We start from the raw sequence: 71,788 nt of genomic DNA on the forward strand, positions 1-71,788 counted from the left end.
TTCCAAGTTTTTTCTTGCCTTATGCATTCCATATTGTTGGAAATGTCACTTGTGAGGAATGACAGTAGAGGTTTTTTTTCTACACAATAGCACTATGCTTATGACTTAGTTCACAATTCACTTTGATTAATAGTAATTCAGTTGATGAAATCCTATTTGTTGTGTACTGGGTTCTTTGCAGCAAGCAGGAGACGAGGTGAGAGAGTTCAGGCAGGAACATGCTTTATTGAATGCAGGAACTGACTGTTAACCAGGGCGTCTACGCAGCTATTTATACTCTGGCCACTAGGCGGCGGCCAATAGGTTTAAAGAAATCTATTGGCGCCCTAGAGCCAACCAATGGTGGTCCTGGAGACGGCTTAAGCAATCTCACAGCATTCAAAACCCACGTGGTACAGCTCAAGCAAACTAGGCCCAATACATTACACCCCTCCCCCCCAGAATGTACATACACTATAATAAAACAATAGTAGAAAATAAAATACAGCCATGTACAATTGTTTGCAATAGTACAAAACAATAGTAGAAAATAAGTACAGCAGTGCACAAATGTTTGCAATAGTACAGATACTTTTCCTGAACAGGAGATAAGTACAGTAGTCACACAAGCACTTACAATAGTACAATACTTAAGAACAAAATCCTGCAAATAAGCTGGAGGCTTATGTGACCTTGTAGATCGCCTAGGGGATCCAGGCAACTCCCGGTCCACCAGCTTGCCCGCTGGGCTGGGTAGACCAGGACTCAAGAGTCCACGAGAGTCAGACTGACTCGAGTCCCTCTGGCTGGCCATTCCAGGTCAACCCAAACCAAAGTCCATCGTTGGAGCAGAGTTAGCACAGCGGCTGTCTTGATCGGGTTGACTTTCTCCATCAGGGGACCCATGTTGCACTCCTGGGCTTTGCCCATCTATGACCACCTCCCCATTGTTCTGACTGCTAGTCCTCAGGGCATGTGAATTGCCCCGCTCGGCTGCTGGTTTCTGGCTCTGGGAATAGACCCATTGTGAGGTCCTCGCTTTGTGGCCATTCTGGGAACCTCTTTCACAGCTTATCAATATGGCGGCGAACGACTCGCCCGCCATCCAGAGCCACCTCATACAAGAGAGGGCCTGAGGCTTTAGCAATTTTACCTGGCACCCACAAGTTCCCATGCCCATAGTTCCGGGCCCACACCCCATCACCAACTTGCAACCCCCTTGGAGGCTTTGGGCGAGAGGCGTCTGCTGCCACCCGGTCTGGGTGCAGCCTGTCCAGTTTAGAGATGAGTCTTCTTCCCCAGTGAAGCTCTGCTGGGCTCTTATCTGTTGCTGTGCAAGGCGTAGTGTGCTGGCAAAGCAAAAAATCAGCCAGCCTGTGGTGCCAATCTCCAGTCACTATGTGCTTGAGTGACTTTGTAGTGCGCACCATCCGTTTGGCCTGCCCATTACTCGAAGGGTGAAAAGGAGCTGATGTAGCATGTCTTATGAAGTTAGTCCTCAAGAAGGCTTGAAACTCTGCCGCTATGAACTGGGGCCTGTTATCGGATACTACGACGTCCGGCAGCCCGTGTGTTGCAAAAAGCTTCCTAAGCACCTGGATGGTCCTAGCAGTAGTCATACTTGCGACTGGAATAACTTCCAGCCATTTAGAGGGGCTGTCAACCACTATCAAAAATTGCTGTCCGTGAAAGGGCCCAGCGAAGTTGATGTGAATTCTCGACCAGGGAGTGTGTGTCTCCTCCCATCTGTGGACAGGAGCATGTGGCATTTCTGGTCTGGCCTGTTGAGATGTGTAACACCTGTGTACTTGAGCCTCGATAGCTTTATCTAACCCAGGCCACCATAGGTAGCTTCGTGCCAATGCCTTCATCCGGATGATGCTCGGATGTCCCTCATGCAAAGATTGAAGTACCCTGTCTCTTAATGAACTGGGGAAAATGACCCTGCTCCCCCATAAAATACAACCCTTGTGAGCTGAAAGCTCATGTCTACATGTGAAGTAGCTCTGGACTGTTTTCAAGCCACCCTGTGTGAATTCAGGATAGCACCCTGCTTAAAACCTTGTCTGCAGCAGTTTCTACAGCCACATCCCCAGTATGGAGGGGAAACTCAGGCAAATCCTACTGCTAAGCTTGTAAGCCGCCCTGAGTCTTCGGAGAAGGGCGGGATATAAATGGAATTAAAATAAAAAAATAAATAAATAAATCCTGAATGGACAAAATGCGAGCTGCTGGAGCCGGATCTGGCTCAATCTGTGGCAATGGCAACTGGCTAAGGCCGTCTGCATGGCCCATGTCTTTGCCGGGTTTGTAAACCAGCCTGAAGCTGTAGGCTGACAAGATGGACCATCTTAAAAGTCTCGGGGACAGGATTTGGGGTTTCTGCCTATCTGTAGTAAATAATCCCAACAATGGCTTATGGCCTGTGAAGACCGTGAATTCCCTGCCATACAAGTAATCATGGAATTTCTTCACCCTGGCTACAATGGCCATGGCCTCTTTGTCAATTTGCGTGTAACTGCACTCAGCAGAGGACAATGTCCTTGAGTAATAAGCGATTGGGACTTGAGTCCCATCACTTTCCAAATGACTTAAAACAGCCCCTACCCTATAAGGGGATGCGTCACACACAAGGCATACAGGCAATGACTCTTTAAAGTGAGTGAGCACTGAATTGGAAGACAGTAGTGACTTTACTGCCTTAAAACTGCTTTCGTGGACCCTGGTTCACCTCCATGGGGTGTTTTTGTCTAAGAGCCATTGTAATGGCTCTGCCACTGCGGCCTTGTTAGGAAGGAATGCATGGTAAAAATTGAGGAGGCCCAGGAATGCCTGAAGCTCTCCCTTTGATCTGGGGCTAGGTGCCAGCTAAATGGCCTTCAGCTTGGACCTGGAAGGGTGGATGCCTTCAGCATCAATATGGAAACCCAGGAATTCAGTTGACAGAACCCCTATGCTACACTTGTTCTTTTTAAGTTTAAGGCCCACTTCGCGGAACCGTTGAAGGACGGCCTTGAGCCTCCTTCCAAGCACCTCAGTGGACTCACCGGCGATGAGCACATTGTCAAAGTAGGGGCAGACCCCCAGAATGCCCTTGAGCGTACGCTCCATAACACCTTGAAAAATGCCAGGGGCTACACTAACCCCGAATTGGAGGCACTTTACTTTAAAAGCCCCCCTGTGCGTTACAATGGTTTGTGCAGCGGCTGTGGCCTTGTCCACAGGTAGCTGCTGATAAGTCTGTGCCAAATCTAACTTCGCAAAAACCACACTCACTTGCAGTGATGCCAAGATGTGACTAACGACTGGCACCGGGTACGCATGCTGCTTAAGTGCCCGATTAATGGTGCACTTGTAATCAGCGCAAATCCTGACATCCCTGGTGGTCTTAAGTGGCGTGACAATTGGAGTTTTCCATTCACCCCATCTATGGGCTGTAGTACCCCTTGTTCAACTAGCTTATCCAGCTAAGCATCTATCTTGTGTTTAAGTGCAAATGACACTCTTTGAGGTTTGATCCTGATAGGCATTATGGCAGGATCAAGATTAAAGGCTATCGGAGGGGCCTTGTACATTCCAAGGCTAGAGTCAAAAACATCCGCGAACTCCTCGCATACTGACGCTAAGTTCGACGTTTGTGTCCGGTTGATTCCGGTGATCTGGATGCCCAAAGCATCAAACCAATCAAGCCGTATCAGGCTTGTTCACTGACCCTCCACTACAATAATGTCCAGAGGCCCTAAAACCCCCTTGAATTTGACGGCCAGTGTGGCCTTGCCCTTGACAGTGACTCAAGAGTTCTGGAAGTCGGTCAGGATGATGTCCGATGGCCTAAGCTTGGCCCATCTCTTGCTGCAGTTGCAGATGAAATGGAAGGTTTCGAGTGAAATGATGGACACGGCTGACCCAGTGTCCAGTTCCATCCTGCAAGGGACGCCTTGCAGCTTGACCTGAAGTCGGAATTTGGGCTTAAGGGGGCGGCGAGCTCCCATGCAGCAAACACTCTGGCGGCTGAAGCAAAACTCTACGCTAAACTGCCCCAGGGCCCCAGTACCTCTCCTGATTGGAATGTCCAATTGGCAGTCCATCTGGTGACCTCTACAGACTGAAGTGATGTGGCCGGTCTTCCTGGAGGCCCGACACGTGGCTGTCTGGAACCTGCAGTCCATGTGTTGGTGGCGGCCGCCACAACCCGGACATTGAGTGAAGGGACTTGCCTTGTAAGTAGTCCCTTGTTGTTGGTTGTTGAGCCGTTGAAGCTTGTCCACTTCGTGGTTGCTTTCCGTGTCTTCTGTGAGTTCGTTGTCCTTGTGGTGGACGGCCTCCTCATGCTGAGTGCTTTTGGCGGGCCGCATGGCTTTCATGGCCCCGCCGGCGGCTTCATCCACCATGATCTCCTTCAATGCTTCCTGGAGTGAAAGAGTCTCTTTGGCAAAGAGTTTCTACTGCAGCTCTCTGCTCCAAAGTCCACAGACGAGTCGAAGCCTTTCTTCTAAATCGGTGAATTGGCACAGACGTGAAGCTTGTCTCAAAGCCTTGATGAATTCTGTGGCTGTTTCACCCGGCTGCTGAACTCTCTGTTCGAATGCATGCCTCCAAGCTATTACCGAAAGCTTGGACTGGAAATGGTCGCCAAGCCGTTTCTTCAGGTCTGCGAACGTTACGGACTCCAGCTGTGCCAGTGCGACCAAGTTCTCCGCGATGTTGAATGTTGCAGGCCCATAGACGCACAGGAGCGTTGCGGCCTTCAGGCCGTCTTCGGCGACTTGGTTGGCGCAGAGGTAGTTTTCGACTCTCAAGATGTACGACGACCATCTCTTTGGGTGAGTGACATCAAATTCTTCCAGCTTTCCGACCTTTGCCATCTCAGGAAGTCTTCGTGGCTGGGGCTCGTCTTCTTGCTTGTCCCGCTCCTTTGTAGGCCCAGGGACTGGTCCACAGGGCTGGTGGTCGCTAGCGTAGCTGTACTAGGCCGAGCGAGGGGGGGCAACGCTTTCCCTGCCAGGTGCTTTGGCTGGCCTCACCCCCTAATGACTTTCAGCTCTTCTGAAGGAGCAGGATCCCACCTTTGTCGCCAGTGTTGTGTACTGGGCTCTTTGCAGCAAGCAGGAGATGAGGCAAGAGAGTTCAGGCAGGAACATGCTTTATTGAATGCAGGAAATGACTGTTAACCAGGGCATCTACGCAGCTATTTAGGGCGGTGGCCAATAGGTTTAAAGGAACCTGACGCCGCCCTAGAGCCAACCAATGGTGGTCCTGGAGACGGCCTGTCTGAGGACCCGGCGACCGTTACCCAACTCCCTGCTTAAGCAATCTCACAGCATTCAAAACCCACGTGGTACAGCTCAAGCAAACTAGGCCCAATACATTACACTGTTGTTAACTGATGATATTGAGACAAACATCACTTTAAATAATAACACAGTTTCTCTGATTTTGATGGGGTAAATTATCTGAATCCAGCCAAATCTATTTTTTTATCCCATTTATCATAGTTAAGGAAACCATAGCTTATACTGTATGTGAACTCAATCACTAAAGGACTAACCATTTAGTCCTTTTATTAAAATTCCAAGTTTAAATACAAAAATAGTACCAAATTGCCTGGCGGAATTATGCAAAATAATAGATGAATTCATTTGGGAAGTGGCTTATAGGGCATTTTATATTAACATGGAGAAGTTGCTTCTGGGACCCTACTTGCCTTTAATGTCCTAGGAATACCTTCAGTTATCTGCCTTATGCCCAGGAACCTTTGAAAACAATTTACTTGAAAGGTATCCAATTAGCTGATTTATGAGATTTTAACTTGCTGGTGTACTTCTTCAAGTATTCTTCTTATTGTATAAGTGGATTTCAATTATATCCATTTTCTTCCAGCTAGTATAATCTGTAGTTAATTTTACTAGATACAGGAATGTATTTATAAGATCACCCCAGACATGACCTGCAATTTATCTTATCTCCTTGCTCCCTAGTACAGTTCTCCATTACTGCATTGTTCAGGTCTGATGGGTCATTAATTTGCATTGGAGCTCTGCCTTTCCAGAGGACAGATTTTACAAGGATACTGAGGTATTTTCTTTTTTCTATGCAAAAGCTATCCTGCTGCATTCTAATGAATATCTACTGAAATTGTTGAAGGCATTATCTGGAGATACAACTTTTTCTTTTTCTTCATGAAGGGATTTTATTATGCTTAAGGTTGATGTTAGTAATATTGATATTAGTAGTGATACTTTGTAATCATCTTTGTTTATGTGCAAGCAGCTTTGTAGGTGCTTTATATTGGGAAATTAGTTATATAAAAGCAAATGTTTCATGCTTTAGGTACAGGGGATTGCTTACATGAAAAGAGCATGGTAAGGGGAGGGGGAAAAGGAGTTATGGTGGAGCCTGGGTAGTTGTGTATGAGTCATCATCTAGGAATTATGTTTCTGTACCTTTTGGTTCTTAGCAGTGCTTTTTTTGTAAAAGAAAAAGGTGCCGGAACTCACACATGTCATACAACCCGCCTTGCCTACGCTACAAGGTTCCATCCTAAAAAGGTGCCGGAACTCCGTTCTGAGCGTTCTATGAGAAAAAAAGCCCTGGTTCTTAGTACCAAGACCAGATCTCTTTGTTCTGAAGGGGTATAAAAGGTGGAAGACATCTTTCCTGGTTGTTGCCTTCATCTCTCTACCAGCCACGAAGAGAGATGTGGCCACCCAACTCTATTTTGATCAAAATAAAAGTTGTTTGCTTGCTGAAACCTCGGTTCAGGAGTTTCTTTTGGCTCTTTTAAATTCCTGAGTAATGCTGGGGCAATTGTGAGGCTAAGTGTAAAACCTTACATCCAAATATGATACTTTCTCAGATGAGTGCCTGAAATCAGTTTGTAAACAAATAGAAAGGATTTCTCGCTATTGGCTGTGTTTGCATGATATATCAAGGTCAAAGGAGCCAACCACGTGGTAAAATAAAGACAGCCTGTGTGATTTGTTAATAGTTCAATGTATCATGAAATTCTATAAAATTTGAGTTGAGCCGGGGAATGCATACCAACATAATTATGGTTAGGTCAGTATGTCTTACAAACATACCCATTATATTATGCCACAAATTGATTTTGTTTTGAGGATACCAGGTAATATGACATAATAGTTTGAAAATAGTTTATTAAGTAAAGTTATCACACCTTCTTCTTCTTGTGCCATATCCATTATCGGATGTTGGGGATCGTTTTTATCAGCAGCCGCACGAAAAAGTGCTGCTGAGTTTTGTCCACTGAACTACTTATCCCGTATTTTGACTTCTTCTGTAGTTCCACCATTAGTCAACTCTGGCAACTCTTGGGCAGTTATTTCGATGTGCTAAAGTTGAGGTGAAAGTCTAAATCGATATCCTATTAATACCGGTAGAAGAAATCAAATTTCCCAGCAGGTCTCCTTGCATTTTGCCCACTGTGAGTAATGCAGATTTTAAAAATTAATATTGCCACCTTCTTCTATTGAAACCAAGGCAGCACACCATGAAACAGAAAACAGCAATTTTTAACAAAATGGAAACCTCGTGCATGACGGGAAAACATAAACAGCATGGCTGTCGCTTTAATCCGCCCTCTGCAGTGTTACGGAAGATTTTTAGTTTTCCTTTGGGCTTTACGGGGAAGACTCTCTCTAGTCTAGAAAAACAATTGACTTCCTTTTTATGTACTGAGGAGGGGAGTTCGCAATTCCAACTGGAATGTGTAGTCCGCCTATAAAAGATACTGGGGCGACAGCTTTGACAGGAAAGTCTTATCTTAACTACAATTCCCAGCGTTCTTTGAAAACACACGCTCACAGGAAGAGCGTTTCAGGAACGTAGACACGATGCACATGTCCTCCGCCCTAAACTTCTCGCGAGTTTTACTCTCCCCTTCAACTCTAATTTAGAACAGCGCGGTGGCTGACGGGAAGAACGGATATTTACATCCCTTTTTCCCTCTCCCAACCCGCCCCTCCACCCCAGGATTGGAGCTGTATTTTCTGAAGTGTACTGCGTGTCTGTCTGACGATACCGAATAAAGGACAGAAAGAAGGGCCGGAAGGGAAGCGAGAGGAGAAGCCGTGAAAATTCGGTGTCGAGGCACCCTTCTCGCTTCCCCGAGAACGCTTTAGGAAATGGCGGCCGACCTTCGGGCTGCCTGCGAGGCATCTCGGGACGAGTAGTCTTTATTCTCGTCCTCTGTGGGTAGGGAGGACCTACCAGCCGTTTACGAACTCCACTTCCCATAAGCCAAGGGGCGGAGAGGGTTCCAGGCGAGAGCGAATTGGAGGAGACGGGGGGAGGTTCCAGGCTACCTCCTACCCCCCCCTCCTCCTGGCCCTCACCCTCCTCCTGCGCCGCGGCGGCTGCTGCTGCGTCGGGTGAGGGAGCGCGAGCGAGTGGCGCAGGCAAAAGCCAGAGGAGGGGTCGGGGGGCGCGGGGCTGCGCGAGGAGCGGAACGCGGAGAAGCAGCAGCTGGGAGGCCGGGGTGGCGCGGCAGGCCTGGGGAGATGTGAGGGGTGGGGGGGCTAGACGGTGCCGCGGGCTTGGTGTGTGCGTGTGTCTACGTGGGGTGGCCTTTACGGGTCCTGAGGTAAGAGGCAAGCGAGTTTTGCCCTTCGTGTGTTGGGAAGGCAGGGAAGGACCTCGAAGCAGGGGTGAAGGTGGGTCGCGGGCCTCAGCAGGCCTTGAGGGAGGAGGCCTTATCGGCTGGGATGCTTTCTATGGAGGGAGGTCGGGCCTGAGGTAGCAGGGAATTAGAATAGAGGGCTGACTAGGCCTTATCAGTCGGTAGGTTGGGGGGGGGTTTGGGAGGGAAGGTAAGAAGTATATGTCACAGCAGATGGCAGCACCTACTCAGCCTTGGCTGATTTTTTTTTTTAAAAAGCAAAGCAGTTTTGGGCCTGATTAATACGTACGTAGTTTGGGGTACCACCATGCAATTCCCAAACTGTTAGTCCAAGGATTTTTTTTTAAAAAAAACCACCGATGTGGAAACGTGTGTGTAGTTATCAGTTTATTTATATTGTTTGTGGGCTGAGCTGGACTTGAGATCTTGCTTTTAAGGGTGGAAGGCATGAACTTACTCAGTTCTTGAAAATGTAGCAGGGGCCTGTAAAGGAAGGCGGAGGATAATAGAGTATAAATCATTATTACTAGTAAATGGTAGGGATCTAGTGGGTAGATGGTAGCTGTATTAGGGATATTCAGCCTTTTAAAGAAAAGGGTTCGATGATAGGCTTGTAAAAAGATTAGAGGATGAATTGTGCAGGCCAATTCTTATTCAGAAGTAACTCCTAGTAAGTTTTCATGTTAATATACATAGGATTACCTCCTTTATTGAGAACAAGATTTTAAATGGGAACTATTGGAAAGAAACCAGATATGTACATAATATAAAGAAAGTGGCTTAATAGATTTGTCTTTGGAGCACTGGATATATATTAAGACGAATCTGAATGAAAGTGTTGAAATCTTGAGAATTGAACCAAAAATTGTGGGCTGATTAATTTTCAATGATTGACTACGGCTTTTGGTTGGGGAGAACAAGAATGAATAGTTGGGGAGTGGTTGCAGTAGTGTAGAGTATATGAAATTATTTAATAAAAGGGTTCCTCTAAGAAAGCATGTACCATTGAATTCTGGTCCACTGTTGAGAAAATTAAAATATGGGATCTCGTAGTGAGGTATATATTATGAGTAAGGAGGAAATAGGCATTTTTCAGGAAAAATAAGAGGGAATGATAAAATGTGTATTGTCTGGGACAGGGAATGGATTTGAGATTTAACAAAAAGGAAAAATAGTTGATTCATAGAAAAAAGACAGCAGTCTTTTGATTGCAGGCGGTGGAGGATATATATACCCATATGGTGATGTGAAAAAGATTTGATAAAATAATTGCTTCCCTTTTCTTTTTCTTCTGCCTTTTCTCATACTGTCTTTAGGTATCAGAGGCACCAGAGGTGCTAGTCTGTGAGAGCCATGTACAATGGGATAGGACTCCCCACTCCCCGGGGCAGTGGCACCAACGGTTACGTGCAAAGGAATCTCTCAGCAGTGCGCCACAAGAAGGATCGGACTGACTACAAGTCAGAAGAGGAGCTGAGGAAACTGGAGTCATCTTTGGTTAAAAAACCCAACCAGGACATCCTGGATCACGAACGCAAAAGGAAGGTTGAGTTGAAATGCTTAGAACTGGCTGAACTCATGGAAGAGCAAGGGTGAGTTATTACAGGATGGTCAAGGCTAAGATGTTTTCAAGACATGATGGCGATTGAGAAGAGGAGCGAGAATAATAATCAGTCAACACTAATTAAAATATACAGATTTGGGAATGATATGTATGCTTTTCATCCAAAATTTCTCATTTCTGGTGTTTGGCACTCAGCTTTTACAAAAAGAGGTCTCATTTTTTTTGAATGATTAGCAGAACAAGTATTTTAAATATAATTATATAGGGAGTAAAGGAATACAGTGTTGTGATATTAGCTGTATGCCTTTTCATTTTTAGTTACTTTCAGTGGAATTTGTTTAGAAAATATCAATATTTAAGAAAATTTTTACATAATAGAAATTGGGTTATTACAAGTCTTTTAAAATTGGATAATCATATTTGGGATATACTAGAAATGAAAATGATTGAAAATATATTTTGTACTAATAGTGCCTAATATTATAAAGCATTTTTGAATGTTATATAGAGATCCATGGTAATACGCAATAATAACGCATAGAATAGTCCAGTAAGATAGGCTTATTGGCCACATTTTCAGAGATTTATGGCCAGAAGGCTTAAGACATGAAATGATTTGTGAAGATGTTCTAAAAGATTCATAGTAGAAGCAGAATTTGAACTAAAACTCTCTTGATTTATATTTTCATTTTAATCAGTATTCTATATTAACTACGGTAAGTTATGTACTTTCTATAGGGTGAATTGGATCTTTTATAATCCATGCATTTTAGAAATATTTTTTTAACCTCATTTGAGTGATTTAGCTTTTAAATAGAATATCTCTTTATAGTCCATAAATTCTATTCTGATGCATATGATAGGTATGGAGAAGGGGAAATTCAGGAGAAAGTGGCCACATTTCGGATGATGCTCCTAGAAAAAGATGTGGCAGTTGTCAAAGAGGGGGAACAGCAGCAGAAGTCTAGGTAAGTAAGGCCTTACCTTACCTAGTCTAGGTAAGTTGATTTTGTGTTGTTGTTTTGTCAGTTGCTTTTCATCTTAACAGAGGCTGTTGTTTCATGAAACATTTTATATTTCAATCTGTGTATTGATAGGATCCTTGTATTGTAATATATTTGTTCTATTAACTATTTCTTTTCTTCTGCAGTATTACAGAGACCCATCAGTTGGCTGAGGCCAATGAAAAGAAGAATGAGAGACTGCGAGCTGCTTTTGGGATCAGTGATAGTTATGTGGATGGCAGCTCTTTTGACCCCAACCGCAGGGCCAAGGAGGCAGCAACAGCTGCAGTGGCCAAACAACAGCAAGAGCAGCAGAAGCAGTACAGGTATGAGGAATCACTACTGGAAGAAAATAAGCAAGAAGAGATTACAAGGTAGCTTTGGTTGTTATGTCTACTACAGTAAAAAAAAGTGAGCTTTTCAATTGTCTTAGGAGACTTTTTTTAAAAAAAAGACAAATTCAAATAAAGTACCTGAAATGTAGGAAATATTAAGCAGTAAGATTACATCTTAATGAAACCCCTATAACATGCTAATTTATGAGATAGATCATAATTGATTTCCATTCTTGATTAGAATTTGTGCATAATTAACTTTGTTTCTTGTATCTGTGAGATTTTATTTTTTGTAGAAAAAAATACTGGAAGATAGGTGTTTATGGGGATTCTCAGTCATCCTGGTCATGGTTGTCCCAAAGGTGCTTTTTCAAGAGGCAACTGGACTTTCTTGTTTTTCTTTGAAGACCTTTTGCTTCTCATCCAAGAATCTTCTTCAGCTTCTTCATCCTTCCATTCCCCACCATCCAATCAGAGCTGAAGAATCTTCTTGGATGAGAAGTGAAAGGTCTTCAAAGAAAAACAAGAAAGTCCAGTTGCCTCTTGAAAAAGCACCTTTGGGACTGAAAGATAGGATTCATAACAGGCAGCTGCTTATGTAGAATGTTGTGAATTGAATCCTGGAATTTTGTTTATTATTTGGACTTTGTCTCCTCAGTCTTATCAAAGACTCCAGTAGTTCCCGTTCACCATCTCCAAAACAAAAGAAGAAGAAAAAGAAGAAAGACAGAGGCAGGTGGGTGGGTGAACCCAAGACGCTTGAATTATTTTTTCAGATCCATTAGATTCTGGGGGGAGGGGCAAAATTTAGATTTAGAAGTAAGAAAAGGAACTTTCACATTTTAAAGTTTCTCAGAAAATGTATTTTGGCTTTTCAAGGTCTGAGAGCAGATCACCTTCTCGAAGAGAAAGGAAAAAAAGCTCAAAGAAAAAGAAACGCAGGTAAGAGGATTGTAGGGAGGGTTAAAGTGACTGGTCCAGTATGAGAACTGGATTTTAGGGACGTCACAATTTGATCATGCTGATGATTTACTAAGTCTTTTGTAGTGCTGTCTTTTTATTTATATATATAATATTCTTAAGAAAGCTTCAATCTTTTTCCCCCCTATGGTAAAAAGTGATTGTATAAAATTAGGGGCATGCTATTTGATAGGCTTGTAGTTCTCACTCTGTATGCTGCATTTACTTTTCCAGAAATCTGCTTAATAACCATCTTCAGACATCAGTTTTCTGGTAATTTGGGAATAAAGTCTAATATTGAACAGGAAACCTGGTGCTTTTTTAACAACGTGAATACAAATTCTATAATTTGTGTTCATTAGACACTGGCTGCAACTGATGGAAGTTACAATTAAAAACCATATCAGATTACCAACTCTCTTTTTTTAAATTCTAGATCAGAATCAAAGAAAAGGAAGCATAGGTGAGTCTTAATAACCATTAGCCATTTTTATTAAAATGTTTGGATGTAATAGGTAGTGTTTTTTTCTAGTTACTTATTCTTAGGGCTCCACAGATCTGATTTCCAAAGGTGCAAATTTAGCACTTGTTTTCAACATCTTAAAAGCAGTGGTGCCTTTTCATGGGATTCTGATCCTAGGGAAAAAAGGAGACTGCTTTAAGATTTTGTAGACAGCAGCTGTGTTTGTGATCTCATGCACTCTACAGTGCTTTCAGAAGATGTGTATCTACATCTAAATTTTACATTGGTGTCCTGCATTTGGTATGTTAGAGACAGTTATTCTTGGGTATTGCTAGAGTAGATCTATGAAGGATCTGAAAGGAACAGAGGGAGAAACAGTCACTGGATATGTCACTGTTTAGGAATGATTGAAAACAAACTTTTTTTCTCAGATCTCCAAGTCCCAAAAGCAAACACAAATCGAAGGAAAAGAAACAGAAGAGGTAAAAACCACCTAATCTACCTGTGTTGTGCAACTAAAGTTGATCTTTGTTGTATGCATCTGATTCTCATTTTTAACTCACAGGTCCACCAGTGAGTCTGCATCTCAGAAAGACCGTCGGGATCGCTCTTCCTCCCCAGATGGCTCTTCCTCATCAGATGCTTCCCACAGCAGGTACAGCTTGGCAAATCAAACTCTGTCTTATTAGCTATTAAATTTGGGCAGTCTTGTGGATTAACCTAATCATTTATTTACAGATCAGGCAGCCCCATTGTGCAAAAAAGGAGCTTCCTTAGACGGCAAAGCAAGTCTCCTTTGTCAAGTTCACGAAAACCAGACACTGAAGTGGTTTCTAAGAATTTGGGAGAGAAAGACCGTTCATCTTCTGCTGAGCCTGCCCGGCAAGGCAGGAGCATAAGTCCTCGAGAAAACAGAGAGAAGCGGGAGGTAAAAAAAAAATATATGCATTAGAAAAATGAGAAACATTTGCATAAATAAAGTCACTTGGAACAAAATGACTTAGGAATACTGATTGGTTCATTAAAATTGGAGAGGAGAAATGGTGGATTCTAAGTTCTTTTACTATATTAAAGCAGTGTCTTCCTCAAACTTAAAATCTAATAGTTTATTAAACAGTGTGTCCAACTTTGTGTGATGTGTGAATTTCAATCCTCAGAATTTTCCATTGAATGTGCCATTGCTAAGAATTCTGGAAGTTGAAGTCCATACAAAATCACCCAGGTTGGGAAATGTTGTAAAATGACAGCTAATTAATGAGCTGCTTAGAGTTAAACAAGAACCCTCGTGATCTTTTCACTTGCAAAATGCTTGTAATATAGTTGGGAGCTGGCTGCTGAGCCTTTTCGCTTTTTCAAAGCACAGTTCTAGTTACTATTTTTTATATTCCTGTTTAGAAAATATCCAAGCATTCTCCAGTACGTGAGACCCTTCAGCGTTCTCCAAGTCCATCATCTCCTGCTAAAGAGAAAGAAAGAGACAAGGACAGAAAGTCTGCTCGGCATGGGGGTCGAAAATCCACCCCCTCACTTGAGCATGATCCAAAGTGCATGCATCGTTCTCCTGTGCTGAATGATCTTTCTCGAGAAAAGCGTCCCCCTTCTAAAGAGAAGAGGTCTCCTGCCTGTTCCTCTCCATTTTCTAAGAAGCAGTCAGAGGATCGTAATGGGACTCTTCCACCATCCAAACCTAAGATTTCTCCTGACCACAAGGAGGAGCTTACAGCTTCCTCATCTGCTTCTAAGGGTGTTGAGACCAAATTGAAGAAGATGTCTCGTGAGGAGTCTACACCTCAGCACTCACCTTCTCCTTCAGAGAGTGGTAGCTGCTCCTCTTCTTCTTCCTCCTCTTCTCCTTCCCCACCAACTAAGGCTGCTCCAGTTTCTCGCAACTGTTCTCCAGAGGGCCCTTCCAAAAGGCAGGACAAAGAGAAAACCTCTACCCAAAGAGAGAAATCTAGCTCATCTCCTGAAATCTCTCGTTCTGGGCAAAAGCAGTCTTCTAAGACATCTCGACGTGAACCATCCAGCACCCCTCCAGCTAAAGGCTCCAGAGCAAGAGCCAGCCGGAGAGACAAATCTCTCTCTCAAACACCCACTACTCGTAGAGGTAGATCTCGATCCCGGACACCACCAAAGAGAGGTAGATCACGCACACGTACCCCACCAAGGAGGGGCAGGTCTCGTTCTCAGAGACGTGCTCGATCCCGTTCACGTACTCCTTTGCGAAGGGGACGTTCTCGAACACCCCAGTGGCGAGGCCGTTCAAGAACACCTCAGCGATGGGGTAGATCACGTTCACGTACACCTCCCAGATGGGGTCGATCCCGTACCCCTCAGAGGCGTGGTTGGTCTCGCTCTAGAACTCCCCAAAGGCATGGATGGTCTAGAAGCAGAAATAGTGGAAGATGGGGCAGATCACGAACACCGCCAAGAAGGGGGAGATCACGTTCAAGAACACCAAGAAGAGGCAGGTCTAGATCAAGAACTCCACCCAGGCGAGCAAGGTCCCGCTCCAGAACACAACCGAGAAGAGGAAGATCTAGAACTAGGACGCCTCCCAGGAGAGGACGATCAAGTTCATCTCCAAGAAGAGAGAAATCTTTGATTTCAGCCAGACGAAGCAGATCTCTGTCATCTCCAGATCGGAAAGTTTCCAGAATTTCTTCTAGAAGAAGTCGATCTGATTCATCTACAAGAATGAGACAAAGATCCAGAAAAGTGGTAAGACGTAGTCTTTCTGGTTCCTCTCCTGAATCAAGAAGATTAAGAGCATCTCCCAGACGTAGTCGGTCTGGATCACTTCCAAAAGCTAAAAAGAGAACTCGATTGTCTCCAAGAAGGAGCCGATCAGGTTCCTCTCCAAGGTCAAGGAAGAAAAGATCAAGAACACCTCCAAGGCGCAGTTGTTCTAGTTCCTCTCCAAGAGTAAAAAAGAAATCAAGATTAAGCATCAGGCGAAGTAGATCTGGTTCTTCTCCAACACCAAAAAAGAAATCAAGATCGCCTACTAGGCGTAGTCAATCCAGGTCACCTCCAGCCCTCAAAAACAAAACCAGAATGTCCCCTCACAGCAGTTCTGGTTCATCTCCAAGGCTTACAAGGAAGTCTGATGTTTCTTCAGCAGCTGAAGAAAAAGCTAAAAGCATTTCAAAAAGAAGTCGATCTGGTTCCTCTCCAACACTGCGAAAGAAATCAAAGTCTCCTTCAAGATGTAGCATATCTGGGTCCTCTCCAGAACCAAAGATGAGATTACCAAGAAGGCGAAGTAGATCTGAGTCCTCTCCAGAAGTGAAAACAAAGTCAAGGGCAGGATCATCCCCAATGCTGAAAAAGGAAATTGGATCGTCTCCAAGGCGAAGTCGGTCTAGTTCCAGTCAATCATCAGCAAAGGAAAACTCCTTATCACCAATAAGGCGAGCAGCTTCTCCAGAATCAAAGTCTGCATCTCCACTGCAGCAAAGCAGATCTGGAAGGTCTGTAGGAACAAAAGAAAAACCTAAATCACCGCATCGAAGGCAGAGCGGGTCTAGATCACCTCTGGCTTTGAGAGAGACATCTCTTTCTCCTCTAAGACCAGTTGCACCTGGATCTTCATTAGAAATTAAGAAAAAATCTTCTTCACCACTGGATAAATGCAAAAATGATTCCTTGGAGTTAAAGAAGACTAGGTCATCTCCAAGGCAAAGCACATCTGACTCTTCTCCAGTGACCAAAGAGCAGTCAAGATCACCTCCCAGGACCAAGTCAAGATACTCTCCTGAGATGACAAAATCTTCACCTTTGAAGCAAGTCAGATGTGGACTGTCCCCTCAGGCAGTGAAAGAGAAATCTCCCTCCAGAAGTGAATCCAGATCATCTCCTGAACTAAATGGCAAACCTAAAACTCCTCCAAAGCAAAATAAATTCCAAGAAGTGAAAACAAAATCTGGATCTTCTCCAGGGCCCAACAAATCTAGTTCCATGGCAGTAATGGAAAGTGCTTCATCTCCATGCCAAAAGAGTAAATCAGGTTCATCTCTCTCTGGAAAAGAAAAATTGCAGTCTTCCTCAAAACAAATGCCATCTGAGTCATTACCAGTACTTAAAAAAACAGATATTCCATCAAGGCGGAGTAGGTCTGGATCTTCCTCCTCCTCTTCTTCCTCCTCCTCCTCTTCTTCCTCTTCCTCCTCTTCCTCCTCTTCTACTTCTTCATCAACATCTCCAGAAGATAATAAATCTCAGTCACCTCCCAGACTTAGTCGCTCTGTGGGGCTGTCAGTCAACAAGAATAAATCAGTTTCATCCCCAATGCATGGCAAAGCATATTCTTCTCCAGAACCAGAGAACAGCACATTTGCAACTGTTACAAAGCACAATAGACCTGGATCTTCTCCAGAAATAAGAGAAACTTCTAAAGCTGCAGTGATGGGGCCCAGATCACCTTTAGAGAAGAAAGGGGTTTTTAAAGAGGCATCTCGAAGAAGCAGATCAGGTTCTTATTCTGGGACTAAAGAGAAGCCAAAAACGCACTCTAGTGAGAGCAGTTCGGATTCTTCCCCGGAATGGAAAGAGAAATCAGAGAGCAGATCTGTGTCACCACTCAGACCAAGAATAAAATCAAAAACACCTCCAAGACGCAGAATATCAAGGTCACCACCTAGATCTAGACCAAAATCCAGAACAACTCCAAAGCGTGGCAGGTCTGGGTCTCCACCAAGACCTAAGTTGAAGTCCAGAACGCCTCCAAGACGACGTAGGTCTGGCTCATCTCCTAGACCCAGAATGAAGTCTAGAACACCACCCAGACGACGTAGATCTGGGTCATCCCCAAGGTCCCAAATCAAATCCAGAACACCACCCCGACACCACTGCAGAGCTGGATCATCTCCAAGACCTAGAAGGAAATCTAGAACCCCTCCACGGCGACGTAGGTCTGGATCATGGGCAAGAGACAAGTCTAGAACACCAGTTACAAGAAGACGGAGATCTGTGTCACCAGTGAGTCCTAGACGCAAATCTCGAACACCTCCAAGACGTGGACGGTCCAGATCACTCTCCAGAGAAAAATCAAGCACCAGCACACATCCACATCGGTCTCAGTCATCATCCTATGGTGACAGGCCCAGAGGTTCTTTGCGACAAGAAAGATCTGGCTCTCCCAGATGGAGGAGTCGCTCCCGTTCACTCTCCCGGCGACGAGATAAATCTCGGGGTTCTCTGCGCAGGGAACGGTCAATTTCCTCTCCGGCTAGAAGCCGCTCAAGATCCTCTTCTCGTCAGGAGAAATCTAAACTACCACACAGAGGTCATTCCCAATCACCAATACAGATGTTGCAATTGTCCCCAGAGAGGACTGCAACAAGTAGGAATGCATCCCGCTCACCTCCCAGATTAGATGCATCACGTGTAACAGCATCCTATAAAGGCACTGGGTCCAGGGTATCCCCTGATTGTCAGTCATCTCCTGTGAGGAAGCATTCCAGATCAGGCTCCCAGGAAGCCTGCACATCTCCAGGAAGAAAGTCTCGCTCTCCTCCTGTTCTCGAGAGATACCCCAAGTCTGACCTCCAAGAGAAACCAGCAAGCTCCTCCTCTCTTTGGCACAGCAAAAACAACACTGCCATTCCTTGCGCTTTAACTCCACCTTGTGAGGAATCTCCTAAATTGCGAAAGGCCCTCTCTCCCGATCCGTCTGCGCTGCGTGACTTGCCTCCAGTGTCAAAGAATGGTGACTCCGTAGCCATCCGAAACAGCCCAGGAGATAGGAATCAGAGCATGCATCAAGCTGTAATTAAAGATGATACAGGAGTTGGTGCACCTTTGTCAGGGAGAAGCAGTTCTCATGCAGGCTCCGTCTCTCCCGTAAAAGCTAAATTGTCGTCCCACTCCTCTTCCTCCTCCTCCTCCTCCGCCTCCTCCTCCTCCTCAGCTTCTTCGAGCCCCTTACCAGCATTGATTTCTGTCCTAGTACCATCCCCCAAGGAAGAGGAGATTGTATCTGAAGGAAAAGTAGCAGACAGGTCTGAGGTGCACTTACCTACCCTTGAGGCTGAGTCGCAGTTGGCTTCTGTCGCCATGGAGGATGACACCAGGAGCAGCTGTCCTACAGTCCTACAACTTGCTCTTCCCTCTCCTCCACCCTCTGCCCCTTCGAAGGCAAAGAGAAGTTCATCTGCTTCCTCTACCAGTTCATCCTCCTCCTCATCTTCCTCCTCCTCCTCCTCCTCTTCAACTTCTGATTCTGAGTCCAGCTCATCTGAATCCAGTCCCCACGATCAGGCAACAAAGGATCTTGAGGCTGAGATCGAACTGAAACAGTAAGAACCTTTCTTTTTAGTAATCCCTTTTTTCCCCCATGTCTTTTAAGCTGTCAGCAGTCACTGCCTGGTAATAACCCAAAATCCAGTTTCTTCTTGCGTCAGTTAGAAGGTATATGCACATTCACTCATTTTATTCATGTCCTTGTCTTATATACCTTCTAATCCCAGTCTCTGGAATGATTTCTCTGCCCTAAAAGATGTGCGTACCCGTAGTCCATAAGCATTGTCTCAGATACCCTGTGCAAATATATAAAATAGATATAGGTGCGTATAACAGAACCAATGATGTTTTTGTTTCTAGTATTGCTAGATTTAAAAACTGAAGCTTTGATTGAACCCTTGCATGAATTGAATTCTGATCTAGCCTCCTTTATAAGCAGATACAAAAAGGGCAGTATGCTTGGCTGTGATATGGGGGAAACAAGCTCTCTTCCTCTGTAGGGAAATCAAATGAGCTCAAGGGGCAACAAAGTCTTACTTGATTGTAAGAGAATTTCTGGAGATAGATGATTCCAGAGAACAGGAGCCAGATGAAGAAAGGATCTTGGTTGCTGCATGGCTATCCTGGTATGAGGGCTCAGGTCAACTGCACAGGCACTGGCAGGTCTTGAATGTGCCTATGTACAGAGTGGTCACTCTGTATACCTTACAGCATCTGTATTTTTCTCGGTTCTCATATTAATAGTGTCAATTGAAATGTAAGTTTCCGTACATTTGATAGGTTTGGGTTTTTTTCCTTCAATTTCTATAGCTACCCAAATCAACCAAATTACTTAACTATGTAGTGTGTAGACCTGACATTGTTACCCTTCAGAAATGCTGCTTCATTGGTATGCTTTTGGAAGATTGTAATGATGGCCTTTGTCCACCAGAGGTCGCGCTTGTTTATGTCACTGGGTACTATTAGTAGGTACTGTACTGTATTCTTATGGACACCAATTTTGCTCTGTATTATCTAGGTTTTGTGCAAGAGTTGTATTGCATCAAAGTATGCCTGCAAAAGATGGGTAATCTTGTTTTTGCAAAATATGTATTTTAACAGAATTTAAATGCAATCTTGGCTTATGTATCTTCTGTAATTCTGTTTTCAAGATACTAGTGTGGAGGATTAGGGGTTTTTTTAAGACTTGGAATAGCAGAGCAAGAAAATGAGTGTAGAGAATTAATGAGATAGTTTGATAGAACTTGTAATTAAAACATTGTTTCATTTTGAGTCTTTGCTGTTTTTGGGAAGCTGTTTAGTCATGGTTACTTTTTGTTTGCAAGGATAGCCTAAGTCTTCAACTCAAAATGTTTGTATTTTGTATCTGTTAATAGAAGTGACTCATCTCTGCTTCCTAGGAAATGAGTCTCCATGAAGTAGCAGTAGCCTTTGTCAGTGGAAAACCTAAGCTGCTCAGTTCCCAGCATGGTAGATTCTTTTAGTTTTTTGAAAAGGAAAGTAGCATGTTGCAAAACGTTATCAGTTTTGTTTTTACTTGGTTTCCAGTAATATCTCTATACTTCTCATAAACCTCAGGAGCATATCTGGAAGGTGGCTGCAGTTAGGGGATTGAAGTACCTATATATGTAAGGGAAAAAAGAAAAAAAATGAGGAAGAGGGTTAGTGTGGTAAGAAATAACAAAGTCAGTTTTCTTTGTAGCATTTCAGACTGCTTATGTCAACAAGGGCTGTCATTTTGTAAGGCATAAGGATCCCTATTTTTTGACTGATAATAGGCTGCATATGCTGCTAAGAATTTTTTTTATAAAAGGCTCAAATCAGCTGTTTTCCTAGACTTTTCCTATAAATAGCATGAGCTAGTGTTTGTGTATCCATTCAGAAATTTGACTTTCTCCAGTACACCTGCCTGAATTTTGTTTCCTCTGTTGCAGCCATCCAGCCTTTAATTATACCCTCTTCTATTTCCTTGTAAAGGCCACCAAGCCCAGTGCTGAAAGAGACTCATCGTGATGAGCAATCTCTGGAAATGGGCAAAAGTAAGTGCCGTTCTCGAAGCTCAAGCAGTTCAAGCAGCAGCTCTTCCTCTTCTTCGTCGTCCTCTTCTTCAGCCTCTTCCTCTTCCTCATCTTCCTCTTCGTCATCTTCGTCCTCCTCAACGCCATTGCCTAAAACAGGACTCCAGGCAGTGATGAAGGGTTCCTTGAAGAAGAAACCATCTCCAGAGAAGAGAAAGTAAGTATTCTGCTGATGAAGAGGTATACTTTGCACCTGAGAATCAGTGTTTTGTTCATTATTGGCAATGTTGGAAGTGTGGAGGTGAACTAGCCCTTCCCTTCCCTTCCCTTCCCTTCCCTTCCCTTCCCTTCCCTTCCCTTCCCTTCCCTTCCCTTCCCTGGCTTGGCACCCTAAGTGAATACCTTGTCCTATTTGCTGAATGTTTAGAATGGAAATAGTCCAAGAAGACTCCCAGATGCTAAAAGATCTGTGGAAGATTTGTGGCCCTAACATTTTTGGGTAGAGGCGTTATCAGTTAAATCGGTCTGCACATGGTAGGCTGTACCTAAAAGTACTTTAAAAATAAAATAGAAGAGGAAAGGGGAGGAAAGGAAAAGAGAAAAGGGATAATGTGAGAAAAGGAAGAATAAAAAAGCAGTGACTTCCAGCTTATTTCAAGGCAGTGAAGATACATAACACAGTTTAAATATTAACTTTTTACGTATCTAAAATGGCAAATACTAGCTGTTTCTATAATCGTGATCTACTTAATCGTCAAAACCTAAAATCAATTTTTTTTTTTCTCTTTGAGTGGAAAGTCCAAAAAAGTTTTCCAGGAGGACACAAACTATTCACATTCTTTCCCCTAATTAATGCAATTACATTTGCCATCTTTGCTAATTCATCCTTTTCAATCCATTCCTCCAGTCAGTGACTCTTTTCATTTTTGACCATTTTCTTTTTACCATCGGCTCTTTCTATCACTAGGTCACGCAGCCCTAGAAAACCGATTGACTCACTGAGAGATTCCCGCTCTCTGAGCTACTCCCCAGCAGAACGACGTCAGATTTCCCCTCCTGTCCAACCACCTTCTGCTCCAAGGGATCGGCGTAGGTAGGTCTCTTCAGCAAGTCTTAACTTCCCTTGGCCGAGAAGTTGTTTAGGGATTATTTCCAGAATGCATTTAACATTGAATCCAAGTCAGTTTCATACCCCCGTTCTCTATCCAGAGACAGGTCTAGGGATAGGTCCCTGCAGAGAAACAGACGGAGCATCAGCCGGTCTCCAGGGCGAAAACGGCGACGCAAATCTCCCAGTCCCCGAGCTCCACGTCGCAGAACTTCAAGGTAATGAGCATGACTTGCTAGTTTTAGAAATGCCTAACAATTCCTATTAAGCGTGACAATTTGACTGTACTTATTAAAGTTTTGTTATTTCTGAAACACTGTTCTTACTCTTTTCCTGAAGGTACGGTGAAATTATTGCTAGTGTCTTTAATCCTAAAATCTCCAGCTTGAAGTCTCTGAATTCTTCTCATTTACATCTAGGTAGAAATAAGTGGCTTGCTTCAAACAAATTGCCGGAGTACTGATATCTTTATTTCCATGAGGGTCACTGAGCATTATTTTTGTTTAGTGGGCCTGTCTGAAAAAAGACAAAGCTAAGCTGAGATAATGATGGTATGGAATGTCCTGGCTAGACTGGAGGTCAAAGAGGATTATCCTTACTAAATGGATAATTTGTGACTATATCCAATATGTTTCTTATCCACTTGCTCTCTGAAATTTAAGCTCACTTGCAACTGAGGACTCTTGTTAATCTCAAAGTGGAGTCCTTAGACTGAACATACCCCATTTTCAGAAAACGCTCCCTGGTTCATATTTGTGACAGTTGCAGTATCCTGGGGCCGTGTGATCCTCTTTTGCAACCTTCTGACAAGCAATCTCTGGGGAAGCCAGATTCACTTAACCATGTGACTAACTTAACAGTGATTCACCTAACAAGTGTGGCAAGAAAAGTTGTAAAATGGGGCAAATTCACTTAACACATTTCTCACTTAGCAACATAAATGTTGGGCTCAATTGTGGTTGTAAATCAAGGGCTATTTGTATTCCTGCTGTTATTTCCCAAGGATAGTTGATTCTAAGGCCATTTGTAAAGAGGGTATTCAAAGCCCAGCAGTTAGTGGCAGTAAAAGGTGAAGGTGGTAGTTTCTGGCGTTTGTTGCCACTTTAGCAATATTGGTTATCATTCCTCAACTTGGAGAAGTAAAGCAATAACATTCCCTTTTACATACCGTCAGGGAAATTTGCTATAACTTATTTCTAAAGCAAAAATGGTTTCTATTTGTTATGTGTGAATTTTAAGTGTATGCAAGTCATTTTACTAATCTGTTTGCGTCCTTAGTAGATTGGAAATACCGCTGGGCTCTTAGAAGTGTTCCAGTGGTGTTACACATTTCAAGATACGCACTTTTCCCTTTTGAATTTCCTTTTTTCCCCCTCCTCAGTCATGATCTTTGTACCAGTAGCATTTTCAGTAGTCATGTTTCCTTAATACAGTGTACTTTAAAATATTTGTACGTGGTTATACCGATCACATCTGGGCAAAGAGATTAGATTGCTCTCTTGTTTTGCATTGCTTAATTTTTTTTCCTTCTCCCTTTTCTCCCTAAGGTCCCCGTAAGCCTTTTGGAGAGTGGAAAGTCCTTGTCCTCGCATCCACAGACTGCGCCACCCCCAGCCTCCAGTGCTGTTCCAGGTGGGAGTCCCCCGCCTCCCGATGTCCACTGGAAACCAGTGTGTTTGCATGGGGGGAGGGGGGGAGAGTGGAGATCTCTTCGTTTGCCATCACCTTTTTATTCTCATCAGTTTTTTCCTTTACTGTCCCTGTCTTTATTGCCCGTCATTTGTCGGCAGCTACATTCCCCTTGTCCCTGGACATTTCTGCTCAACACCCACCAGGATCCACAGCCTCTATGCTCCTCTTCCTCTTCTTCCAACAGTTGGTGATGTTCATTTGAGGTTTTTTTTTTCCCTCTCCTGTGAGCATTTTTTTCCCCTGTGCGTTTTGCAGCTAAAATCTTTACTTCTGTGTTTTGAGAGAGCTGTCTCCTTTTTGTTGATTTAGACTTAAAAGGTTTTTTTTTAAAAAAAAACAACCACACAAATGGGTGGGTGGGAAGTAGAGGGATATGTGATCTAATCTTGTTTGATTTAGTGTTTCTCAGCCCCTCCCCCCCTTTGAAATGGTGGAGGGTTGTAATAAAAAGTTGGAGCGCATGTTACCAGCCCAGAATTAGATGGAAGGCCGTGCTATTTAGTAGCTCCTTCCTCTGTTCCCCACTGTTTCTATCAAGCTTTTATGAAGAAAAGCAGGCAGTTTCTTTCAGTAGCCTGCAACAGTGGAGTCGATTCTTGGTGGTGGCAAAGTTGAGGGTTAAACTATTCTTGCTCCTCCCCCCCCCCAGAACAAAATGAATTTAATATGAAGTGCTCTTTTTCCTTTTTATTCCTCCCTCAAAGGAGACGCTTTCATATTGATCAGCTGAGCCAGGTCATGAGGGGTTACGTTTGGAACTGGAACAGGGGCATTCAGGCATTTTAGGGGGAAGGTGGCTGAAATTTTGCTGAGAAGAAGCTGAGAAACCCTAAGTCAGGGAGGGTGGGAACAGAGGTTTCTTCATATTTCTTAAAAGCATTTAATTTTTTTTGATATGTACAGCAAGGAGATTTTTTCTGTCAAATAAAAAAACTTATGAAATGCAAAATCTGTTGCTGAGTCATTCAGAATTTTCTTTAAGACTGGTCAAAGGAGATCGTCAATTAAATACATAGGCTTCTTACCATTACTGTTGCTTCTTCCTCTGTTTAGTGCTTTTGGTTTGTTTGAAGGATGACTGAATAGCTAGAGTAAAAGTACTTAAGTCCCATCCATATAGAACATGTGCATGCACACATTTCTGTGTTCAATCTGCTGAAGATAAAGTTAACTAAATAACACAAAACAAACACAAAGTAAAAGTTTCCCCTATCCAGTCACATCCAACTCAATGCTGATCTCCATTTCTTAGCCGAGGGAGTCTGTTGCCTGAAAACATTTCCATGGTCATGTGTCCAGCATGACTGTATGCCGAAGCACAGGAACGCTGTTACCTTCCCAACGAAGTACCTATTTACCTACACACATTTGCATGCTTTTGAACTGCTAGGAAGGCAGGACCTGCGGCAAGTAATGGGAGCTTACCCCATCACACTTCGCTCAGGTCTTAAACCTGGGCTGTCAGCTTTACAGCTGACAAGCTCAGCATCATTAATTGTTGAGCCACTGCAGTTAAAACTAAACCGAAAAAGTAACCTTAGTAACTGAAAGTTCTTAAAACTAAACTTTTTGAGTTAATCTTGTTTGGGCAGAGTTAATAATAGTATCCAAACTATTTCCCTTTCCAATAAAAAGAAGCTTTCAAGTAGACTCTGCAGCTATGGTACGTGATTAGATATACATAGAGAAATCTTATTTTTCTTTTTTAAAAAATCACTGATCTTTGTGCATTTGAAACATCACAGGAGAGCAAATTCAGATTTGAAGAAACATGGCTGATCAAAACAAGATTCTCTTTTCCATCCAAGAATAAAAGGAATAAAGGAATGGCTATAATGGCTCTAGCTTTTAAAGACTATGATATTTTGTCTGTTCTCTCCCAGTTTATGTTCTCTCCCAGTTTAAACACAACTTCCTGCCAGTTGTGTTTATCTACCTTGCAGTTGACTGCTGTTAGTTTTTAGTTACTTGTCTACATAGGGCTCTGTCGAAGCCGTCCTGGTTTGCCTTTTGCTCATTTCAATTCCCTAACCAATGTATGAGTGAATATTTTAGGATTTTTCTGTGAGTTTGTGTTCTAGATCAGAGGTAACCAACCTTTCTCAGTTGGCAGACCAGAGGAAAAGGGAGGGGGCAGCATTTTACACACACGTGCGTGAACATGGCCACAAGCACACATACGATGCAAACGGTGCTAGCGCCCACATGATACTCGCCCTGCCCCATTCTTGCGTGGCCTGGTGCTCCATTTTTGCACCCTGAGGTGCAGCAGCCCGTTTTCGCACCCCACAGTGCAGTGTCCTGTTTTTGCGCCCCACGGCGTGTCCTGTTTTTGTGTCCCTCATGCTAGCGCGAGCGGGTATGTGCACACATGTGCGTGCACTGGCCAGCCTGTCCCACAGCCCGATGGTCAGGCCACGGCCCAGTAGTGGGCCGCTGCCCACAGGTTGGGGACCCCTGTTCTAAATGGGGAAGAGAGGAAGAAACCTAGGTATTGATCCTACTCGTGTCTACTAATATACGTTAAAGCCTATTCTTGCCAATATTGTATGTTTTTGGCCCTGCTTAACAAACGAAGATACATACCATGCCACAATAGTGTACAGATTGTGAACCTCCTTTTTTCATTCTCTTCATGTCGAATCACAAACTGATATAAAACTCTTGGCATGGAATTTCACATTTTATTGTTTGGTATGCTGGAGCCCAAAGTCATCTTGGATTCATGGAGCTAATTGTGTAATACTAAGGTAGGAAAAATTATACTGCAACATAATAAAAATTACATTTTTTGTCTGATTGTTCTGTGTGCCCTTCTATTTCTGTTGCTAGCCTTACATATTTGCTAGGTGCTAGTGGAATTCAGAAGGCTGTTTCTCAGCATGAAAATTATTTGCTTAGAAATGATGTCACACACACACACACAACCCCCCCCCCCTTTCCAGGAAATAAAACAGCAGTTCCCTATTTGGCACTAGCTATGCAACTTTAGAAAATAGGTATAAAGAATGTGTTAATGTATTTAGGCAAATGTTATTTTATTGGATGAATGCAATAAATTGCATTTATCTAGATTTTTCCTATTCAGTAAAAATACTGAAACACACGGACACATTTTGAATAGGCCTGGAACTGGTAATCTTTTTGCCTTTGAGGATAGCATGAACAGTGAGTGGCAACAGGTCTGATGTGGCACTGTAAGTATTGAAGGGGCCCAGGCTCAATTTGGAGTTTCAGAGATAGCATTGGTAGGGTTGTCATATCACAGCTAAACCTTTCCCTCCTTTTTGGGGGTGAGGGGTGTTAAAGTAAGAACAGGAATGAGCGATCACTGTGGAACAAATGCCATTTGCACTCGTTTTTAATCCTGTAAAAAAAGCTTTAAATTTTACTTACGCTGGCTGAATTAGGTCAGATTTGAGTGCTTTAAAGCAAACCGCTCTGATTCCCATTTGTAAATTCTAAACATGAGGGGAAACTGACCTGAAAAGCATTGTTTGTGTGAAAGTGTAGTGGTTAAAGTAGCAATTGCAACAGGAGCGCTTCTTGTCCCATTTCCAATCCTTTATTTTAAACAAAAAACAAGTGTTACATCACTAAAATGTAGCCATTTTGTAGCTATAGTTTGGCTTGAAGGTGGAGGGGAGACCATATACAGCCCATAGACTGACTACTGTTCATGTCTGCTGTTTTGTTTCTCCTGACCATCTTGGCATGCACAGATGGGGGATTTTAAGCCTCTAAATGTACCTTCAATCCTGGTAACAAACTCATGATTTTGATTTTAGTGAGTAAGATGAACCACATGTTCTCCCCAAGAGTCCAGCTGCCTTGTGTTCCTTTCCTTACTATAGTTGTAACAGCTCTTTGAAATACACAGTATGAGAAATAGTAGTTAAGACATCAGAACCAGGATGGACAGTCATGGTGGGAAAGTTCTTGAATCTACATTTCAGTTGTCTGGTGAGCACTTTAATCCTTGAGAAAGATACTATCTGGAAGTGATGCCTGCACAGGATTTTCAGGTAAACTGAAGTGTGTTTTAATCAGTGCTTTTTTTGTAAAAGAAAAAGGTGCCGGAACTCACACATGTCATACAACCTGCCTTGCCTACCCTACAAGGTTCCATCCAAAAAAGGTGCCGGAACTCCGTTCTGAGCATTCTATGAGAAAAAAAACCCTGGTTTTAATCTTCCTATGTGGCAGGCAGACTTTAAAACAGATAAAGGTTGGGGTGTATAAAAATAAATTGGCTGTAAATACGGTAAAATGTACTTCCCCTTTTCAGGTTGTAAAAATAACATTCACTTCTTTACCTTTTCTTCACATCTTTACTAGTAACTGTCAGTTCTTGAGGCACGCAGTTTTTGCACACAAGTTTTAGAGGAAGAGCAGAGTAGTGTGACAGTGTGTTAGATATTCATACTTGCATGCATTCCAATAGTTGCATGTAACAGTGGTCTCGTGTGTGTGTGTGCGTGCGTGCGCTCTTACCTTTGATGCCTGATGTTTGGACAAATCCCTTCAATTTTCTTGCCAACTTTTCAGAATACAGCCCATTGCCTTCTTCTGAAGACTGAGAGATTGAATGGCTCAAGGTTATCCAGTTGGCTTTGTGCCTAAGCCAGTACTGGAGCACATGGTCTGCTTTCCAGCCTAATGCCTTTAACCCCTACACCAAATTGATTCTTAGGTTTGCTTTAAATAACATAATATTTGGTTGACTGGATAAATGAACTGTATTAGGAGCAGATAAGCTAAATCGCTGAGGTTTTTGTAAACAAGGTCCAATTTAGGTTAATAGATTATTTAATATTTTTCTCTCCAATCGAACCTAATGCAACTAACTTTCTTTGTATCTAACCAGCAAACCGTGGTTGGGAACACAACAGAACTGAATCTGGAGTTTTAAAATGCTTGTGTTTGTCAAGCCCTTAGCTTTGCCAACATTTGTGAATCAATTCAATATATATTTGTGTTAATATTTTATTTATTTTCATTACACTAATGGACAAGAAATATTTCAGTGTTACGAAGCCTCTTCCACATATATACTTAGTTACTAGCTTATACTGTCATTGTCATCATTTTTCACACTTCAGCCAACCTCTTCCCTAAATGGCAAAATTAATTTAGGTTTGGAGGGAACTATAATGAGTTTCTAAATGTAACCAGCAAAAGAAATAAAACTTAATAAATTTTGAATTTGGCTTTGCTCAACTAAAAATATTTTTGGTTGATGCTTCAAAAACGTGGAATGTAGCCCAGGAGAGAATATGACACATGGAAGGCGGAGGAAATAGCAAAATTGCATGAAGGAATAAGTACAAGCCAAATAGCCATTTTGTTAGCTTTTTTCCCTTTATTTTACTTAAACGCAGAAACATGCAGAATCGTCCTAAATGTAGATTGGGGAATTCTGAGTCCAAAAGCTGGGAAAGAGGGATGAATGCAAGGGCAGTACATCAAAAGGAATCTGTACCAAAATGAAACATTGTGCTATATAATCTGTGGACAGTCAGACAATACTTACATGTTATGCTGCTGCCTGCTTTCCATTCTTGATTGTGTTGTCCCGTGTTGCCTCCGTTGCTCACAGTACACTCATCCATAAAGTAGGAAACACTACACTTGGACACAAGCGTTTAGTAGTGCTTTCTACTTTATGGATGAGTCCACTGTCCATAAAATGTAGCTTTCATCTGTGATTGGCTTTCCCTGTTGTCTTCATTCTGAGCTGTCCTACTACTACGTCTCCCCTACCCCACCCGCTGACAGCTCCCTGGTTGCTGATAAAACAGGGAGATACTAGCAGGAGGAGAGGTTTGACCATCTGTTTTGTGGGCTAGGAGTGAGACAGCATTTTTACTAGCGTTAAAAGTACTCTTGCTGCCTAAATACATTCGCAGCCTCTATATAGTTTCTACTGCTTCTAGCAGCAGAGGGTAAAACGGTAAATAAATTCAATCTCGATGGGTTCACCCCTTTACTAAATACACCACGGCAAAATTGTGTAGAGAATAAGGTTCCAAATTCTCTGAGAATGACTTACATTTTTCCCCCTATTTTCTCTTCCATTTCCTTCTATCTGATTATCTCTCCCCCCCATCCCCCCTTGCCCCAGTTGTAGAAAGACTAAGCAACTGATGAATTAGCTTATAAGTAAAAACATTTAGAAAAGGAAAAACTTGCGCAGCCTGCACTTTTTAGTAGTGTGTTGCAAGTCCAGTGTAGACAGTCAATGCTCATTTTGCATTTCAATTTTTTTTATACATCTCTTCCTGTCTTAACTTCTTAACTTCTCTCTGTGCGGTCCTGATTCCTTTGTGTGTGTGGGGGGGAATGGGGGGGGGCGAGGGGAATTTACCAGCTGTTTTCTTTTGCTTTTAAAAGGCACATTTTGAATGAATGTGCTAAGGCAAAACCCAATTGTGTGAAACTGAACTAAATTTATCCTTCTCATTCCCACTCCCTCACCCTCTTTTTTAGGTGCTAAGCGTATTAGCTATTTATACAGGGATTTCACTAATAATGGCAGAATTATTTTTTTTAAAAAAACAGATCTGTCTCTTGATGTCTTCATGTCATTGGTCCTAAAGTAAGTGGTAGAATCTGGCTTACCCAGTGTATGTTTAACCAAAGTAACTCTTTTTTTCTAAATTGGTAGCCATCATTCCAGCTTACTTAACCTGCCACAATTGTTTACACTGTATGTTTAGCTCTAGAGATTACCCAATAAGAGGTATGATAATAGAGTAGAGGTAATCTGATGCATTTCAGTTTTTCTGCACACGCACTCCATTTGAATAGCAGTGGGAGTTGCAAGATTTTGTGGAAGTTGTAGTTCAAAACATTGAAAGGACACAGAATTACTCTATACAGGCTTAGAGATAAATTGTCCATGCTTGAGGTTTTAGCAGAATGTCTGATAATTATTCAAGAGTGGTGATGAATTGAAAAAAAATTATCTGAGTGACAGCTGTTGAATGACATTTCTTTGATACTGCATTGCTCAATCCTCACCTTGAAATCTTCTTGAGCAGATTGTGGAGACAGTAGTTCAGGTTTTGGTGTAGAAAGCAAGTATTTCTGCTGAGAATTAAAAAAAGGTGAGCAGTTAACTTTGAAAACTAATATAACTTTAGCAGTCTGTAACTCTGCTGCATATGAAAAAGTTGATTTCATCTTTTTTAAAAGTCAGGATTTGATTTTCAAAAGCACCCTAATTTAGTTTTACTTGACGATAAAAAAAATTTTTTTTTGGAAAAGAAATATCTAGCACACTAAATTCTGTTTGAAATTCCTGCCTTTTCCACTCAGTTTAGAAAAACAATAAACAATCTCAGCTTCATAACGTTTTGGCGGAGATAAAATGAAGAGTGATCCTTATGTAAATGCATTAGGTTCCATGAGAAGAGTGGGAAATAAATTCCAACATAAATAGATTTAGTAGAAATAACAAGTGAAATCTGAGAAAAGCAGCCATCCACATTGACCAGCTCCAGTCCTTTCTGACCTTACTGTCGTCTTTAAACAATACAGCATAGTGCAAATAGCATACCTGTTTCACAATGCCCAGTCAGACAAGTAAGACAAAACAAAGTATAGCTATTTTTCAGTGTACTACACTGTAAAACCATGCATTAGCTTATTTAACTGTTATTGGGCAGTTGACAGGTAAACAGATTTAGTGTGACGTGTTCCCACATGTGGCTTGTAAGAGATGAATGTTGTGCAGACCTATCTTAATTATGTTTTGAGTTGGGAAATGAGATATTTGACTAGAATAAAGAGCATTTCTTTAGACAGTGTTTCGTTTTTGTTCTTGTTTCAAAAATGATAGGCAATTTATCAGAATACAATTTGATTTAATTAGGCGAATATGTAGTTTTTCAATCACCATACTATATAGGATATATGATATAATGTGTTACTTTACAAAGATTAAAAACCAAAAATTAATATATCTGTTGGCTCAGAGAAGATCTTATTTTGAATTTCGGTCTGATCACATTTACTTGAATATAACCTTTACAAATATCAGCTGGACTTATTTCTAAATAATATCAAATACATGGCAAGCAGAGCCATAGAAAAGCAGCACAAGAATTTATGGCTGTTGTATGCACTTGGGTTATCAGTAAACATTTTTGAAATACAGTGCAAAGAACTTGTTGGCTTGTTCATAATCCCTTGGAAGAAACCCAAGTTTTCAATCACTTGGGATTAAGCCCGAATAAATGCAGCGGAATTCTTAAAGAATTAAATATTCTATTAAATATTTTCCAAAATGAATCAAAGAGTTTTACAAAGCAGTTAGTTCACATATATTATTAATGTGATTTTAAAACAGTGGAGATAAATTGATGAAATTTCTTCTTTCCCTTAATTTTTTTCTCAAAGTATTGACATTTAAAGAATATTCTTATGTTTAATTTATCTAGAGATCCCATATCCATCTTTCTTCATTGTCTTTGATCTCTCCCTGCCCTTCTTCCTATTAAAGCAGCAGTTTAGAAATTTTCTTTTATAAAATCATTATGTTGTGTTTGAAAGCCTAATTAGGGTCCTATTACAGAAGCATCATACTATATAGGATCACTCTGAACCTCAAACGAAATTAAATTTTTTTAAAAAGATCAAAAATTTTGAGAACACAAAACTCTCATAGATTATTTGGTATAGTGCTTCTGTCTAAAATCTTAGGAGATTTTGACAGGAAAGCCAAAATTTTAAACAAGAATATTAAAAATCTTAGAGACTTGTATTCTCTTTGAGTTTCGGCCATTTTGAGAAAGATACTTTTTTCAGCACCCATGCTAGAGGTCACCCGCAGTAACTCTTGCAAACCATTAGTGGCTTCTGAAACACATGTTGAGAATTGTTGAACTAGATCCTTTGCGTACTAACTTAAACAATTTATCTACTTCCTTCAATGATTTTTGGCAAATGCCTTTCAACTTTGCCTTTAGAGAATTGTTGTTTAGTAAAGTATCAGGCACTACAACAGTGGGTCTCTTTCCTATAGAATATGCTTTTACTTACACTCCCTTCTATCTTTGACATTGCATTTCCCTGTGGTTCCAAAATGGAGGAAAACAAATCATGCATCATGTCTTACCAGCCAGTCTTGGTCCAGAGGTAGGATTCAAGAAGGAAGATGGATTGTATCCTGAGACAAAGGGGAGTTTTCAGATCAAGGTACTGTGCATGGATTTCATTACACCCAAACAACATGGGTTTCTATACAGAAAGAGAACAAGTGAAGAATGGAACAGAAGGTAAAGAATGCCTTTAAAATACCATTAACACTCTTGAGCAGGGGAGGGGGGTTGGTTTGAAAAGAATTTTGATTTTCTTTCCCAACACTAGAGGGCACATGATTAAATTTCAAAGTTTCCTTACACAGTGCCTCAAGAAGCCAAAATGTGCCCTCACTGGCATCTCCGCCATATTTCCTCTTCTTAAGTCACAATATGACTTATGTAACTTCCCCATTTTTTGCTTCCCCTCCTAAATATGTTTAAAGGAGGATAATATGAGGAATCGGTTTTTTTTTAAAAAAAATCTTGAAACATTTACTTGCAATCATAGATATAGGAATTTAATAGAGTTAAGAAGAACTCTTTTCTCTATTCCACCTGCTTCTGGTAAAAATATGAACCTTAAAGCACTCCTTCATTTATTTTCCCTTTAGACCAGGGGTCTTCAAACTTGGCCCTTTTATAACTTGTGGACTTCAACTCCCAGAATTCCTCAGCCAGCTTGCCTGGCTTAGGAATTCTGGGAGTTGAAGTCCACAAGTCATAAAAGGGCCAAGTTTGAAAACCCCTGCTTTAGACGATTTTGCTCCAGTTCTTGCTCAGAATAACTGACTTGACACGTTGGTAACTGAGGCTCTCAAGGAGCCCATGGATCCATTGTCTTCCATGAGTCAAAGGTTCATAGCTGGGGCTAGAAGCTGGAGCAACTAGCCATGGAGCCCCACCCTTCCCCTTAACAGCCCATAGCAATTTTGTAAAGCTACCTCTTGGTTGTTCCCAATCTTTCCGGACCACCAGGGAAACCAGCTGCCAGATGAAGCAGAGAGAGAGAGAGATGGAGGCAGTGGTGCTTGTCCCATTTATAGAAGATGCTTCGTCACATCTCCCCGCCTAGTTTCTCCTCCCACTCGAGAAGATAATCACATGACTTTTGCTATCTCTCCCTTCCCTCCCAGGCCCAAACCACAGGAAGTGTCAAGAGGCCTCTCTTCTCTTAAGTAGAGCAGGAAATTACATCTACCCACCCTGATGTCTCAGAGTTTTGCCTCCACCCCTCCCCATATACCAGGAGCTGTGGTTAAATCTATTTGTGGGGTAGCTCTCAGCTACGTGAAGCTATAAGCTAAAAGAACAGGCCAAAAGACTTTTGGGGTGGCTTGGCCACCTGTATCCTTTGAAAATAGTGTAGTCCTGAAGCTGCAACAGCTCTTAAGTGAAGGTAGACTTAGCAAAGGATGTTGAAATGTGCGGTAGTCAGAGACCCACCCCCCACTCAGCCATGCTGTATTTAAATGTAGGATGGTAGAGACATGCTCTGTAGAACTGTGGAGTGGAGGCCTTTCTTCAGGGGAAGACATGTCTCTTTCAAAAGAAGTTTGGTCCCTTCTCTATACCTGCAAATAGTTCTTTATTCTCACCATAGATACAGGTGAAACGCAAAAAATTAGAATATCCTGCAAAAGTTCATTTATTTCAGGAATGCAACTTGAAAGGGGAAACTAATATATGAGGTAGACTCATTCCATGCAAAGCAAGAGAGTTCAAGCCCTGATTTGTCATAATTGTGATGATTATGGCGTACAGCTCATGAAAACCCCAAATCCACAATCTCAGAAAATTAGAATATTACATGCAATCAATAAAACAAGGAGTGTACATAGAACAATATCGGACCTCTGAAAAGTATAAGCATACGTATGTACTCAGTACTTGGTTTGGGCCCCTTTTGCAGCAATTACAATTGCAACAAGGAGTGTACATAGAACAATATCGGACCTCTGAAAAGTATAAGCATGCGTATGTACTCAGTACTTGGTTTGGGCCCCTTTTGCAGCAATTACTGCCTCAATGCGGCCTGGCATGGAAGCTATCAGCCTGTGGCACTGCTGAGGTGTTATGGAAGACCAGGATGCTTCAATAGTGGCCTTCAGCTCTTCTGCATTGTTCGGTCTCATGTCTCTCATCTTTCTCTTGGCAATGCCCCATAGATTCTCTATGGGGTTCAGGTCAGGCGAGTTTGCTGGCCAATCAAGCACAGTAATCCCACTGTCATTGAACCAGGTTTTGGTGCTTTTGGCAGTGTGGTCAGGTGCCAAGTCCTGCTGGAAAATGAAGTCAGCATCCCCATAAAGCTCGTCTGCGGAAGGAAGCATGAAGTGCTCCAAAATCTCCTGGTAGACGGCTGCATTGACCCTGGACTTAATGAAGCACAGTGGACCAACACCAGCAGATGACATGGCTCCCCAAATCAACACAGACTGTGGAAACTTCACACTGGACTTCAAGCATCTTGCAGTGTGTGCCTCTCCATTCTTCCTCCAGACTCTGGGTCCTTGGTTTCCAAATGAGATGCAAAAGTTGCTCTCATCAGAAAAGAGGACTTTGGACCACTGAGCAACAGACCAGGTTTGTTTTTCTTTAGCCCAGGTAAGACGCTTCTGATGTTGTTTGTTGTTCAGGAGCGGCTTGACAAGAGGAATACGACATTTGAAGCCCATGTCCAGGATCCATCTCTGTGTGGTGGCTCTTGATGCACTGACTCCAGCCTCAGTCCACTCCTTGTGAAAGTCCCCAACACTTTTGAATGGCCTTTTCCTGACAATCCTCTCCAGGCTGCGGTCATCCCTGCTGCTTCTGCACCTTTTTCTTCCACACTTTTCCCTTCCACATAACTTTCTATTAATGTGCTTTGATACAGCACTTTGGGAACATCCAACTTCTTTTGCAATTACCTTTTGAGGCTTTCCCTCCTTATGGAGGGTGTCAATGATGGTTTTCTGCACAACTGTCAGGTCAGCAGTCTTCCCCATGATTGTGATTCCTAAAGGCTCAGGAACCCTTTGGAGGTGTTATGGCTTAATTAGCTGATTAGAGTGGGACACTTTGAGCCTAGAATATTGCACCTTTTCACAATATTCTAATTTTCTGAGATTGTGGATTTGGGGTTTTCATGAGCTGTAAGCCATAATCATCACAATTATGACAAATCACGGCTTGAACTATCTTGCTTTGCATGTAATGAGTCTATCTCATATATTAGTTTCCCCTTTTAAGTTGCATTCCTGAAATAAATGAACTTTTGCAGGATATTCTAATTTTTCGAGTTTCACCTGTATATCAGTACACATTTTGGAAGATCTCTGTATGTTAATGATGAAGCTTAACCAACTGTTAGTGGCTTTACAAAACTGCTCCTTATCACTTTGATTATATAGTAATTTACCTTGCATTAACATATCCCTATGAATAACCATCTGACCTATAAATCTGAATTTGGGTATGGACAAATTGGATAAAATCCAGGTCCATGTTTGTCTGGAAGCATTTCTTTCCATGTGGGACCACCACACTGGATTGGATGGTCATTCCAAGGATGGTCCTGAATTAGGATTGGTGATACTTGATTTTAGTTCTAGCATACTTAAGCACTGGCCTTGGATTGAGATCATAGTATCTTCTGGTACTACAGAATTTTGGGGATTGATATAGAGAAACTGCCAGATGCTTATGTACTTGGGCAATCTTTTGTACTATACTCTATCTTCCTGTCTTTCCCATACCACCTGCCTGGAACTAATCATAACTTTTGGTAGTATTTTTAGATCCTTTCTTCACAGTTTCTCTTACAATGTCTATATCATTCCTAATGTGTTTTGCTTTATGTTTTCTCCAGGGTTCTTCTGGGCATATTTAGAATTTTGAGAACATGCTATTAGCAGTTTCATCAAATGGCTTCCATGCAGAATGTGGCAAGTCATTTCATCCATGTTTACTTGAAGGCAAACTGATGATGTTTTTCCCATCAGATCCTCTAGATTTCTACTGCTTGAGCTTGCTTTATTATTTTCTGGGTAACTAGACTCACTTCCAAGCAAAGCCTAGCCTTTTATTTTCTAAGAATACCTGTGGAAACCTTGAGGAACCCAGGAGCATTCTTGGAAATAAAAAATAATGTCCAAGGCATAACAATAATAGAAATGCAGTAAAATGATATAGACCTCGATAAGGTCCAAGAAATGTGTCACAGAACATGTTGCCACTCCTTGCTGTAATACTGGGGACCCAGGGAGTAATCGGTATTTGTCTAGACACATCATGAATCCTTGTAAAGATGTTTTTCTTTCCAGTCTCTGTTGAACTCAAATTGCCATTAACACTTTATGACAATTGTGCAACAGGCAGATGTCAGAAGTAGATAAACAATCTTTTGAGTATCTTGTTTACCACTGCTAATTAATTGAAAGAGTCTGAAGATATCTAGGTAGAAAGTGTAGAGAACAAGCTAAGGGTTGATTTAACAGGACATTCATATTTTTATCCTTGAAAATTGAAATGTAAGTAGGAGCCAGAATTAAAGAATGATATTTCCCAGGGTTTTTTTTTTTTGGAAGCTAGTTGTAATTCATCATGGAGACATAGCATTAATACATACTGTGTGTGCAGTTTGTATTATTTTATTTTATTTTCAACTGTCTATTAAAAGAAACTCCAAAGAGTGTAACCCAAGAGCTGCAGCCTGCATCATCCTTTCTGTGATCCCCAGACTGTTTGAAAGGTGGAGATCCTTTTTTTCCAAGAGTTTCTCCAAGTTTTTAAAAGGCAAAGTGGATCCTGGAGCTCCTACAGATGCTTTGGACATCTATTTTCAGACTTTAAGATGCCCAAAGCTTGACATAGTCCTGAAACTGATAGACATTGAACACTCTGCCATAAGGTGATAAGTCTTACCTAGAGGGCTCATGACAAAAGAGGTGAAATTTACCAATCTGCTTAATAATCTCTTGGATGTTATAATAGCTTAGCTCCTTTTGTACCATTCCTTACATTTTTTCCATGAAGCATAAAAGATAGTCAGTCTGTAACAGAGAAAGATTTTAGAAAGGTATTGCCTTAGAATCTTGAAGTCAAGCAATGGCAGAAAGATGTAAAAATAATAGCTGCGAGTAGAAGGAGTAAAACTGATTATCTGCTGGAACTCACAATCTTTATTCTGAGAAAACAAATGGGACTTTGTGGTTGGCTTTTTGTGTTGGCAAGAAGTTTGTATGATCTTTAGATGGCTATGTTGTCCATCCAGGAGTGTTCAGAGATCTGAGGACTGATTTAGATGGGATCAGATGTTCTGTTTTCTGAACCTCCTGAACTCTATGAACAAGTTCTGGATCTGCCCTCCTACTAATATCATTGCCTTACCAATTAAAATTCCAGCAGCACTCCCCACCCCCACACACATACGACGCAGACACATATATCATGGTTTCGCACCTAGAAAAGATAACTCAGATTTTCCCCTCTACTCCTCTAAACATCCATATTCTTAGAGGGACACTCTATCATATTCTTTTGTTTCGTTGACGGCCTTACTTTGGCCACAAAAACATTAGAACCCATGCTTTGGACTTACTATTAGAAATAATTTTATCAAAATTGGAATTCCTACAGATTAGACTTTTTAACATCTTAATTTGGGTAAGAGGAGAATCTTTTCTACCACTATATAGCTATATGCAGCATCAAGTAATTGGAAATTGGCTGATCTGCATCTGTTGATCCTTGCAGAAATGGGTCAATTACCAGACATACCACAAGCCAGCATCTTGATATGCAGTGATTCTTCAGATTTCTTTAAATCTCTTGGATTCTATGCCAGTACTGAACTTCATACTTAATGCCAGTTTCTGGAGATAGCTTATTATCAGATTCAAAGCATTTATAGACATTATGTAGGACCCCTTTTCTAGGATATCAACATAAAGATTATTTTGAAAGTATTTTTGTTTCAATGAAAGTGGCAGAAATAGTTGTGGTGACCCTAGGCTTTTTTTTTGCCTAAACAGTTTGCCCCAAAAGCATTTGGAGAAAAGATGCTCATTAAACTAGATAAAAACATCTTTTGAAATTGTCTATGGATTTGGGTAAGTCTAGTTTCTATTCTCTTGGAAATTCACACAAGTAATTTCCTTTTTCTGAAAGACGTTTTTTACAATATAATATTGAACTTAAATACGTTTATTATAAATACAACCCTTTACATTTTAAAAAATGTTTTAAAAAATTAAAAGACAAAATGGGGCAGAAAGACTATTGGGTACCCTGGTTTTAGATGATTCATCTTCAAAACAAATTAACTTCTGTTCTTGCTCATAAAATTGGTTAAGCATAGTGTGTGAGGGACTGACTCCTGAACAGATGTCTGTGCATATTATTATGGGCTATTTCAGGTATTATATTTATATGTTGCATTTTACCTTCATTATCAGCCTTGGAGTCTGTGTGTTTGGAGCCCATGAATTTCATAACTAAATATGCCATTGAACCCCAATTCTTCTCATCCCCACGCCAAAAACTCTGTTGCCTTCCTCTCATAATTGTAGAGAAAGAGTTAAACTCCTGTTTTGTTTCCACATTCATGAGACCATGTCCTACAATTCCAAGTTCTCATTTCTTGTTTGTTTTGTAGAGGAAGTGTTCCCCTCTGTTGTAAATACAGGTACCAAGGAGGACTGGAACAGACCAGACTAATATTCACATACTGTAAATCTGCAGTTCAGGAATTAGTCTCCCTCATACTATTCTTTAACTCGTTTTATGAGTGCGAACAGAAGTTAATTGTACTAAATCATCTAAAGCCAGGCCCTCTGCCTCACTGGAGGGTTTTTTTTATACTTCTATATATTGAAACAAGAAGGTAGCTTAACAAAAGGTGGATGATACTACATTGTGCCCAACTTGAAGCTTTTTAGCTCTTATTTTGCAACCAGCATATTGTTCAGACTTCTCCCAACTTGCTAAATTGGGTACAACTCTCCTTACCCCAGGCCAGTGCAGACACCCATATTGGCTGGAAAGCATGAAGGAACCAGTTTGAAGAAGACATAAGACTTCTTTTTTCTCCCTCTCCCCTCATCCCCAAGCAACACATTATTCAGTTTTCCCTTGTGGTTTCCTGAACGTACAAGAACATCTTATCTGATGAGGCAAGTCTTCTTTTTTATCTGTTAAGGAAAACAGGCAATGGTATTTACAACTAAGATACTAGTGTCTCAGCTAACGCTCTGTTAAGACTTTTTAATGATGGGAAGTTGGGTGACAGTTGTCTTGGGCCTCTGCTTGTGGATTTTTCAAAGGCATCCAAATGATCAGTATGGTATGCTGAATGCTGGATAAGATGGGTCTTTGGTCTGGTCAATTAGGACTCTCCGTTCATTCTGAGGACACGCAGTTTGGGAGCTACAGACAAAATTCCTGTTGTGACTTAACTTTTATTTTTTTAATGATCTGGGTTTCCCCCCCTCTTTTTGCAGAAGTAAGGTGACTTCAGGGGAAAAGGAAGTTAATAGTATGTGAGCAGTCTGTGGAGGCATCATAGCTTTGTTGCAAGAAATATTTTATAAGAGAGAGAGAGAGATTAATTTCTGGTATGTCAGACAATTCATCTAGATAGGGTGAGAATCTTCAGTGTCACAAACAGAGGAAAGCTCTTTCTATTATTTGGATTTGTCATTTTAAAAATTTTAAGGAAGCAATGGGTTAAATGCTGGACTACCTCTGAACACAAATATGTATTCTGAATATAGTATGGTTTCTTTTTAATTCAGGGATATGAATTGTGAACAAGTTTAGTGTCATGTGGTTTAGAAAAACAAACTGGAAATTCTTCTTTACCTATGTATTATATCTTCTGGTTGATTTACTAATTTAGCAATTTCCTAAAAGGAGAGAAGCTCTATTGAACATCATAATTAATTAATTGACAACCCATCCATAGAGATCACATCTCTAATGGGTAATGGGTTATAATATGTATATAACAGTCAACTGCATTCTGCCTTCCTTGAAACTATCTCTGTATCCCACAATATATAAAAAATACTATATAGAAAATATATTTTCTATGTGATTCTTTTCAGATATTAAAAATATATAATGTTCTTCTCAGTCATCATTTCTTGGGACTCAAACATACACAGTTCCCTCAATATCTCCTCATAAGACTTAATTTTTCAGTTTGCTATCATCCTTATTAACCTTTTTGCCTGTTTCATCCAGTTCTTCTGAGTCTTTCTTAAAGTATGCTGTTCAGAATCAGAGATAGTAGGTCTCAGCTACTGAGAATATAGTGGAAAGATTACATTCTCCAATTTGCAATTCTGCATTTCTGTAGTCTAAAATTTTATTTGCATTTTTAATAGTTATTTCATATGCTGCTTCATTATTCATTTGTGCTCACCTTCAGAATCCTTTTCATACTTATTATTGTAGAAAAAACAGAATAACAGAGTTGGAAGGGACTTTGGAGGTCTTCTAGTCCAACCCCCTGCTCTGACAGGAAACCCTATACCATTTCGGACAAATGGTTGTCCAATCTCTTCTTAAAAACTTCCAGTGCTGGAGCATTCACAATTTCTGGAGGCTGATTAATTGTTCTAACCGTCAGGAAATTTCTCCTTAGTTCTAGGTTGCTTCTCTCCTTGATTAGTTTCCATCCATTGCTTCTTGTCCTGCCTTTAGTTACTTTGGAGAATAGGTTGAAACCCCCCCCCACACACACACACTTCTTTGTGGCAGCCCCCTCAGATATTGGAATATTGCTATCATGTAAATTGCTGTGTGAAGTAAATTTGATTTATTTTTTCCCAACTAAATCTGCATTTATTTCTGTTAAATTACATTTTAAATCTGTTCCCTCCCCTATTTAATTTAATTTTATTTAATTTTATTAGATTTATATACCGCCCTTTCCCGAAGGACTCTGGGCGGTTTACAGGGCATTTTAAAATCACACCAATACAAAATACAAAAGTTAAAAGACAATTAAAAAGATTAAATTATCCCTGAAAATAAAACCCCAGTTAAAATTCTCAGCCTGGGCCAGAGAGCTCAAAGAGCCAAGTCTTCAGGTCCCGGCGGAATGAACGCAGGTCAGGGGCAGTCCTGAGCTCCACGGGCAGCTGGTTCCAGAGGGCAGGCGCACCCACAGAGAAGGCCCTCCCCCTGGGTGTTATCCGCCAGCAATCTTTTACCGGCGGCACCCTGAGAAGACCCTCCCTGTGCGAGCGCACTGGACGAAGGGAACTTGATGCTGGCAGCAGGTGTTCCCTCAAATATCCCGGACCCAAGCCATTCAGGGCTTTATAGGTCATCACCAGCACCTTGAATCTCACCCGGAGGGCAACCGGAAGCCAATGCAGTTCACGGAGTAGAGGTGTTACATAGGAGTATCGGGAAACCCCCCCCCTGATATTTGAATTTTGTTTGTATTGTATCTTCTAGAATGACAGCTATACCATCTACATTTGTATTATCGGCAAATTTGAACAATGTTCCTGCCAACTCTTCATCCAAGTCATTAGTGAAAAAGAATTGGGCCCAAGATAAGTCTGTGGCTGCATACTTGATATATTGCTCTCGTTTAAGAAGAACTATTAATGAGAAATCTTTGAGTACAGCTTTCAAGTCAAATTTTGATCCACCCAATGCTATTCACCCTATATATATGTGAGTTGTTAATCAGAATATCATAGGAGAATTTTCAAATACTTTTTTGGAATGAAACAAATCCACAGCATGTCCTTAATCTATTAAGTAAAGGTAAAGGTAAAGGTTCCCCCGCACTTGCGTGCTAGTCGTTTCCGACTCTAGGGGCCGGTGCTCATCTCCGTTTCAAAGCCGAAGAGCCAGCGCTTGTCCGAGGACATCTCCGTGGTCATGTGGCTGGCATGACTAGACGCCAAAGGTGCACGGAACGCTGTTACCTTCCCACCGTAGTGGTCCCTATTTTTCTACTTGCATTTTTACATGCTTTCAAACTGCTAGGTTGGCAGAAGCTGGGACGAGTAACAGGCGCTCACTCTGTTACGCGGCACTCGGGATTCGACCCGCCAAACTGCCGACCTTCCGATCGACAAGCTCAGCGTCCTAACCCACTGAGCCACCGCGTCCCTTAATCTATTAAAGAAGTTAATAAAAAATAAAATAAAACAAGACTTGTTCTTAACAACTTCATACTGACTTCCACCTCATTATTTTCAAGATGCTTATATATTGAATTTTCACAATGCCAATGTCACAATGACTTATTGTAGTTCCTTGGGTCTACCTTTCCCCACTTTTGAAAATAGGAATAACAATTGCCCTCTTCTAGTCATCTGTTAATTTAAATGTATTTATGTATGCTCGCCTTTGAGTCAGTCCTGGTCATGGACAGGTCCACGCAATTTTCTAGAAAAAATTTTCAGGAGTCATTTGCCATTGTCTTCTTCCAAGGATTGAGAGAATGACTGGCACACAAGTTACTCAGTACACTTCTGTATTTAAAGTAGACTAGAATTCAGGTTTACCTACATTCCACATGGTAATTTGGGATTTCTCAAAAGATTTCTCTAGGATATTTAGATTAGAAATAGAAAGAGTCCAAATTGGTGTAGTGATTAAGGCACCAGGCGAGAAACCAGGAGATTGTGGATTCTTGTCTTAGGCACAAATCCTGTTGAGTGACCTTGGGCCAGTGACTCTCAGCAGTGGCATAATCTTGTCTTACCAAGAAAGCAATAGAGACTTGTCCAGAATCAACACTGACTTGAAAGCACAAAACAAAACAAAACAAAATGACAATGGATAGAGTTTTTGTTAGACTGTCAGCCAGGTTTTTTTTAAATAATAATAAGGAACTTCTTATCATGTGTAGAAGAATGCAGAATAATGTTTTTGTTTTAGTCTAATAAAAACTTTATCCATTATTTCGCCTTGGAGATTTGAATTTGAGTACTTTCAAGTACCCTTAATCTTTTAAGATCAGGCTGATGTTCTGATGTTTCAGTCTGTCCTCAGTTAACAGATGGAATGAATATTTATGTTCTTAGAAGTCTACTAGACTTCTATACAGTCTATACAGGAAACTGTAGGTCCACTAAAGAGAAAAGATGGCAAGGAAATAACAGGCAACAGGGAGAAAGCAGAACTGGTTAACTCATACTTTGCATCAATCTTCACACAAAAAGAAACTGTAGCCAAACTATAACCCCCCAAAACCTCTGCAAAGACAAATTAGAAACCAAAGTTAAAATAAGCAAGAAAATGGCAAGAGAACACCTATCTGACCTTGATGAATACAAATCACGGGGGATTGACAGATTACATCCCAGAGTTCTGAAGGAGCTGGCAGATGTTATCTCAGAACTGTTGCACCTCATCTTTCAAAAATCCTGGAGCACCGGGATAGGAGTACCTGAGGATTTGGAAAAGGGCTGATGTGGTTCCCATCTTCAAGAAAGGAAAGAAAAAACAAAACACAAATCCAGGAAACTACAGACCAATCAGTTTAACATCAATACCTGGGAAGATCCTAGAAAATAAAATAAAAAAAACAGATCTGCGAAAAACTAGAAGCAAACAAAGTTATAACTGGTAACCAGCATGGGTTTGTTAAAAACTGATCATGCCAAACCAATCTTATTTCATTCTTTGACAAAGTGACTACACTAATAAACCAGTGAAATACAGTGGACGTAGTATGCTTAGACTTCAGTAAAGCATTTGATAAAGTAGACTACAACCTACTCCTTGGTAAGGTAGAAAAAGGTGGAATAGACAACATCACCACCAGATGGATCTGTAGCTGGCTGGCAAACCGTACTCAATGTGTAGTCCTCAATGGCACTATTGAGGAGAAGTATGGAGAGAAGTAAGCAGCGGGGTACCACAAGGTTCTGTCTTAGGCCCAGTACTCTTCAATATCTTCATCAATGACTTAGATGAGGGAATTGAAGGGGAACTCATCAAATTTTCAGATTACATAAAACTGGCATGAGTAGCCAACACCCCAGAAGACAAACTCAGGATCCAAAAAGATCTTGACAAACTTGAACAATGGGCCCTATCCAACAAAATGAGTTTCAATGTGGAGAAAAGCAAAGTTTTACATTTAGGTAGGAAAAATCAAAGGTACAAGTACAGACTGGGCAAGACCTGGCTTAAAAACAGTAACTGTGAGAAGGACCTTGGAGTCCTAGTGGACAATCACTTAATCATGAACCAGCAGTGTGCAGCAGCAGCCGCCCAAAAAGCTAATACAATCCAGGGTTGTTTGTATAAACAGAGGCATAGAATCAAGATTACACGAAGTATTAGTATCGCTTTATAAAACCCTAGTAAGACCACACCTGGAATATTGCAGCCAATTTTGGTCACCATATCACAAACAAGATGTTGAGAGTTTGGAAAAATCCAGAGAAGAGCAACTAAGATGATCAAAGGCCTGGAGACTAAAACATACGAAAAACGGCTGCAGATCTTGGGTTTGGCTAATCTAAAGAAAAGAAGAAATAGGGGAGACATGATGGCAGTATTCCAGTATTTGAGGGGCTGTGACAAAGGAGAGGGGGACATGTTATTCACCAAAGCACCAGAAGGAAGGATGAGAAACCATGGTTGGAAACTGATCAAAGAGAGAAGCAACCTGGAATTAAGGAGAAACTTCCTGACAGTGAGGTCAATTAAACAGTGGAATAGCTTGCCCCAGAAATCGTGGGTGCTCCATCACTGGAGATTTTTAAGAAGAGGCTAGATGGTCACTTCTCTGAGATGGTATAGGTTCTCTTGCTGGAGCAGGGGGCTGGACTAGAAGACCTCCAAGGTCCCTTCTAGTTCTATTCTATTTTATTCTAACTAAAAGAAGAGGCCAATAATTCTGTCTCTTTATTTTGTTGTGTATTTGCTAGATTTATACCTTGTCTTTCTTCCAGAAGCTCAAGGCAGCGTAATTAGCTTTCTTCCTCCCTAACAATAAACCTGTGGGAAAGTGTTAAACTAAGAATAGTCACCCAGTGAACATTTATTGCCAAAAATGGACTTGAACTCAGGTGTCCCCCGATTATTTAGTTGTCATCTTTGGTGAACAACTGTTTATTTTCTTTTCCTTCATTTTGAACTTATCAGATGTTCACGCTTTGAATTTTGTCTTAATTCATCTGATCTTTAAATAAGTCTGAGAACACCACTACCACACTGAGCTACCTATCAGTATTCTTCCTTGGTGATCTGTCCCTCTTTTCATCTCCTGCTTCTTAAAATGTCTTTTTGGACTGCAGGATATGCACAGCTAACTCGGCAGCTGCCACTGAACATCAGGTATTTTTGAAGCCCAGTGACAAAAGACTGCTGCCTTTCATCTTCACAAATATTCCACTGGAGAGCCCACGATCTGATTCAGCAAGTCTGTTGTTCATATGGCATTACTGAATCACCTTGTTCTGCTCTCATTTTTTTACTCTTTCATTTCCTTGGCTAGGAGTATTCAGTTCAGTATTTGCAGCCAAGAAAAGTGTGGGGGGGAAACTACTGAGACCCGGCAAAGAAGACGAGGCAACCACATCCTGCCCAGAGCCTGAGAGCAAACTTGAAAGTCCTTCACAAGCTCGTCTGCACTTAGTTTGTTACTCCCTCCCTCCAGTTTGCAGCCTCCCTTGCTCAGTTGGCCTCCTGTGTCCTTACTGCAAGAGCCAAAGGGTGAAGGTGGCTGAAAGAGAAACAAACAAAGAACAACAACAAAAAAACATTGCTAGGAAGCTAGTAGACAAAGCAAGAAAAATGTTCCAGATAAGGCATTGTACCATACCCTCCCCTCTGTGAATAAAGGTAAAGGTAAAGGTTCCCCCGCACATGCGTGCTAGTCGTTTCCAACTCTAGCGGCCAGTGCTTATCTCCGTTTCAAAAGCTGAAGAGCCAGCGTTTGTCCGAGGATGTCTCCGTGGTCATGTGGCCGGCATGACTAGACGCCAAAGGCGCACGGAACGCTGTTACCTTCCCACCGTAGTGGTCCCTATTTTTCTACTTGCATTTTTACATGCTTTCGAACTGCTAGGTTGGCAGAAGCTGGAACGAGTAACAGGCGCTCACTCTGCTACGAGGCACTCGGGATTCGACCCGCCAAACTACCAACCTTCTGATCGACAAGCTCAGTGTTCTAACCCAGAGCCACCGCGTCCCTTTGTGAATATGTGCTTCAAATTTGTGTTGACTCTTAGTGACCACCTAGATACAATGGTGCGTAAAAGCTTGGCAACCCTTTTGAATTTTCAATATTTCTGCTGATCTGTTCTCCACACAGTCCTAAAAGCAAATAAAGACAACCCAGTTAAACAAATGAGTCAAAAATATGAAACTTGTTCATTTATTTATTGAGGGAAATGATCCAAGTCTACATATTTATGTGTTGGCAAAAGGATATGAATCTCTAGGATTATCAGTTCATTTGAAAGGGAGATTAGAGTTAGGTGTTTTCATCAATGGAATGATAATCCAGTGTAAGTATGGGAGGTCCTGCCTTATTTAAAGAATACAGTTCCAGGTATTCACTATCAAAGTCTGATCTTTATAACATAAGGGTGTGGAAGTGTGTCATGGCTGGAACAAAGGAGATTTCTGAAGACCTCTGAAAAACAATTGTTGATGCTCACCAGACTGGGAAGTTTACAAAACTATTGCCAAAGAGTTTGGGCTAATTCACAGACAGGCAGATGGTTTACAAATGGAGGCAATTCAGCAGTATTGTTACCTTCCACAAAATGTTTGACCAACCAAATTACATCCAAGTGTGTAAGATTTTGGAAGATCTCAAAGAAGCCCACAATAATGTCTAAGGAACTAAAGGCCTCTTTTGCATTGACAATGCCAATGTTCATGAGATTACCATCAGGAGAACACTGAACAACAATGATGTCCATGGCAGGCTTGTTAAGAGAAGACCACTACTTTTCATCGCTGCTCACCTACAGTTTGCAAAAGCCCACATGGATAGGCCAGAAGGTTATCAGAAGAATGCTCTATGGACAGATGAGACCAAAATAGAACTTTTTGGCTTGAATGAAAAGCAAGGTTTGGTGAAAGCTAGGCACTACATTCCACCTGTAGAACTTTTTCCCATCTGGCAAACATGGTATCATGGTTTGGACCAGCTTTGATGCCTCTGGACCAAGACTGCTTGTCATCATTGAGGGAACTATGAATTCTGAATTGTATCAGTAAATTCCACAGGAAAATTTCAGGGTATCTGTGCATGAACTGAAGCTTAAGAGGAAATGGGTCATGCGACAAGACAATGACCCAAAGCACACAAGTTGTACAACCAAAGAATGGCAAAAATGTTTTGTAATGGCCACATTAAAGTCTTGGTCTTCATTCTATAGAAGCAGACCTGAAGCAGACAGTTCATGCAAGGAAGTCTACCAACTTTCCTGAATTGAAGCTTTTTTGTAAAGGAGGAATGGGCTAAAATTCCTCCAAACCAATGCATAGGGCTGATCGACAATTATTGGAAACATTTAGTTGCAATTGTTATGCTTAAGGGGGGCACAGCAGTTACTGAAAGCAAAGGTTTGCATACTTTTGCCACACACACAAGTACATCGTTTTTGGACCATTTTCCTCAATAAATAACTGAGCAAGTAAAATGTTTATGACTCATTTATTTAACTGGGTTCTCTTTATTTAGCTTTGGGACGTGTGGAGACCAAATCATGTCTTGGCTCATATTTATGCAGAAATATTGAAAATTCAAAAGGGTTTACAAATCTTTAAACACCACTGTAGATTTCCTCCTTAGTGAGCTGCCCCTTACCCTTCTTGCCCTGCCTTTAGTTACTTTGGAGAATAGGTTGAAACCCTCCCCCCCCCCGCTTCTTTGTGGCAGCCCCTCAGATATAGGAATACTGCTATCATGTCAATTACTGTGTGAAGTAAATTTGATTCCCCCCCCCACCAACTAAATCTGCATTTATTTCTGTTAAATTAGAGGTCCTTCAGGTCTTCTGATGGTGCATGTATCACCATTGTAAATGAGTCCATCCAGTTTGCTGCTGGTTGTGCTCTTTCCTTTTCTTCCACCTTTCCCAGCATTTCAGCGTTGTTCAGAGAACTTTGTATGTTTACAGAACCTGTCCAAAGTACCGTGAGATAATTTGAGCAGGATTATTTATGCCTCTAGTGAGAATTTTGGATTGATTTGTTCAATGATCCATGAATTGTCTTTACAAAGACAGGCGAGAGACCATAGGCAAGGTTAACACGTTTATTTGCTTCAGCTCCCGGCAGCTGACTGTCAAAACAATCCGGGCTTATATAGGGAACTGTCAAACAGTGTAGCCAATCAGGTAGCGGTAATTTCCCCGCCGTTCGGGAAGCAGCCAATCCACTATCAGTATTCTGTCAGCTCTGCGGCTGTCAGGGAATTCCCTTCAGCTGAGCGCTTAGCTCAGCTTGGAGGACCGGGTTGAAGACTCCTGGATTTGACAGTTCCGAGAACTGTCAAATCTGGCGCGTGCGCGTTGGCCCCCGGCAGCCCTTTTGACAGCTGTCAACGGGAATGGCGGCCGGCTGGGCGGTGCGCGTGCGCCGTTGCTTCGGGCGGCCATTTGACAGCTGTCAGCTGTCAAATGTCGGCCGGCCCGGCTTTCTCTTGCGGCTTGGGGACTACTGGTTCCCGGATATGATTCACCCCCTTTCCCCCCCCCCAGAACAGGTATGTTATGTATAACAACATTTGAACATTTTAAAACAGTATGGTTAACAGGTTCTTTAACAGATGGTGGGTTTCCCTTCCACTCGAAGTCCGTGAGGTATGCGGGGGGTTTCCTGGCTCGGCCGGACCGTCGGGGACAGGGGGTGCTCCTTTCGGATTGCGTGGCTGGTGGGGTTGTTTCTAGGTGGGGCTCTGTAGATGGTTGTGGGTCCTGGGGGAGGAATTCATCGGGACCGGGGAAGTCGGCTGTCGAAGGCTCATCCAGAGTTGGTTGCGGGGAGGGGTTGGGCAGTGACCTGGGACGGAGCTGATCCGTGTGTCTACGATGTATGAGTCCTGTTCCAGTGTCCACTGTGTAAGATAATGGTCCAGTTTGGTCCATGATAACCCCCTGAACCCACTTATCCCTTCCCCCATAATCTCGGGACCAAACGTTTTGTCCTTTGGAGAATGTTTTTGGCTGGGAGCTTGGTGTCATTTTGGCTGCTAGTCTGTCGGGGTGGAGTCTGTCGAGTCGTGTCACCAGGCGGCGGCCCCATCGAAGTTCGGCCGGGCTTTTGCCGGTGGTTGTGCAGGGAGTAGAATGGTGGGCTAAGAGAAATTGTGACAAGCGTCGGTGCCAGTTTCCTGAGATGATTCTTTTGAGGGCGTCTTTGGTGGTCCTCACCATAACCTCTGCAAGGCCGTTGGACGACGGGTGGAAGGGAGCCGATGTTGAATGCCTAATACAATTTCTCCTCGTGAAGATCTGAAAGTCATGAGAAGTAAATTGAGGGCCATTGTCTGAAATGATGACGTCGGGGAGACCGTGTGTTGCGAAGAGTCCCCTGAGGGCTTGAATGGTTGCGGCAGACGTTGTACTGTGAACCGGGAGAACCTCCAGCCATTTAGAATAACTATCTACAACTATGAGGAAGACCTGTCCTTGGAAGGGCCCGGCATAATCAATATGGATGCGGGACCAGGGGTTTTTTGTGAGTTCCCATTTATGAATTGGGGCTCTGGGTTGAAGTGGGCGGGATTCTTGGCATAGGTAGCAGCCAGCAATGTATTTTTCTATGTCTTGGTCTATTCCTGGCCACCAGACGTAGCTGCGTGCCAAAGATTTTGTCTTTACGATGCCAGGGTGGCCCTCATGTAAGGTGTCCAGTACTTTTGGCCTATGTTTGGTGGGCACGATTACCCTGCACCCCCAGAGTAAACATCCTAAGTGTGACGTCAGTTCATTTCGCCTGGAGAAATATGGCTGAAACTCTGTGCCTGGGCAAGAGGTTTGCCAGCCTGTATGTACCCATGCTAGTACTCTGCTAAGTGTTTTGTCTGACGAAGTTGCAGTGGCGATATCTTTTGCTGTCAGTGGGCATTCTGGGAGCTCTTGAATAGCTAAGATGTTGCCTGCTGGGGCTGGGTCAGGCTCTGTGTGGGGTAGGGGTAATCTGCTGAGGCCGTCAGCGTGACACATTTGATGTCCTGGCTTATATATTAGTTGGTAGGAGTATGCTGTGAGGAATGTTGTCCAGCGCAACATCCTGGGAGATAAGATTTGGGGGGTCTGACGGTCCCAAGTGAAAAGTCCTAACAATGGTTTGTGATCAGTGTAGATCACGAAAGGGCGACCATAAAGGTAATCATGAAATTTTTTAATTCCCGCTACAATTGCCAGGGCCTCTTTATCTATTTGGGCATAGTTTCTTTCCGTTTTGGAAAGAGTTCTGGAGTAATATGCCACCGGGGACTGGTTGCCATCGTTGTCTAAATGGCTTAAAACTGCTCCAATCCCATATGGGGATGCATCGCAGGCTATGCATAAGGGTTTGTCCTCCTGGTAGTGGGAAATAGTTGCGTTGCTGGAAAGCATTTGTTTAAGTGACCTGAAACTGTTTTCGTGGACTGTAGTCCATTGCCAGGCTGCCCCTTTATCGAGCAGTCTGTGGAGGGGTTCTGCGATAGTTGCCTTCCCTGGTAGGAAGGCGTGATAAAAATTTAAAAGTCCAAGGAAGGCTTGGAGCTCGTTTTTATTTTTTGGGGTAGGGGCGGCCTTGATAGCAAGGATTTTTGCGTTTGTGGGATGAATTCCCTGCGAGTCGATCTTGTAGCCTAAGAAATCTGCTGACGGGACGCCTATAGAACATTTTTCACGTTTTAGTTTGAGCCCTGCTTTTCTAAATCTTAATAGAACTTCCTGTAGTCTGTCTGCTAAGTTGTTTTCTGATTCCCCAGCGATGAGTATGTCATCGAAATAGGGGCAGACACCTGGGATTCCTGAAACGACATGTGGATCTGGCGTGCGCCCCGCCGCAGCTGGCACACTTAGGTTTTTGGCCTGCGGAGGTGGGTCTTGGCCCGAGGGTGGCTTGTCTGAATGGTCTGCGGTTCTTCCCGGGGTCGGTGCCCATTTTGCTGAATCGGGACATGATGTCGTCGACGCCGGTGAAGGATTCGGGCTGTTCGTCGTCTGGTTCCCCAGCGTAGTGGACTGACCCGGCCGGGCTGTTTCTGAACGTCGGGGAGCCTTCACGGTGGCTATCCTCGTATGCCATGATCTCTAATGTGAGTTGGGCGAGGTCTAACGTGGGTCGGGCTACCAATTTCCGCTGGAGCCGCTCGTTGGAAAGACCGACGATGACCTGATCTCTGATTCGGTCTTCCAGGTCGGGAAATTGGCACCTGCGGGCAGCGTGACGTACCCCCGCGATGAAGGCTGTGGTCGTTTCGCCCGGTTGCTGTCGGCGGCGGGCGAAATGGAGGCGCCAGTACAGCTCGGACCGCCGGGGCATAAAATGCTTGCTGAGGCGGTCGGTTAGTACGGCGTAAGGGACGGTCGCGATGGGGTCTGGGCTGCAGAGCCCTACAGCGATGTCATAGACGGCAGGCCCGCTGAGGCACAGGAGGGCGGCAGCCTTGTGGCGATCTTCCGTTATCTTGTTAACGACGAGGTAGCCTTCAACTTGCCCCCAGTGCGATTCCCATCCCTCGGGATGGCGGACGTCGAATTCTCTGACGTGGCCTAAATTTGCCATGGTCGGGATCCACGGTGCTGTTCAAACTGCCGAAGGGTTCCTTTACCCTCGTTGTGGCTTCAGCAGTGACTTTCAGCGAGAGGGATCGGAACTCCTTCGCTGAGGCTAACTCAGCAGGCAGCTCTGGGGCACCGGAATCCCATCCTCGTCGCCAGGTGAATTGTCTTTACAAAGACAGGCGAGAGACCATAGGCAAGGTTAACACGTTTATTTGCTTCAGCTCCCGGCAGCTGACTGTCAAAACAATCCGGGCTTATATAGGGAACTGTCAAACAGTGTAGCCAATCAGGTAGCGGTAATTTCCCCGCCGTTCGGGAAGCAGCCAATCCACTATCAGTATTCTGTCAGCTCTGCGGCTGTCAGGGAATTCCCTTCAGCTGAGCGCTTAGCTCAGCTTGGAGGACCGGGTTGAAGACTCCTGGATTTGACAGTTCCGAGAACTGTCAAATCTGGCGCGTGCGCGTTGGCCCCCGGCAGCCCTTTTGACAGCTGTCAACGGGAATGGCGGCCGGCTGGGCGGTGCGCGTGCGCCGTTGCTTCGGGCGGCCATTTGACAGCTGTCAGCTGTCAAATGTCGGCCGGCCCGGCTTTCTCTTGCGGCTTGGGGACTACTGGTTCCCGGATATGATTCAATCCATTTGATGGTTTTCTTGGCTCTCTATGGTTTTCTCACGAGTCTTCTCCAATATATATATATATATATATATATATATATATATATATATATATATATATATATATATATATATATATATATATATATATATATATACACATACATATATACGTATGTATGTATGTATGTATGTATGTATGTATGTACAGTATATGTATATGTATATATGGTAAAGGTTCCCCCGCACATGCGTGCTAGTCGTTTCCGACTCTAGGGGCCGGTGCTCATCTCCGTTTCAAAGTCAAAGAGCCAGCGCTTGTCCGCAGACGTCTCCGTGGTCATGTGGCCGGCATGACTAGATGCCAAAGGCGCACGGAACGCTGTTACCTTCCCACCGTAGTGGTCCCTATTTTTCTACTTGCATTTTTTACATGCTTTCGAACTGCTAGGTTGGCAGAAGCTGGGACGAGTAACAGGCGCTCACTCTGTTATGCGGCACTCAGGATTCAACCCGCCAAACTGCCAACCTTCTGATCGACAAGCTCAGTGTCCTAACCCACTGAGCCACCGCTTCCCAGACCTTCCTCGCTAATTCATAGTATTTTAGCAGGAGGGGACCTAGATCCTGGAGTGTAAAGGACTCCTGCTAATATTTCTATGGCATTTTTGTGGGGATCAACTCTATTTCTTTAGATTAAGTTACCTATTAATTTAATATTTACTACTGCAAGTGAGGGCTGGGTGATTGTACAGCTTACATTGCTTGGCAAACAGTTACATGGTGCTGCCACCAAGAAGGCCCTGCTCCTAGCTACTGCACTGCATTGTACCGCAATGGTGGGGTTATTCCAAGCCAAATTAGAGCCAATAACTCATTTTCCTTGCTGCTGTTGCTCTTGTCATCACCAAATCAGTCCACTAGAATCCTCAAATGCAATATTTGGCCCCAGAACCTATTTTTATTTGAGACTCATACATGCTGCTGCTATCCAAAGATGCAACTGCCAACGTAGCAGTTTCCTTCTATCTTGAGAAGGAAAGCATGAAAGCAGTAATGTATATGGTAAAGTAGGCATAACATAGTAGTTTTTTTTAAAATTCAACTAACTGGCTAAATCCAAACTCATCCAAGTATTTAAGAAATCATAGTTCTGTCTATTGCAGCTCCCAATACATCTTTAAAAGTACAATCTCCTGCCAAATGTTTTGCCTATATATTCAGGGAGACCACCTGAGACCCTTTTGCTCAGAAATTCCTTCTCTTTGGGACCAATGTGTTGTTTATTGTATGTCTGATCACTAACTGAGTACACATAATAACATCGATAAATATGCAAAGTATATCAGCCATGATTCCAAAATGCAGGCACTTAACAATTAGTTTTCAACAATCAAAGTCTAAAATGTCTGTGAGACATTTTAGGCTATCTTAGCCTAGAACTGGACAATATCATATAAATGCAAGGTCCTGTAACTATGAACACATTTTCTCTTAGAGCTATCTTAATTTACTCATCAATGGTATTTAAGGTGTCCTCTTTAGAAGATTGAAGTTTTCAGAGGTTTTTTTTTTGCACGAAAGTAAAATAAGCCATCCTTTGCAGCAAGCTAGTATGAGTCTGTCACAGCTTAAAGTAGGGCAACTTCCATTATTTGAAGAGGCTTAGATGCATCCCTCATTTCTTCCTCTATCCCAGTGTATTTCAGTCTTGGCAATTTTAAGATGCATGAACTTAACTCCCAGAATTGCCGAACTAGCACGATTTATCCAGTTCTTGGTTGAATATTTGTATTCCTCAAAAGACTGGATTTGCTCTACAGCAGGGACAGATCTGTAATTTCTCATTTCTGCTCTTGCTCTCAAGTGGTCTTGTATAGGACTCTCTTACAGGTAGTCCTCGACTTACGACCACAATCGAACCCAAAGTTTCTGCTGCTAGGTGAGACATTTCTTAAGTGAGTTTTAACCCCATTTTTATAACCTTTCTTGCCACAGTTGTTAAGTGAATCACTGCAATTGTTAGGTTAGTAACACTGTTGTTAAGTGAATCTGGCTTCTCCACTGATTTTGCTCATCAGAAAGTCATAAAAAGTGATCATGCGACCCCAGGACACTGCAGCTGTCATCAATATGAGTCAGTTGCCAAGCATCTGAAGTTTGATCACATGACCATGGGGATGCCACAACGGTCATAAGCGTGAAAAATGGTCATAAGTCACATTTTTCAGTGCTGTTGTTACTTTGAAGGTTATTAAACAAACTGTTGCAAGTTGGGGACTGCCTCTACTCCCTTTATCCTTCTGCAGTGGGCCCCAGCATTGCTTTCTTAATCTGTGGCTGTCACTTCCATAGCATCTTATCATCGTTCTTTCCTTAAAATAATGCCTATTTTTTTAGCCCACCACAAAGCTCACAGAAATTACATGCCCCTTGTTACTCCCCTTTGTTATAGTACGAACCTCCCATATGATTTCTCTCATTCCTTTTGTGTATTAGTGATTCTCTGGGCCTAATTGGGAGATGCTCTTTCAGTTGGCCAGATCCGTCCATCTTCTTTATGAGTAGTTCTGCTTCAAGCAAGAACTTACAGATAGCACAAGGAAGCAGTAATGTAAGGTTTGGAACTGTTGAAATACACAGTTAGAATTACAAGCTAAGGTTGAACAGAGCATTAGTGCTTTTCCTGTGCTCAGGCTCGTCAATTTGTATATTTTCCCCATGGACTTAGATGTATTCATGTACCTCTTAAAACACGGTATGAAATTTCCCTGGTGTAATTTTTCTTTATCTATATATGATGTGGTAGAAAAAGTACTCTGTTACTAACATGTACATTTGGGGAAAAGAAATTGCCATCTGACATTACTGCCGTGTTTTTTAATCAGCTGTGGCAAACCTGTTTTAAACCTGCAATACTGGCTTGAATTGTGTGAATTTGTGATTCCCAGACATCTGGAGGACCTCAGATTGGGGGCATCTGGTTTAAAAAGTTGGGCTGACATTGGAATTTCCACAGGGCCTTTTTCCTAAACAAATTAAAGTGGCCATGTGATTAAACAAAGTGACCAACTCATATTGATTTAATAGATTCAATCTGGGTAAGCTAGCATATGAATTAAACCTTTCCCCCCCTTGAACATAGTGTACTTTGTGTGCGTGTGTGTACACAAGAGGAAATTATGTAGCTTATTTATTGCAAGCGTTTCCTCTGTGGTGGTGAAGAGGAAGAAATTGTTTGATAAGAATTTTTATACAAATAATTAACATTAAACTCAACCTGTTACCGAAATTAATCAGGGGATTTTAAAAAAAATGATTAAAATGCTGCACTGAAGGGTACTAAATGGTTCGTTAGGGGCTACTACATAATTATGGGTTCAACACACACATACAAACACCCAGGTGGAAGATATCATGTGTATCTAAACCTCAGACTTTTAATTTCTACTTTTACTGATTGGGCTAAAAAAAGAACTAGTTAGTAGCTTCCCTTTCCCTCACCCAACAGCCCACCTGCTTCCTCTCCAATTATACTGTTCTCTTCACTTCCCCATTCTGGATGCATATGTAATTGTGGGGGAGAGCAGAAGTGGGTTTAAACCCTGTGCAAGTTAAGTCAACATTGTCGGAAAGACCCTTGTTCATTGTCCACTGTATAAATGTTCCTTGGATCTTCACCATGGACTCATCTGCATTTCATGATTTTTCAGTGGTATAGTCTTTCAGGGGAAAAAAAGGAGAAAATAAAAAATAAAAAAAAAATAAGGCATTTTTTTTATCTAGGTGATTTTTGAGACTGGAGTGATGCAGAAGGTAATGTGTACAATGCTAAAGAATACCAATCAGCAGAGAATTGGAACTGGATTTAATTATCCTTAGTGTAGGTTGTTTGAAATCATTGGTATTTAAGTAAGTCAGGATATGTTTGAGATCAGCCAATTCCTCTTAAGGATGAATCAATTACATTAATTAAAACAATTCTGCCTAGCTCTGGAGTAAAATTTGTTAATGTTTCCCCTCCGCTCTACTACTCCCTTCACACTATAGTATTGACCCAGCATTCTCACTATTCACATGTTGCACTAAACCATGATGTGCTGAATGAACCTGTGAACTAGTTCCTGCTTATTCTTAAGTCATAAACTATGTTTTTATATCACTGTGGTTGGATTTACACATTACAGGTGGAACCAAACAGAATTCATTAGAATTAAGTTTCCGATGTCAATATAGCCTCTGAAGCTTTAAATAGCATAGTTTAAAAAAATCCCTACCTGTTTAGTTTAAAACAAACAAACTTTATAAATGTCTGTTAGCCTTAATGTACTATTTTGGTTTTCTTTTTTCTTTTCAAAGAATAGTGCATGTGGGAGAAATTGAATTGAAACATTAAATTCTTTTGATGATACTGTCACTTATTTGCATATAAAGATTTTGTCCCAATGCTAGGAGTTATTCTATGAGTTATAGCATTTAAAATCAAATACACGTTAAATTCTAAAAGACCTGTCTCCCTTCAATTAATTTTTTAAAAAGTGAATAAAATATAAATCTTTTATTTCTGATTTTTTTTTAAATGCTTTTTTTAAAGGATGGTCTTGGGTGAAATATTAGTACTTGTTTGGTCTCCTGAGAAGTGGAATTTCAGAAAGCCAGACACAGTGAATGAGAATGGCCTTTTTCTTCCAGTGAAACATACCTTGGCCACCACTGAGATATAGAGTTTCTCCTTCAGAACATAGGAAATAGATGTGCTGGTACGGGAAGAGATGATGCTTAAGGTATTTTGGACCTCATGTATTTAGAGAAACTGTGATATTTTAAGATCTGAGATGGGTCTGAGAACAAACTGGTGATCACTGCAATCCTTGTAGATCTTTCTGCAAACGCCAATCCATGTTGTCATTGCATTCTGGACCGGTTGTCATCTGTGAAGACTCTTTATCAGATACACAGTGTCTACATGTCACCCAGGCATGTGTTACTGTTGTCTGGTCTGATCTCATCTCATCAGAAGTGAATGTAGTTGGCAACCCGGCCAAAGGGACTCTTGCTGTAGTCACCAGCTGAGACATCCAGACATAAAGCTGAAAGCACCAATAGATTGTAAACTTGATTCTTAATTGAGGTTATCATGCAACTCAAAAACAAGCTTAATTCCTATTCCTGACTCTGTCTGCTTTCTGACCATGAGCTCTTTTGTCTTGGTCAAGATTATCTTTCAATTCATTCACCCTAACCTGCTTATTGTTGCTATCAGAACCAACTCTAAGCATGAATCAGTACCCTGATACTAAATGAAAATGAGAAATAGAGCTGCATATCTCACATATGTGGATAATAAGGCACTGCAAATCTCCTGATAATATTTGCAGTAATTTCATATAAACATACAATAATGCAGGGGACAAAATAAAATATGGTGTATTTGTGTCCAAAGGGCTATTCATGAATCATTCAACATTAATGTAAAATGGTAGTTCCCAAGCCCAAGGCCAGTAGAGACATATTCCCACCCCCCCACAAACCTGGTGTGGATAATCTATAAAGATAACTAATGTTATATTACTATTTAAACCAGGCCTGCTTTCCAATTAAAATAGAGCAAGATGATATTTTTCATCTAAGAATGACTAGAACTGAGATGCTACAAGGCCTTTAAGCACCTCATGCAGGAGTATTACATTAAGGTTTGGAGCAAAATTATCCAACTTGGTGCACCCCAGAGTGGACTCTTCAGTTGAGGTTTCCCAAAGTCACCTTAGAATGGAATGGAATGGAATAGAATAGCAGAGTTGGAAGGGACCTTGGAGGTCTTCTAGTCCAACCCCCTGCTCAGGCAGGAAACCCTATACCATTTCAGACAAATGGTCGTCCAGTCTCTTCTTAAAAACTTCCAGCGTTGGAGAATTCACAACTTCTGGAGTCAGGTTGTTCCACATTTCTGGAGGCAAATCCGGATAGCAGAGTTTCTCCCAGTGAAGCATTGACCAGTCTGGGTATTTGATCAACCAATCAGCCTTGGTGGAGCAGTGGGCTAATGCCTCCTTAAGTAACACCAGCTGCCTGCAATTAGTGCAGGTTCGCATCCCACCAGGCTCAAGGTTGACTCAGCCTTCCATCCTTCCGAGGTAGGTAAAATGAGGACCCAGATTGCTGGGGGCAATTAAGCTGACTTTGTAATAATGCCGCTTGGGGTGTGTGTGAAAGCCCTAATAAGCAGGCATATACATAGAATGAAGGCTACTGCTAAGCATATAGGGAACATATAGGGAACGGTTGCTGGAATTGGGTATGTGTAGTTTAATGAAGAGAAGGGTGAGGGGTGACATGATAGCAGTGTTCCAATAACTCAGGGGCTACCACAAAGAAGAGGGAGTCAAGCTATTCTCCAAAGCACCTGAAAGCAGGACAAGAAGCAACGGATGGAAACTAGTCAAGGAGAGAAGCAACCTAGAACTAAGGAGAAACTTCCTGACAGTTAGAACAATTAACCGGTGGAACAACCTGTCTCCAGAAGTGGTGAATGCTCCAACACGAAGTGTTTAAGAAGAGACTGGACAGCCATTTGCCTGAAATGGTATAGGGTTTCCTGCCTGAGCAGGGGGTTGGACTAGATGACCTCCAAGGTCCCTTCCAACTTTATATTATTATTATTATTATTATTATTAAGCTTGTAAGCCGCCCTGAGTCTTCGGAGAAGGGCGGGATATAAATGGAATTAAAATAAATAAATAAATAAAAAATAACCAACCTCTCCTAATTATCTTAGTCAGCCAGGAAGAGTCAAGGATCAAACATGCACGTAGTTGGCCTCGTACCAAGAGTTTTATCTACTTGTCTTTCCTATGTGGGGAAAAAAAATGGGTTTAAAAAAAAAGAGAGAGATCCCATTTCAAGCTTAGTGCAGAATGTGACTCCTTTAGCTTTCAGCTTCAGTTTCTGTCTATGTTGGGCTTAGTTATGAAGCTAATGAGGCTATTAAAAATAGCTGCACTAAAAGGACTGAAGATATTCCCAAATAATTAGTTATGACCTGGACTATCAAAAGAAAAGCCCAGTGCTGTACTGTTGCTTTCTTATGGTAATTTGACCCTTTAGACAATGTTTTCTGTTGTACTAAATGAAATGTAAATGTACTAAATGAGGGGGGGGGGAAACAACCTCATGCTACATATGGAACAGGAAAGACTCTCCTTTGTGTGATGGAACCAATGTTTTTGACATGATAAAGGACAGAAGGCAGGCAGGCGAGTCAGGTTTTGATTATGAGTATGGGTCTCGGTGCAAAGGCAACAGACGTCTTGTGTCATTCACTTCCATCCAGTCCTTCTCTTCCTCCTTCTGGCTCTTGTACGTAAGCTCCAACATCTAGTTCCTTTTTCTGTATATCCCTATCTTTCTTGCTCAATTTCTCTGCCCGGAGAACCTTGCTTTTCAAGTCCTGACTCTATTTATCCCTCTCCAGACCCATGCATTATTTTTTCCCCCAGTGGTGAAGCTTTTAAGTCCTGGTTTCCAGATCCCCTCCCTGTTCCTCATTGCAACCTGCTAGATGCTTCCTCTCCTCTCTTCGCTTGCTTGCCCAGATTGGCGTATGTGTGACTGAGACTTCCTGCTTGGGTTGCTGCACCTAAGGCTTCATGCGATTGGATGAGGGGTGAGCTATAGCGCTCATCGCTGATTGCCTTATATGGGCAGAAACTGCAGAGAAGAACCAGGCAAGGTTTTTGCCGCCATTTTATGAGACAGGATGTGGTTGGCTTGCGGTCTCTGCTAGCAGAAAGACGTTTGCTTGTGTGCTTGGTGAGGGGGGAAGGGGAATTGTCACCTGCGAGTACTGTAGGCTCAGTGACCTGTTCTGAAACCTTACTGACATGTTTCCTGCTGTATATTTCCATTGCCCTCCTCCCTCTTGCTAGGCCTATAGCCTGATTATCAGCACATGGACAAAAATTACTCGCAAGAAAATTGCTACTGGAATGGGTATTTTATGACCATAGCAATTTGTTGATCAACTGAAAAGTGATGGTCTGTCGTTTGCCAAAAAAGACATGAGTCCTGATCACGTTACGAGAGAAATTGGCCCCAAGAAACTGAAGGCATGTTCTTGGAAGCAGTCTTATCCAGAATCTTAACTGAAGCGCTAGGAATTCATAAAACCAGAACTTGGAAGAACACCTTGATTTTTGCACTGGTTTTCATAGAAGTGTGATCATTTGCAATTAGTGCATTGTGTCTTGTCATGGGTGATAGGAGTTGTAAGCTTTCAATACCTGGAAGTTTGGTTTAGAACAATAATTTTTCATAGCTTGGCTTCTCACTGGCATTTCTTTGGTTATCCTGATCAATGATCTCTTATCAGGAGAGAGAAAGGGTGAAGATGACCTTGTGCATCCTTGATCAGTTAAGAACCTTCAATATTGCTGACTGTGATCTCTTAATAGACTGGCCCTGTGGGTAAGAGACAAAAATGATACAGTGGTACTGTTCTTATCTGTGCAAGGTTTTGGGCAATGTTTATTCACCCTTTGGCAATTGTGGCCCATCTTATCTTCTGTACTTTTTGTATATCGACGGAACTTTAAGTACTACTGATGACCTGTTGTTTTGCTTCTCCACACTATTCGAATTGTGTGAGGCTGTACGAATGTTGAATTTGTATCTGGATCTAGTGATGGTTGTGATGAGTTCAATGAATTAGGTTTGAATGTGAGATAGATGGAAGCATTGTAGCTATGGTTCCTGCATCAAGTGATTGAGGGCAGTTGTCTAAAGCAGCTGAGGAAAGAACATCTTAAACCTGTATTTTTCTGATAACAAAAAGCTAAGCAGAGCTGGGCACGATAAGAGATGACCAGGAAATAACAGGACTGTAGGTGAGACTGAAGAGCTAGGAAAAAAAATATCTGAAAGTAGTGACAAACCACTTCTATAATGTTGCTAAGAAAACTAGATGTATTTGTGAAATCCTCAGGAGTTGAGTTTTACCTTACTTTAATCTCCCTAATGGATTATTCTCGACACATTGGAAGTGAAGTTGGCTTAGAAGTTTCCACTGTGGAATGGAGTAGACCAGGGGTGTCAAAATCGCAACATCACGTGACGTGTCATGATATATCGTGACTTTTTTGGCCATTGCTGGCAATGGGGTGGGCACGGTTTCTCCGTGATGCATCCGGCCTGCGGGCTGACAGTTTGACACCCACCCCGGGATTAGACTATGGTACTATAGCTATAACATACAAATAATGATTGTAGGAACTGGGTATACTTAGTCTAGTGAAAAGAAGGACCAGGGGTGACAAGATAGCAGTCTTCCAATACTTGAAGGGCTGCCACAAGGAAAAGGGGGCCAACTTATTTACCAAAGCACCTGAAGGCAAGACAAGCAAGAAAGGATGGAAACTTATCAAGGGGAGAAGCAACCTAGAGCTAAGGAGAAAATTCCTAATAGAGCAATCAACCAGCCAGAGCAGTTTCAGAAGCTGTGGGTGCCCCATCACTGGAGGCTTTTAAGAGGAGACTGGACAGCCATTTATCAAAAATAGAATTGCTCTCCTGCATGAGCAGGGGGTTGGACTAGATGACCTCCAAGGTCCCTTCCAACTGTTAATGTTATAGCACTGATTGTTGAGTGGTGTTATTCTATCATCCTAAAAATGTAACTGACAGCTTCCATCAGTAAGAATGGCAGTTCATACTTGAGGATTCCTAGCCTGGTGAAATTGGAACAGAAAAACAGGGAGACACAACATTGTGTGATCCTGTTCTTAAAAGAACTTATAAAGGATCTACCCACATTCTCCTTTTAACACCACAGATGCTAGATGCCATCATCTTCTGTTATCATTTTGCACTGAATAAAGTCCCAATGTCAGGTGAGACCTTGTCCTTATTAAAAGAGAAAGGACAGCTGTCAAGATAAAGGATAATCGGAGTGAATACTTGTGTCATAAAGATGAGTCTATATCAATTTGCCTTTCACCTCCCTTTGTTAGGCCCTATGAGTATATGGACATTTGTACTGGGATCCATTGAGCAAACACCCACAGTCCATCTGGATGTCATAAATTTATATTTATGAATCTATGAAAAAATATGGTATCTTTTTAAACCGTGCTGGTACAGTAATAAGCACTTTCTAAACCTGAACAGGTAAATAGATGAGTAATTTCTGCTGAAATGCAGAAACACTCTTCTATAGTTGAGGTAGAGTTTCCGTATTTGCTCGTCCTCATTGTTTTCTTGCTGTCCCACTTCAGTGGTAAATGGAATTACACTGTATCAAACAAATACAACTTCAACTGTTTACAGATTCTAGTTTTTTTGACCATATAATACCTCGCTAGACAAGCCCGTCTACAATGCAGCGTTGGCTGTTCTAGAGTTTGAGTGCTGGTTGGCAAAACACGTCTTATTTTTCCGTACACTATATGGTAATTTGCACAAAAATACCATGAATGGACAATTCTAGTCAAGGTTGTGGGGGAATGGCAGATGCAAGTCGCACATGGCAGAGGATGTAACTTCATTATTTTGGGAGCTGCCCAGAGTTTGGAATATGACAAGTGGCTGTATAAATGTTTTAAATAAATAAATAAAAGCCCCTTTTTATATGGCTCAGACTTCAGATTATCATAACCTTCGCAATGGATCTTCACCATTAAATAAGTAAGATGGTCTATCAAAAAACAGTTGCAGTCTGAACTGAGAACAAAATCATACTTTCCAAATACAATTCTGCAGAGAATAATCTACATAAAACAGCTGCCTGACTCAATTCTAGACTAAATGTGACAAAATAAAAGTTTTCATCTAAGGAAGTAGGCATAGGCTGAGTTCATGCAACATGCTTAAGCCGTGGGTTTGTTGGCTTTGAAGTAATAGCTGGGTTTTGTACTAGGCAAGTTGTGGCGTACTTAGTAAACCATGTCCCAAAGATGCTTTTTCACGAGGCCACTGAATTTCCTTGTTTTTCCTTGAAGACGTTTCGCTTCTCATCCAAGAAGCTTCTTCAGCTGAGAAGCGAAAAGTCTTCGAAGAAAAACAAGGAAGTCCAGTTGCCTCTTGACAAAGCACCTTTGGGACAACCATGACCTGGATGACTGAGAATCTCCATAGACATTTAGTAAACCATTGTTTAATGTAATGTGTGAACTAAGTCCTAAGAAATAATTACATAACAATTTCAATTATTATTTGGAGAAAAATATATACAAACTATGGCAACATAGCTGAGATCCTTAAGCATAGGTCTCATTACATAGACATAACTCGTGGTAATAAATTGTAGCTGTCCAATCAGATTATGGCTTCCCATTCTAGGGGTTGTCATTTGAAAGCAAACTGTTTTCTATCAAAGTGGACCATCCCGGAAGCAAATTCACATGGCCTTCCATTGGACAGTGTGCTGTGAAAGACTGTTAGCTCCAATATAGAAAATGTTGGATACCAGGAGTCAGCATTATAAAAATAATATTGCGCTATGGGTAACTATATGAAAAATGGCCTTTATAGGTATAGGTAGGTATAGGTAGACATCTCCAGAAGAGAAAGTAAAACATATTTAAGGAAGTTCAGTCCTCTTTCACTTTTATAGTTCTCATCACTTTTATATGCTGAATACCTGTAAAGAGAGATAAGTCTGGTAAGCAGGTCAATGGATAAACTGTAACCCCATTATAATTCTCACAAAATATCAAGATTGTCTTTGTGTTTCAAGAGATTGTTGCCAGTAGACAGCAGTTCAGTTGCTGCAATGTTCACCATGCTGGTTCCTACACTGATATTGGACTACTTGTTAGGTAGGTTAAGAGATTCAGGAATAGTAGTCCAACACACATGATGAGTATCAGTTTGGAAAATTGTTTTATTAGTAATACTGAGTTCAAGCACTACGGCCTGGCAGTCACAGTGATGATGCAAATAGTTTTCAGTGTAGTTTTAATTAAAATGGCCACTGTAAAGATTTTATGAAGGGAGAGGAAACGTATGCGCTACTTTGATCTCTTTGTAAAAATGGTAGTCAGTTTTTTAAAAAACCCCAAATCCTCTCAACTCATATGGTGCCCTAAAGGTGGTAGATTTATAAAGCACGACTTTTTCTGAGCTATGCTTTTAGTATTCCCCATTTTTGAAAGGAAACACGAGCACTTTACAGAGTTAGGTAGCATTAAAAAAGGTAAGGTACGTTTGAACCTCCATATTCCAGATTACATTTCATCTTTTCCCATTGGTCCTTAGCCCTTAATTTAAATGTGATAAACAGCATAAGGGACGCGGTGGCTCAGTGGGTTAGGACGCTGAGCTTGTCGATCAGAAGGTTGGCAGTTTGGCGGGTCGAATCCCGAGTGCCGCGTAACAGAGTGAGCGCCTGTTACTCGTCCCAGCTTCTGCCAACCTAGCAGTTCGAAAGCACGTAAAAATGCAAGTAGAAAAATAGGGACCACTGCGGTGGGAAGGTAACAGCGTTCCGTGCGCCTTTGGCGTCTAGTTATGCCGGCCACATGACCACGGAGACGTCCTCGGACAAGCGCTGGCTCTTCGGCTTTGAAACGGAGATGAGCACCGGCCCCTAGAGTCGGAAATGACTAGCACGCATGTGCGGGGGAACCTTTACCTTTACCTTAAACAGCATACCTGAAATATCCTATTTAATCTTTGACAAAGCTGTGGAATGGGCTGAGTTGCTTGCTTGATCAGAGGTGTAGCATAAGATCACTGAGTAAGCTAGACCTTTGCCAACTATACAGTACCTGGTTTATGCTCTTTTAAAAAAACATTTAGTGCCCCCTTGTGGCCACCTGCTTGCATTTATATATTCTGCCCTTTTGCTTATGAAAATTAAATGGAGGATGCCTGAAACTTAAGGAGAGCATAAACCAGCCCATTGTGTCTTCACCCACCCTTTCCATTTTTGGCACTGCTTTTTTCAGTGACGCAAGACTGCTAATGGTACGTTGTTATTTTAAACAACACAATTTCTTTCCTGTGTCAAATCTGAAATCTATTTATTTTGCATTGTCTCGTGGATATGGGTACTTTTATTCAAAAGCTAATCAGTCTCTAAAATTATTTCACACTGGCCTTGTTTGGCTGTCTTTTTTTTTTTAAGAACCTAGACATCACAGTCAAAGGAAACCTGGATTTCTCCAAGCAATTTCAGGTGATGGTTTCTAAAGTTAAGAATGACAGAGATATGGCCATAAAAATGGTTATTGCTTTCACTTTAGATCCACTAGAACACAGGTCTGCAACCCGCGGCTCCGGAGCCGCATGCGGCTCTTTCAGCCATTTCCTGCGGCTCCCAGTCCTCTGCCATGTGCAGTCCAAAAAAAAAGTGAGACTAAAAAAGTTCAATCAATTCAAATATGCAGGGTAGGTGCATATCTCGCCTTGGCTCCACTCTTCAGTCAAACCCTGTTCTGCGCATGTGCACACATTTTTTGCGGCTCCCAGTTTTTCCTTTTGTGAGGGAACCGGTTCCGAGTGGCTCTTTCACTGTTTCAGGTTGCTGACCCCTGCACTAGAAGAAATAACTAGCTCCTACCTTGCATCTAGACAGTGACACTACAGGAAATTACTGCTGTTGCCACCTTTTGGTTAGTCATCAGCTTTGGGGTCACAGACTAAACTCTCAACTTGCAGACTAGATCCAACTTGCCGTCTAGATCCGACAATTATTGAATTTGAATTTATATACCGTCCTTTCCCGTAGGACTCAGGGCGGTTTACAGGGTACTTAAAACGATACAAAAATTAAAAACAATTTAAAAAGATTAAATTAAATCCCTGAAGAAATATAAACCCCCCAATTAAAACTCTCAGCCTGGGCCGGAAAGCTCGAAGAGCCAGGTCTTCAGGTCCCGGCGAAATGAACGAAGGTTGGGGGCAGTCCTAAGCTCCACGGGCAGCTGGTTCCAGAGGGCAGGTGCACCCACAGAGAAGGCCCTCCCCCTGGGTGTTATCCGCCGGCAATCTTTTACAGCCGGCACCCTGAGAAGGCCCTCCCTGTGGGAGCGCACAGGACGAAGGGAACTTGATGCCGGCAGCAGGTGTTCCCTCAGATATCCCGGACCCAAGCCATTTAGGGCTTTATAGGTCATCACCAGCACCTTGAATCTCACCCAGAGGGCAACCGGAAGCCAATGCAGCTCGCGGAGTAGAGGTGTTACATGGGAGTATTGGGGAACCCCCATCACAACTCGCGCGGCCGCATTCTGCAAAAAATAAAAGTCAGGAGAGCAAGTGAGCAACACTACAGTGAAAAAGTAGGCTTGGGTAGGCTATTGAATGCCCTCTTAAGTATTTTAATGTCAACTCCATCAGGTTCAGCCAGCACATCTAATGGCAAGCGATTGAGAGACTTGCAGTCCAAGACACGTAGAGGGCACCAGGTTGCCTATCATGAAGTAGAGCATTAACTGCACGAGTGTTGCAGTGACATGTGATTACATACAGCAGTTTCCAAGGAGCCTAATGTTACCTAAGATATGAGGAGTCTGTCTTAATCCTGACAAGCAATAAGAAATTCACATTTCCTAGTGATTTTTTTCCCTTCATATGACTACAAAAATTAGATGATGGAATCCCAACGCAACGGAAAGTTACAGGTTGATAAAAGCTGCCTTAGAAGACTGATTCTCAGTCATCCAGGTCATGGTTGTCCCAAAGGTGCTTTTTTCCCCTTTTCTTTCAAGAGGCAACTGGACGTTGTTTTTTCTTGAAGATGCTTTTTCACTTCTTCGATGAGAAGCGAAACATTTTCAAGAAAAAACAAAGAAAGTCCAGTGGCCTCTTGAATGAAAAAAAAAGCACCTTTGGGGTTGCTTTAGAATAGACATGTCAAACTTGTGACGTCATGCAACGTATTGGAGCTTTTTCTCCATTGCCGGCAACGGGGTGGGTGCGGTTTCTTGGCGACATGTCCGGCCCGCAGGCCGGCAGTTTGACACCCCTGCCTTAGAAGGTGTCGATAGCGTATTTAACTACAGGTTAGCTGTCTTTTTGTTTAAGACAGCAGGAAAGACAGTTTGACATAAAGACATGAGCAGGATAATCGTTGCAGAAATGTTTATGGAATAATTGTCATGATATCGCCTCCTCTTTGTCCCAGGGCCATCTTTCCATTTTACTGCACAGGCATACAACGCAAGACAAGAAGGGGAAAAAAAACAGCTGACCTTTTATTATTTTCAAAACCAAAGTGAAAACAGCTCTGTCAGATGAGTGAGGATGGGCTTAGAAGGGCGACATGTAGTCTTGCTTAGAGGAAGAGGGCTAAACGCGAAACCAGGATCAGAGACAAGGGATGACGCCATATCTTTCTCCGTGTCAGATGAGGCTGGGGGAAGAGGGCTCAAGGATATCATGGGTTGTGCAGCTAACTCCAGTAGCCTCGATCTTTCACTGCACTGCTTGCTCATTAGCACTGCTACCAGAGTCCTGGGGCTTCATCACGTCTGGGAGCTCTGGGGGGCTGGAAAAGGAATCGATGCGGAGGTTCTCAAAGGCATCTTCTGAAGAGGGAGAAAGGTATGCATGAAACCATCATTTTGGAATGGTACTGTTTTATGCTCCGTCACTGGCTACTATAAATCCCAAATCAAATAGGAGGATCATGAGAAAGCAATGGCAAACTAGTTGAGCACATAAACAGCTCACACCTACAGTGAGGGGAAAAAAATTATCTGATTCCCTGCTGATTTTGTACGTTTGCCCACTGACAAAGAAACGATCACTCTATAATTTTAACAGTAAGTTTAACAGCGAGAGGCAGAATAACAATGAAAAAAAATATCCAGAAAAATGCATTTAAAAAAAGTTATAAATTGATTTGCGTTTTAATGAGTTAAATAAGTATTTGACCACTTCGCAAAAACATGACTTAGTGGCAAAATCCTTGTTGGCAATCATAGAGGTCAGACATTTCTTGTAGTTGGCCACCAGGTTTGCACGCATCTCAGGAGGGATTTTGTCCCACTCCTCTTTGCAGATTCTCTCAAAGTCATTAAGGTTTCGAGGCTGACATTTGGCAGTTCAAACTTTCAGCTCCCTCCACAGATTTTCTATGGGATTAAGGTTTAGAAACTGGCTAGGCCACTCCAGGACCTTAATGTGCTTCTTCTTGAGCCACTCCTTTGTTGCCTTGGCCGTGTGTTTTGGGTCACTGTCATGCTACAATACCCATCCACGACCCATTTTCAATGCCCTGGCTGAGGGAAGGAGATTCTCACCCAAGATTTGATGGTACATGGCCCCGTCCATGTTGTGGACGTTGTGCCCCGTCCATGTTGTGGAAAGTGTTGTGGTCAGATGACACCAAAATCAAGCCAAAGAGCTTGATTTTGGTGTCATCTGACCACAACACTTTCACCCAGTTCTCTGAATCATTCAGATGTTCCATTGACAAACTTCAGACAGGCCTGTACTTGTGCTTTCTTGAGCAGGGGGACCTTGCGAGCACTGCAGGATTTCAGTCCTTCATGGCGTAGTGAGTTACCAATTGTTTTCTTGGTGACTATGGTCCCAGCTGCCTTGAGATCATTGACAAGATCCTCCCGTGTAGTTCTAGGCTGATTCCTCACCGTTCTCATGAACATTGAAACTCCACGAGGTGAGATCTTGCATGGAGCCCCAGACCGAGGGAGATTGACAGTTATTTTGTGTTTCTTCCATTTGCGAATAATCGCACCAACCATTGTCACCTTCTCACCAAGCTGCTTGGCGATTGTCTTGTAGCTCATTCCAGCCTTGTGTAGGTCTGCAATCTTGTCCATGACATCCTTGGACAACTCTTTGGTCTTGGCCATGGTGGAGAGTTTGGAATCTGATTGCTTCCTTCTGTGCACAGGTAACAAGCTGAGATTAGGAGCACTCCTTTTAAGAGAATGTTCCTAATCTCAGCTCATTACCTATATAAAAGACACCTGGGAGCCAAAAATCTTACTGATAGGGGATCAAACACTTAGTTCACTCATTAAAATGCAAATCAATTTATAACTTTTTTGAACTGCGTTTTTCTGATTTTTTTTTGTTATTCCGTCTCTCACTGTTAAAATAAACCCACCATTAAAAAATTATAGACTGATCATTTTTTCCCCCCAGTGGGCAAACGTACAAAAGCAGCAGGGGATCAAATAATTTCCCCCCCTCACTGTATGGAGATGACACAGCAGTGGTAGGTCTTATCTGGGATGACAATGAAGATGCTTATAGGGAAGATGCGAAGGCTCTGGTGGACTGGTGCAACAAAAGTAACCTGCTTCAGAAGCAGCATATAACCATTTTATTTCTACACCAGGGGTAGGCAACCTCGGCTCTTTTATGACTCGTGGACTTCAACTCCCAGAATTCCTGAGTCAGCATAGCTGACTCAGGAATTCTGGGAGTTGAAGTCCACGAGTCATAAGAGCCGAGGTTGCCTACCCCTGTTCTATACCATTCACACTGATGAGGCCACATTCGGAATGCTGCATCCAGTTCTGGTTACCATAATGTAAAAAAGATGCTGGGGCCCTAGAAAGTGTGCAGAGAAGAGCAACAAAGGTGATTACGGGTCTGGAGGCTAAATTCTATGAAAAATGGCTGAAGGAACTAGCTGTTATTAAGCTTAACACAGAGAAGCATTCTAATATTTGAAGGGTTGCCACAGGGAAGAGGTGCTTTCTCCGCAACACTTGAGGGTAGAAGCAGTGATCCAACCTGCAAATGTGCAGGAATTTCCTGGCAATGAGAACGATTAAGCAGTGGCCTAGTTTGCTTTCTGGAGTTGTGAGTGCTCCATCATTGGAGGTTTTTAAGAAAAGACTGGGCAACCATTTGTCCAAGATTGTTTGAGGTTCCTCCCTTGGGTAGTACGTAGGACTAGAAGACCTCCAAGGTCACTATCAACCCTAGGATTCTATGATACGTGGATGTAAGTAATATTATTAATATCCTTTCTTTTGGTTGCCTGCAAACCTAGGGGAAAAACAGTTGTTATCCCTGAGGCAACCCTATTTGCTTTCGTTCTCTATAACTACATGATTTTTTTTTTAAAAACCAGTGGCTTGTTTCCCATCTGAGATAAAATTTATTTAATCGCTATATTTATGCCCATCTTTCTGCCAAAATCGACAGTCCAGGCAGCTAAAATTATGAATAAAAATAAATGAGGTAGGTAGGACTTTGGTGTGTTAAGTATTAAGCGGATGAATTCAATGGGTATTTATACTGCTCTACTTTTAATAGTGCTTTGTAAGGGTGTGCAAAATATGTTGCATTTCAAACACTTCAAGTTTGAAAGAACCCATTTTCAAGCTCAACAGCTTGAAATGTTCCAGCCATTCAGCAGTGTTCTGTACTCCCAATAACCAATTTTGAGC

At 42.1% G+C, this 71,788-nt stretch overlaps 2 protein-coding genes and 1 long non-coding RNA gene across 11 annotated transcripts in view; 1 reads left to right on the top strand and 2 right to left on the bottom strand.

Moving 5' to 3' along the window:
- Nucleotides 1–8,041: 8,041 nt before the first annotated feature.
- Nucleotides 8,042–24,649, top strand: LOC308677386 (uncharacterized protein; the record flags this gene model as incomplete). 6 transcript variants are annotated; one of them, XM_081343696.1, is made up of 15 exons in its annotated part: nucleotides 8,042–8,193; nucleotides 9,934–10,209; nucleotides 11,045–11,149; nucleotides 11,332–11,559; nucleotides 12,179–12,256; nucleotides 12,400–12,462; nucleotides 12,917–12,943; nucleotides 13,375–13,425; nucleotides 13,509–13,598; nucleotides 13,682–13,871; nucleotides 14,339–19,242; nucleotides 21,164–21,421; nucleotides 22,172–22,297; nucleotides 22,414–22,530; nucleotides 23,860–24,649. In XM_081343696.1, exons 2-15 carry the CDS (start codon nucleotides 9,971–9,973, stop codon nucleotides 23,867–23,869), a joined length of 6,486 nt encoding a protein of 2,161 aa, XP_081199822.1. In that variant the 5' UTR covers nucleotides 8,042–8,193; nucleotides 9,934–9,970. The 6 variants fall into 6 exon arrangements, with proteins under 6 accessions (XP_081199822.1, XP_081199819.1, XP_081199823.1 ...); XM_081343693.1 differs by lacking the exon at nucleotides 8,042–8,193 and adding an exon at nucleotides 8,221–8,369; XM_081343697.1 differs by lacking the exon at nucleotides 8,042–8,193 and adding an exon at nucleotides 8,221–8,369 and having other exon boundaries at nucleotides 11,332–11,511.
- A 4,362-nt stretch (nucleotides 24,650–29,011) lies between these two features.
- LOC308677116 lies at nucleotides 29,012–34,088 on the bottom strand. Its single transcript, XR_014028423.1, has 4 exons — nucleotides 34,032–34,088; nucleotides 33,126–33,247; nucleotides 31,028–31,096; nucleotides 29,012–29,480 (listed from the first exon to the last, which is right to left on the bottom strand). It is a non-coding gene; the product is annotated as an uncharacterized lncRNA (long non-coding RNA).
- A 30,485-nt stretch (nucleotides 34,089–64,573) lies between these two features.
- The window catches only part of LOC308677071 (elongin-B), a 21,133-nt gene continuing 13,918 nt past the window's right edge, over nucleotides 64,574–71,788 (bottom strand). For 2 of the 4 annotated variants that reach the window (XM_081343232.1, XM_081343231.1), the window contains exon 4: nucleotides 68,589–68,941. In XM_081343232.1, the coding sequence (XP_081199358.1) occupies nucleotides 68,829–68,941 (113 nt within the window). In that variant the 3' untranslated portion in view covers nucleotides 68,589–68,828. Of the gene's footprint in view, nucleotides 65,050–68,588; nucleotides 68,942–71,788 lie in introns of those variants that run through there. The other 2 variants (XR_014028413.1, XM_081343233.1) reach the window with 2 other exon arrangements.

The sequence above is a fragment of the Vipera berus genome (assembly GCF_964194415.1).
Source record: "Vipera berus genome assembly, chromosome: Z".
In the NCBI taxonomy this organism is placed as follows: domain Eukaryota; kingdom Metazoa; phylum Chordata; class Lepidosauria; order Squamata; family Viperidae; genus Vipera; species Vipera berus.